At 41.4% G+C, this 72,089-nt stretch overlaps 1 protein-coding gene across 1 annotated transcript; it reads right to left on the bottom strand.

Moving 5' to 3' along the window:
* Positions 1-21,974: 21,974 nt before the first annotated feature.
* LOC126336518 (trypsin alpha-like) lies at positions 21,975-28,691 on the bottom strand. Its single transcript, XM_050000303.1, has 7 exons — positions 28,618-28,691; positions 26,970-27,068; positions 26,123-26,262; positions 24,088-24,176; positions 23,568-23,674; positions 23,148-23,341; positions 21,975-22,182 (listed from the first exon to the last, which is right to left on the bottom strand). Exons 1-7 carry the CDS (start codon positions 28,664-28,666, stop codon positions 22,039-22,041), a joined length of 822 nt encoding a protein of 273 aa, XP_049856260.1. The 5' UTR covers positions 28,667-28,691; the 3' UTR covers positions 21,975-22,038.
* Between the last annotated feature and the right edge of the window lie 43,398 nt (positions 28,692-72,089).

Raw genomic sequence — 72,089 nt, forward strand, 5'->3', positions numbered from 1 at the left:
TGACGGCGGCGGTGCACAAATGCTGCGCAGCTAGCGCCATTCGACGGCCAACACCGCGGTTCCTGGTGTGTCCGCTGTGCCGTGCGTGTGATCATTGCTTGTACAGCCCTCTCGCAGTGTCCGGAGCAAGTATGGTGTGTCTGACACACCGGTGTCAATGTGTTCTTTTTTCCATTTCCAGGAGTGTATTTTTTACATTGGAACAGGTCGGAAGCCGAGCCATACTAGCAATATAGAGTGCCTAAACCGCACGTTTCTTCTTCATAACCATCTGTTATATCATCACAACAGTCCCATATCTGCTATACACCGGTAACAGGTATTAACCTTCTCGACATTCGCGCATCTTTCAGATCTTGTTCTCATGGGTGGGCGCTGTGAGTAAGATTAGTGCAGAACAACTGAAAAATAAATCGGTGACAGAGTTTCGGGGGGGGGGGGGGGGGGGGGGTTGGTCAAAGACAATGCGGGGATATCTCTCAGTCTCTACAAGTTTATCCTCAGAATGTGTTAATACTCTGTGAGTCCCAGCCATATAGGGGAAGGTGATCAACCATAATCGTAAATAACGCACTGTGAGCGAAGTACTAGAAATATGTAGATCAGTATAAGACGCCGTCTGGTATACTTTGGCGTGCATATGTTTGAAGATTAACGATGAATGGAAGTACTGCTCAGTCATCTATCTACATTCACAATTTTGTATTTGGTACTCGCCAAGTAGTGGAGGGGTGGGTTAGCGATGATATAGGAAATGGGATGCACGCTGCTGCCTCATTGGTCGGTGCTGAAATTACCGAAAAAATTTTAAAATTGCTAAAATTGACCGCAGTATCAAGTGTGCTGTTTATTATAGTAAATCGACAGCATCTTTTCCATACCATCCGTCCACTGGTAAGCTGTTGATGACCACATGACGATTGACTGACATCACTTGTTTGAGATGGAGAGAGTTTTAGAGGGAGCAACACCCTCTGAGGATGGCTTGCACTGAAACAGTGACCGTGTACATGACTGCAATATGATAGACATCAGTGAAAGACGCCTTTAAATTTCGAGGTCATCAATCATCCTTACACAGTTGTTTGGAAACACCTCTCAAAACCATAAAACTCTACCAGTTTCCACATGTCCCATTTTTGTCAATCAGAACCACAGCCACTGTCGTTTATTTCAAGCATCCTGTGTGTATTTTGGAAGCATCAGCTGCATAATTTACACCATGTGATGTCCTTAATGATGGTGCAGTATGTAACAGTATTCATGTACTGCTTGGATTTGTTAGAGCAGAGAAATCAAACAAGAGCAGAGGAACCCTCTCTTGCAATTGATAGTGGGATATGGTCCTTCTACAGAATAAGTGACGAAGCTATACTGGTCTTCTGAAGCGTCTTTGATCATGATTTATCTGTTCCAATGAACCAATACCTGTATTTTTAATAAAATCGCCAAATATGGCAAATGCCGGCATGAAGACTGTATTTTTTTTTCAATATATCAGAAGACCAGTTTGACCAGTTTGTGGTAATACCTTGTCAAGTTCTCTAATGGATAACGTTAGCGGAGTTCCTGTAGTTCGTAGATTTTCTCTGTTGGATGGTACAAAATACCGAGGTGGGGGAGAATGTTTGTGTGGGAGACATGATGATGATGATGTTTGGCTTGTGGGGTGCACAACTGTGTGGATATCAGCGCCTGTACTAACACCCAATCTCAACATAGTCTAATCTCGCCAATTTTAATGAATGATGATGGAATGATGAGAACAACACAAACACCCAGTCCCCAGGCAGAGAAAATCCCCCACCCCGGCCGAGAATCGAAACCAGGACACAGTGATCCAGGGGTAGCTACGTTAGCCACTAGATCACAAGCTGCGGACTGACAGACATGAATGCACCCTGTGAGACACAGATCTCCTTACGACATAGAAATGTACCGCAATGCAGTAACAAATTCCTCGTCCTTCTTCCATGCCTTGTAGGATGTGAAGTCTTCCTAATTTTTCCAGGAATAAACACCACTGTAACTGCTGAAATGGGAGAGCTTCGTTTGGCGCTGACCTTATACATTGTACACAGTTGGGGGAGCTACGACAACTCCATTTTCACCGAACAGACAAAACGCAGTTCTGTTGCATTAACTCAACAGTTTTTGTTTCTCCATGAGGTACAGAAGGACTTACATAATGTGCTCTCTGACTTCAGATCTGACTTAAATTGCGATGATCGCATGGACGGAGCGAGGGCGGGGCAGAGACTGAGGAGCAGTTACAAGATGCAGAGGAGTTGTCTAAAAACAGCGCTGGGATGTTTGCTGTATGGGATCCTTAGCAGATAGGTTCGAAAAGGATCGCCTCAAATCGTAATACAGCTCAAATACTGACTGCACCATACAACTGGTGTTATCATGTTGTTGTTGTTGTGCTGAGACTGGTTTGATGCACCTCTCCTGTGCAAGCTCTCCTGTGCAAGCTTCATCATCTCCCAGTACCTACTGCAGCTTACATCCTTCTGAATCTGCTTAGTGTATTCATCTCTTGGTCTCCCTCTACGATTTTTACCCTCCACGCTGCCCTCCAATACTAAATCGGTCATCCCTTGATGCCTCCGAACATGTCCTACCAACCGATCCCTTCTTCTAGTCACGTTGTGTCACAAACTCCACTTCTCCCCAATTCTATTCAATACCTCATCATTAGTTATGTGATCTACCCATCTAATCTACAGCATTCTCCTGTAGCACCACATTTCGATAGCTTCTATTCTCTTCTCGTCCAAACTATTTATCATCCATGTTTCACTTGCATACATGGCTACACTCCATACAAATACTTTTAGAAACGACTTCCTGACATTTAAATCTATATTCGATGTTAATAAATTTCTCTTCTTCAGAAACGCTTTCCTTGCCATTGCCAGTCTACATTTTATATCGTCACTACTTCGACCATCATCTGTTATTTTGCTCCCCAAATAGCAAAATTCCTTTACTACTTTAAGTGTCTTATTTCCTAATCTAATTCCCTCAGCATCACCCTACATAATTCGACTACATTTCATTATCCTCGTTTTGCTCTTGTTGATGTTCATCTTATACCCTCCTTTCAAGACACTGTCCATTCCGTTCAACTGCTCTTCCAAGTCCTTTGCTGTCTCTGACAGAATTACAATGTCATCGTCGAACCTCAAAGTTTCTATTTCTTCTAGATTGATTTTAATACCTTCTCCCAACTTTTCTTTTGTTTCCTTTACTGCTTACTCAATATACAGATTGAATAACATCGGGGAGAGGCTACAACCCTGTCTCACTCCCTTCCCAACCACTGCTTCCCTTTCAAGTCCCTCGACTCTTATAACTGCCATCCGCTTTCTGTACAAATAGCAGATAGCCTTTGCTCCTTGTATTATACCCCTGCCACCTTCAGAATTTGAAAGAGGGTATTCCAGTCATCATTGTCAAAAGCTTTCTCTATGTCTACAAATGCTAGAAACGTAGGTTCCCTTTCCTTAATTTATTTTCTAAGATACGTCGTAGGGTCAGTATTGCCTCACGTGTTCCGATATTTCTACGGAATCCAAACTGATCTTCCCCGAGGTCGGCTTCTACTAGTTTTTCCATTCGTCTGTAAAGAATTCGTGTTAGTATTTTGCAGCTATGTCTTATTAAACTGATAGTTCGGTAATTTTCACATCTGTTAACACCTGCTTTCTTTGGGATTGGAATTATTATATTCTTCTTGAAGTCTGAGGGTATTTCGCCTGTTTTATGCATCTTGCTCACCAGATGGTAGAGTTTTGTCAGGACTGGCTTTCCCAAGGCCGTCAGTAGTTCTAATGGAATGTTGTCTACTCCTGGGGCCTTGTTTCGACTCAGGTCTTTCAGTGCTTTGTCAAACCCTTCACTCAGTATCGTATCTCCCACTTCATCTTCATCTACATCCTCTTCCATTTCCATAATATTGTCCTCAAGTACATCGCCCTTGTATAGACCCTCTATATACTCCTTCCACCTATCTGCTTTCCCTTCTTTGCTTAGAACTCGGTTTCCATCTGAGCTCTTGATGTTCATACAAGTGGTTCTCTTGTCCCCAAAGGTCTCTTTAATTTTCCTGTAGGCAGTATCTATCTTACCCCTCGTGAGATAAGCCTCTACATCCTTAAATATGTCCTCTAGCCATCGCTGCTTAGCCATTTTGCACTTCCTGTCCATCTCATTTTTGAGACGTTTGTATTCCTTTTGGCCTGCTTCATTTACTGCATTTTTATATTTTCTCCTTTCATCAATTAAATTCAGTATCTCTTCTCTTACCCATGGATTTCTATTAGCCCTCGTCTTTTTACCTACTTGGTCCTCTGTTGCCTTCACTATTTCATCCCTCAAAGCTACCCATTCTTCTTCTTCTGTATTTCTTTCCCCCATTTCTGTCAATTGTTCCCATATGCTCTCCCTGACACTCTGTACAACCTCTGGTTCTTTCAGTTTATCCAGGTCCCATCTCCTTAAATTCCCACCTTTTTGCAGTTTCTTCAGTTTTACTCTACAGGTCATAACCAATAGATTGTGGTCAGAGTCCACACCTGCCCCTGGAAATGTCTTACAATTTAAAACCTGGTTCCTAAATCTCTGTCTTACCATTATATGATCTATCTGACTCCTTCCAGTATCTCCAGGGTTCTTCCATGTGTAAAACTTTCTTTCATGATTCCTGAACCAAGTTTTAACTATGATTAAGTTATGTTCTGTGAAAAATTCTGCCAGGCGGCTTCCTCTTTCATTGCTTAGCCCCCATCCATATTCACCTACTATGTTTCCTTCTTTCCCTTTTCCTACTATCGAATGAAATTTTCGTCTCCCTTCACTACCTGAATAATTTCATCAATTTCTTCATCATCTGCAGAGCTAGTTGGCATATAAACTTGCACTTCTGTAGTAGGAGTGGGGATCGTGTCTATCTTGGCCACAATAATGCGTTCACTATGCTGTTTGTCGTAGCTTACCCGCACTCCTATTTTTTATTCATTATTAAACCTACTCCTGCATTACCCCGATTTGATTTTGTATTTATAATCCCGTATTCACCGGACAGGTGTTTAAAAAGTGTATTACCTGTAAGCATATAGCTGAGGACAGTATCTGTCATTGTTTGACATCAGAGTTTGCTGCGGTCGCCTGCTTAAAAACCACCCTGCAGCCCAGGTAACCAAAGCCAATACACGCTACCACAACTGATGGAAAAAGTGCATCACATTTCTTATTAGAATTCAAAACTGTTGTGAAAAAAAAACAGCAGTTATAATGAACAGGTCATAATGCAAGACATGTACTAGGGAAAATCGTCATCCCAAAAGACAGCAGAGCGGGTGGTAGATAAATCTCCCCTGCTTCCCTCCATCAATCCATCCACCTATGGGGAGGACACATGCTTTTTCAAATGGCGAGCTACTCTGCCATGTTTGGTGTGGTCACTAACTGCCTTGAAACGATGCTCCTTCATCCACACAATAGCATGCATAGTCAGCCAAACAATAGCTAATAAAAGGACACCTGGCCAAAGTGCAGTTCGTTCATCTAAAATATACAGACACAGCCCCCAAACGCCACCTCCCTTGTCAGGGAGCGACCTCCCACAGACTAGGCAGGAAGAGTAAGGAAAAACCGAGAATTTAAACTCCAAAGGAAAAGACACTTGTATTAAGCAATTTCTTTCAGCTTGATAGACAAATTACATGATATGTAAGTGTCTTTGAGGTTCACTTTCTGTAAATAAAATGTCATGCACTTGTATATTACAAACATTTCAGACACATGAAATAACCTTAAAGAATTCAATTTTCCACACCATTGGCTCACATGTTAAAAAAAAACGCATTCATTTGATGTTCAACAACAACAAGCTATAATTCAAGAGGACATAGACGTTTTGTCCCCTTTTATGAATGTTATGCTATATTATACCAGTGTTTACGAAACCAATCGTGAGAGCCTGTCTCGCCCTGTGTGGTTATGAGATTGAAATATCGTTAAAGGATATCGGCGCAATAAAGAAAAAACAGCAATGCCTGTCAAGAATCATTCTGTGCTGACCTACCCATCTCTTCCACCCACCAAACGGCACATCATGGTCACCAAATTGATATGCTAATTAATTAAATTGATCATGAGAGTCACTTTGCATAGTGAGTAATTTTTTTTTCAGCATTCGGATTACACTTACCAGATAGGTCAAATGGGAATTCATGGAGGAAAGACGATGTTCTTTTTGAGGAACACTATTGGGGAACGACATTTGAAGCTGACCACAGAGAGATTCTACAGCCCACATCATACATTTCGTGTGAGGACAGCACTATTAAAAACGGATCATAATGACAATGTTACCGTCACCCTGCATAAAAAGCGGTCTTGAGTCTACAGGCACACACCGGTCGTTGACAACATAACGAATTTTGGTAGAAATGTTGACCACGATTTGGAATCATGTCCATCCACTCAACCAGATACTTGCTTTGAATCCTGTAGAGAAATATTTTAGAGATTACAGTATGGGTGACTCATATCGTGCCACTCTCAGATCTCTCCCTTTTCCTACTATCGAATTCCAGTTACCCATGACTATTAAATTTTCGTCTCCCTTAACTATCTGAATAATTTCTTTTATCTCATCATACATTTCATCAATTTCTTCGTCATCTGCAGAGCTAGTTGGCATATAAACTTGTACTACTGTAGCAGACGTGGGCTTCGTGTCTACCTTGGCCACAATAATGCGTTCACTATGCTGTTTGTAGTACCCGCACTCCTATTTTTTATTCATTATTAAACCTACTCCTGCACTACCCCTATTCGATTTTGTATTTATAATCCTGTATTCACCTGACCAAAAGTCTTGTTCCTCCTGCCACCGAACTTCACTAATTCCTACTATATCTAACTTTAACCTATCCATTTCCCTTTTTAAATTTCTGCCCTATTAAGGGATCTGACATCCCACGCTCCGATTCGTAGAACGCCAGTTTTCTTTCTCCTGATAACGACAACCTCTTGAGTAGTCCCCGCCCGTAGATCCGAATGGGGGACTATTTTACCTCCGGAATATTTTACCCAAGAGGACGCCATCATCATTTAATCATACAGTAAAGCTATCAGTTTGATATCAGAAGTGTCCTCATGCCCCATCTCTCTAGTACTCTCAACGTGGGTTCAAATACAACTTCGGGTGCTTTAAAACATTTTAAATCAACAAAGAAATAATAACACGATACACTCGGTCATTATGATATTCCAGATGCAAGTTGGTAGTATCATTGGGAAAAACCAAAAGATTACGATGAACTAATGCATCTGTCCATTGAATTCTTTCAAGGCCAATTTCAGATAAGTAAGTAGAATGCAGTACGAAATCTTGAATGAGCTCAGATTTTATTCATTCGTCCGTTTTGTCTTATTGCATCAACAGTGTGAGTTTAAGATATCAATTCACACGAACGGCCCAAGAATCACTTCAAAAGATGACAGTGTTATCGAGGACGTATAGGAATAATCACAATATTATAAGTCATCGAACATCGTGCGATGCAGAATACGACTCTGCAGACTTTGTGTGTCCAGATAAATGTTTAATTCGTAAAGTAAAGCGGGACAAATTAGGATCACAAGAGCAACGACGTTCAAGTTGGCTGATAGGCAGAACGGAAGTTCACATAAAAATTCGTCTGCCCATGCCATGGCAGAGATAGCTAACAGCGTGGTTTGGGGCTTTGTCATTTTCAAATAAGCTATGTACGGCAGCAATATTGCCTGAACTTGCTAATTCGTAGAAAACTGAATAAAAAGGTATACGTCTGACAGCGAAGGACTACATTTCCACGGCAGAAATACATTTACTTTCAGACACAGTCCGCTCTGTATTTTCCGAAGTGTTTATCCCTTGTGTATGGGTCTGGAAGGCATGTGAATTCTATACATGTTAAAGTAAAATGTCCATTTACGGAGTCTCCAGCGATTGAAATCATTCTCTTAATCATATTTATAGCACTGCACAATCATAGAACATTTTAAAAAATCACATTATTTCATTACCCTGTAAATTGATATCATTGATCAGACACTGAATAACGCATGATAGGTTATATTTCAAAGTGAGAATATGTTTAAACAGCAGTGAAATTAATTCACTGACAATCTAATAAACCAAGAACTCTATTCTGCATGGAGGTATACTTCTAGGCAGCTCTGTTTCTTTGATATCTCAGTAACATTTCACTTTGTTGACATGCACAAGATATGATAGCCTGCCTTGCTTCTTTCCTCAATGCACACGTTTATGAGCTAACCAAGAACTCGTAGGAAAGTTTTTTGGAAACGTGAACATAAAATGTTTTTGTACGGGTTAAAAGCTGCAAATGTGACGAACGGGAAGCGGTACCAGTAAGCAAACACATTGGCTTTGGAGTTACAGATTCATTTTTTTCGATACAAATACAGTAAAAGTGCAATTAAATCTCTTGTAATTAAATCACGTCACATTCTTCTACTCTTAGTTATTCGAAACATATCAACAAAGAAACAAGTTATGTTAGCGAGGACAAATGTGTCTTATTACTAGAGAAAACCACGTATCAGTACAGAGAAATATTCGAAACTGCCTTCGTTACACAATGTTATTTGTGTAGACAATGTAATTTTAGTAAGATATGATCGTAGACAGCAGTCTACTAATGTTTCGTGTTATTTCAGATGGCAGCACCACGCTCACTTCGGTTTCGAAACAACGTACACCGAAAGTCTATGGTGTCATCTTCCTTCTTTTTTTTTAACTCCATGGTGACAGCCTCTCTAAGCATACCGTCTTTGCTATTTCCTTACTGTCAGAGTTTAGGTAACACTCATACCCTACTGTCACTGCTCCAGCGATGTTCTTTAACTTGCCTTTTATTAGTAGGCTTAATCTCTTACCGCCATCTTATTACTTATTTTAGACAATTGAATGTGTAAGTTCATCGATCAATAACAGTCTATTCTTTACCATTTACATTTAGTAAATAATGAATTAAATGACTATGTCACTTCAGCTAAGTAAATAAAGCTAAGTAGAAGTATGCACGTTTGACATCGCATCCGTCATAGCAGTGTTTCCCACTAGACTAAATACAGTAACCTTCTCACGGCGCGGAAGCATAAGCCCCTTTTGAATCTCTTTCCCCTGTTCCTCTGAAAAGCAATGCTGCCCTCGTTACAGAACACAACACATCTACCACACATTAGCATGCGTAAAACCATGCACAACACACTGTGACCAAGTTTTCTTTCATGGGCAGAAGTGCACGCACTACCTTTTATACCAGGTAATTAAACCATAGCACTGTGCTCCAGTATTCACTTCTGTTACCACGTTAAATATCATTATAATTAAAACACAATAACACGTTACTGCTGCAACTGCTGATCATTCTTTCTCTCAATACACAGCGTACATAGATCAAATCGTCCTCAGTGTATTCTTTATAATTTAAACATTTTATGAAGTTAGGGCATCGATCATCATATATCCTGGTAAGCTCACCTCGACATAAATATCCTGTGTTGAAAGGATACTTTAAACTGAAACAATGTCTTCTGTTCCCTTTGGTATCCCGTACCCCATTTCCACGCTTCTGCCCTTCAATGTTTAACATCACAGACGACATTTCACAGTCATAAGATGTTTAAACTGCAGTGAAATTAATGCAATGACAATCTTGCGAGAATAATTCCTCAAACGATTCTAAAATTACCATAGGGTTTATGATATCCATGGATCATATGTAGTTCTTCAGCATGTTGTTGTTGTTATGGTCTTCCGTCCTGAGACTGGTTTGATGCAGCTCTCCGTGCTAATCTATCCTGTGCAAGCTCTTTCATCTCCCAGTACCTACTGCAACCAACATCCTTCTGAATCTGCTTAGTGTATTCATTTCTTGGTCTCCCTCTATGATTTTTACCCTACCTACAGTGTATTCATTTCTTGGTCAACCTCTATGATTTTTACCCTACACACTACCCTCCAATGCTAAATTTGTGATCCCTTGATGCCTCAGGACATGTCCTACCAACTGATCCCTACTTCTAGTCAAGTTGTGCCACAAACTTCTCTTCTCCCCAATCCTATTCAGTACCTCCTCATTAGTCACGTGATCTACCCACCTAATCTTCAACATTCTTCTGTAGCACCACATTTCGAAAGCTTCTATTCTCTTCTTGTCCAAACTATTTATTGTCCATGTTTGTCTTCCATACATGGCTACACTCCATTCAAATACTTTCAGAAACGACTTCCTGACACTCAAATCTATACTCGATGTTAACAAATTTCTCTTCTTCAGAAACACTTCCCTTGCCATTGCCAGTCTACATTTTATATCTTCTCTACTTCGACCATCATCCGTTATTTTGCTCCCCAAATAGCAAAACTCCTTTACTACTTTAAGTGTCTCATTTCCTAATCTAATTCCCTCTGCATCACCAGACTTAATTCGACTACATTCCATTATACTTGTTTTACTTTTGTTGATGTTCATCTTATATCCTCCTTTCAAGACACTGTCCATTCCATTCAACTGCTCTTCCAAGTCCTTTGCTGTCTCTGACAGAATTACAACGTCATCGGCGACCCTCAAAGTTTTTAGTTCTTCTCACTGGATTTTAATACCTACTCTGAACTTTTCTTTTGTTTCCTTTACTGCTTGCTCAATATACTTATTGAATAACATCGGGGAGACGCTACAACCCTGTCTCACTCCCTTCTCAACCACTGCTTCCCTTTCATGCCCCTCGACTCCTGTAACTGCCATCTGGTTTATGTACAAATTGTAAATAGCCTTTCGCTCTCTGTATTTTACCCCTGCCACCTTTAGAGTTTGAAAAAGAGTATTCCAGTCAACATTGTCAAAAGCTCTCTCTAAGTCTACAAGTGCTAGAAACGTAGGTTTGCCTTTCCTTAATCTTTCTTCTAAGATGAGTCGTAAGGTCAGTATTGCCTCACGTGTTCCAATATTTCTACGGAATCCAAACTGATCTTCGCCGAGGTTTGCTTCTATCAGTTTTTCCATTTGTCTGTAAACAATTCGTGTTTGTATTTTGCAGCTGTGACTTATTAAACTGATAGTTGGGTAATTTTCACATTTGTCAACACCTGCTTTCTTTGGGATTTGAATTATTATATTCCTCTTGAAGTCTGAGGGTATTTCCCCTGTTTCATACATCTTACTCACCAGATGGTAGAGTTTTGTCAGGGCTGGCTCTCCCAAGGCGGTCTGTAGTTCTAATGGAATGTTGTCTACTCCCAGGGCCTTATTTCGACTCAGGTCTTTCAGTGCTCTGTCAAACACTTCACGTAGTATCGTATCCTCCATTTCATCTTCATCTACATCCTCTTCCATTTCCATAATATTGTCCTCAAGTACATCGCCCTTGTATAGACCCTCTATATACTCCTTCCACCTTTCTGCTTTCCCCTCTTTACTTAGAACTGGTTTTCCATCTGAGCTCTTGATATTCATGCAGGTGGCTCTCTTTTCTCCAAGGTCTGTTTAATTTTCCTGTAGGCTGTATCCATCTTACCCCTAGTGAGATAAGCCTCCACATCGTTATATTTGTCCTCTAGCTATGCCTGGTTAGCCATTTTGCACTTCCTGTCGATCTCATTTTTGAGACGTTTGCATTCCTTTTTGCTTGCTTCGTTTATTGCATTTTTATATTTTCTCCTTTCATCAATTAAATTCAATATTTCTTCTGTTACCCAAGAATTTCTCAGAGCTACCCATTCGTCTTCTACTGCATTTCATTCCCCCATTCCTGTCAATTGTTCCCTTATGCTCTCCCTGAAACTCTGTACAACCTCTCGTTTAGTCAGTTTACCCTGGTCCCATCTCCTTAAATTCCCACCATTTTGCAATTTCTTCAGTTTTAATCTACAGTTCATAACCAATAGATTGTGGTCAGATTCCACATCTGCCCCTGGAAATGTCCTAGAATTTAAAACCTGGTTCCTAAATCTCTGTCTTACCATTATATAATCTATCTGATACCTTTTAGTATTTCCAGGATTCTTCCATGTGCACAACCTTCTTTTATGATTCTTAAACCAAGTGTTAGCTATTATTAAGTTATGCTCTGTGCAAAATTCTACCAGGCGGCTTCCTCTTTCATTTCTTAGCTCCAATCCATATTCACCTACTATGTTTCCTTCTTTCCCTTTTCCTACTATCGAATGAAATTTTCGTCTCCCTTCACTACCTGAATAATTTCTTTTATCTCGTCCACATTTCTTCAATTTCTTCGTGATCTGCAGAGCTAGTTGGCATATAAACTTGTACTACTGTGGTAGGCATGGGCTTTGTGTCTATCTTCGCCACTATAATACGTTAACTATGCTGTATGTAGTAGCTTACCCACACTCCTATTTTTTTATTCATTATTAAACCTACTCCTGCATTACTCCTATTTGATTTTGTATTTATAACCCTGTATTCACCTGACAAGAAGTCTTGTTCCTCCTGCCACCGAACTTCACTAATTCCCACTATATCTAACTTTAACCTATCCATTTCCCTTTTTAAATTTTCTAACATACCTGCCCGATTAAGTGATCTGACATTCCACGCTCCGATCCATAGAATTCCAGTTTTCTTTCTCCTGATAATTATGTCCTCTTGAGTAGTTCCCGCCCGGAGATCCAAATGGGGGACTATTTTACCTCCGGAATATTTTACCCAACAGGGCGCCATTATGATTTAACCATACAGTAAAGCTGTATGCCCTCAGGAAAAATTACGGCTGTAATTTCCCCTTGCTTTCAGCCGTTTGCATTACCACAACTGCAAGGCCGTTTTGGTTAATGTTACAAGGCCAGATCAGTCAATCATCCAGACTGTTGCCCCTGCAACTACTGAAAAGGCTGCTGCCCCTCTTCAGGAACCACAAGTTTATCTGGCCTCTCAACAGATACCCCTCCATTGTGGTTGCACCTACGGTACGGTTATCTGTATCATTGAGGCACGCAAGCTTCCCCACCAACGGCAAGATCCATGGTTCACGGGGGGAGGTTCTTCTGCAGGGATAACCTTAAATGGTCTTATTACTTCTTGCCTTGCTGCATCACTATTTTCTGTCAAGAGACTGGATTTTGTTTGCTTATTGTATACCATTTCATCAGAGCCGTTAAGTTCTGATACTTTAGTGTTAATGACTTTCATAGACTCATTTTTCTCCTTTCTTCAGTTTCGATTTCGTTCGTGTTTTCATTACTTAAACTACATATCAAATCAGATATGTCTTCCTTAAATTTAATGAAATGTTCTTGGCGTCATTTTATATTTATTGTCTGTCCACATCAACTACATATTGCAGCTAATCAAATTTTCCCTTCTTTGTACGAACAGTCCGTGCGAGATGGTCCCACAGATTTTCCATTGTATTTAAATCCAGGGAGTTTGATAGCTGGGGGAATACTGTAAACTCGTCCTTATCTTCTTGAGACCACACGTGTACACTGCAAACTGTCTGACATACTTCATTGCTGTGCTGGAAGATGCCTTCGTGCCAAGGAAAAACGAACTGAATATTGGAGTGCACATGTTCCCTAAGGATAGATGCATACTGGGTTGAGCCATTGTGCCTTACAGAATAACGAGATTACCCAGAGAATGCTACACAAAGATTCCCTGTACCATAATACTCCCCCCTCCAGTCTCCATTTGACTTTCAGACGTTTCACGCTGTACATGACAACAGCCTCTGTCCGATGGAGCATGGGACGTTATTCCTGTGAACAGGCTACTCAGTGAATGTCCATTTGCGGTATTGGCGTGGAAATTTCAGCCTTCATAACAGATGAACAGTAGTCAGCATTGGTGGTCGCCCATATACAACAAAATTCGCAGAATGGTGTTTGAGGAGACACTGTTGTTAAACTCTTGATCACCTGGTTGGTGAGTTGCTGAACAGTTGCTAGTCTATTGCCGTTACACAACTCTACAGCCATCATATATAGCACACGAGGCATCTCAGTTGCCATGGTGCTGGTATGGATAGAGCCATTTTGCCTTGCCACGCATGCTTCAACCACAGTGGAGAATGAACAGTTTACAAATTTAGCCGTTTCGGAAATGCTTTCTCTCTTGGCCCAAAACCGAATGATCAAGCCCATTTGGACGACAGATAAAGCTCTTCATTGCCATATTATGACAAAGTTTGTACCGTTTTCCACATCCATCTGAGAAGCTTGATATCCTCAATTACTGGAGCTACTGTCTGTCATCAGTGAGTGGTAATTTCACATTGATACATAACTTAGTCTGTGGCACATTAATTTGACTGGACCATGTATTAATCGAGACCAGCGACTCATGATAAATAACTCAGCTTTAATAACTCATTAATACTCTTTTCAATTTTAGGCTCTAATTTCTGCTAATCAGCATGCAAGCTCTTAAATATAATTTCTATGATTAATAAACCATCTCGCAGACCCCTCTAAAGGGTCACTTCCCCTTTTACCACACCCCCTCCTCGCTGCAGCAGCCCAGAGATGTCAGCAGAACATATGTCACTCCCACCACCTATAGTTTCTGGCCTAGCTTAAAGCTATTTGACTCAATACACATGACACCGAAATCACTCTTATTACTCTTTCCTCCTTCCTGCATGTGGTGTCACATATGTCCATGACTATGGCGCTAACACAGTTTGATTGCCCATGTTACCACCACTAGTTTCACAAGGAATATCAACTATGCCTGAGTAATCTCTGCCCTTCCACTCCATGTTTATTTTCTTACTTTACACCTGTAGCGGCGTATGATCGATGTACACTCCTGGAAATGGAAAAAAGAACACATTGACACTGGTGTGTCAGATCCACCATACTTGCACCGCACACTGCGAGAGGGCTGTACAAGCAATGATCACACGCACGGCACAGCGGACACACCAGGAACCGCGGTGTTGGCCGTCGAATGGATCTAGCTGCGCAGCATTTGTGCACCGCCGCCGTCAGTGTCAGCCAGTTTGCCGTGGCATACGGAGCTCCATCGCAGTCTTTAACACTGGTAGCATGCCGCGACAGCGTGGACGTGAACCGTATGTGCAGTTGACGGACTTTGAGCGAGGACCTATAGTGGGCATGCGGGAGGCCGGGTGGACGTACCGCTGAATTGCTCAACACGTGGGGCGTGAGGTCTCCACAGTACATCGATGTTGTCGCCAGTGGTCGGCGGAAGGTGCACATGCCCGTCGACCTGGGATCGGACCGCAGCGATGCACGGATGCACGCCAAGACCGTAGGATCCTATGCAGTGCCGTAGGGGACCGCCCCGCCACTTCCCAGCAAATTAGGGACACTGTAGCTCCTGGGGTATCGGCGAGGACCATTCGCAACCGTCTCCATGAAGCTGGGCTACGGTCCCGCACACCGTTAGGCCGTCTTCTGCTCACGCCCCAACATCGTGCAGCCCGCCTCCAGTGGTGTCGCGACAGGCGTGAATGGAGGGACGAATGGAGACGTGTCGTCTTCAGCGATGAGAGTCGCTTCTGCCTTGGTGCCAATGATGGTCGTATGCGTGTTTGGCGCCGTGCAGGTGAGCGCCACAATCAGGACTGCATACGACCGAGGCACACAGGGCCAACACCTGGCATCATGGTGTGGGGAGCGATCTCCTACACTGGCCATACACCTCTGGTTATCGTCGAGGGGACACTGAATAGTGCACGGTACATCCAAACCGTCATCGAACCCATCGTTCTACCATTCCTAGACCGGCAAGGGAAGTTGCTGTTCCAACGGGACAATGCACGTCCGCATGTATCCCGTGCCACCCAACGTGCTCTAGAAGGTGTAAGTCAACTACCCTGGCCAGCAAGATCTCCGGATCTGTCCCCCATTGAGCATGTTTGGGACTGGATGAAGCGTCGTCTCACGCAGTCTGCACGTCCAACACGAACGCTGGTCCAACTGAGGCGCCAGGTGGAAATGGCATGGCAAGCCGTTCCACAGGACTACATCCAGCATCTCTCCGATCGTCTCCATGGGAGAATAGCTGCCTGCATTGCTGTGAAAGGTGGATATACACTGTACTAGTGCCGACATTGTGTATGCTCTGTTGCCTGTGTCTATGTGCCTGTGGTTCTGTCAGTGTGATCATGTGATGTATCTGACCCCAGGAATGTATCAATAAAGTTTCTCCTTCCTGGGACAATGAATTCACGGTGTTCTTATTTCAGTTTCCAGGAGTGTAGTACAGGCTGCCAGCATGATGTGCCAAGCTCTACTGAAGAACCCGCAAACACTTGAACTACGACCTGGTAGCAGCGAGTCCCGGTTTCTGCTGAACAACGTTGATCGGTGCGAAGTACTGTCTGCACCTGCGGACTGCCACACTTGCCACAACAGCTGTTGCTCGAGGCCGTTTGGCGCGACTTCCCGCTGCCACAGCTGCCGTTCACCCACGACGGCACGTGTTAAAATGTATTGCAGCCGCATTCCCATTGGCTATGTGCGAGGCTGAACTGAGTTGATCAGTTCGCCAAGGGCTATCAAGTGAGCTCGCCTGCGGTTCGCCTGTCCTGCTCCTGTCTCCAACTTCTGGGGTGACTGCTCATGCTGCCGGCTGCCCTTGAACATCGATGCCAGTTCCAGACGCCTACTGGAATGCATTGACAGCGCCCACAGTGCATTGAGCCATGCCACATGTTGTAAATTGTCGACTATACTCGCCGCACCACCGAAGAGAACCTATCACTTCTCCTACACCCTCTCGACTAATACCAGCTATCGGACCCTGGCTTAAATGGTTGCCAGTATGTCGGACTTCCTATGTAGGGTTTATGATGGAAGATCCACCAGTTGGCCCAGCAGAACCTGAGTTCATTTGGTCAGAATTATCGACTAAGGAAGATACTGCAGCAGAGAGGCCTGAATAAATTCCTGAACTCTTGCTGTTCTGTTATAGCTAATGAAGCCCTGTGTAGGCCGAGGTAAAACATGGTATTTACTGTTACTGGGCAAAGTCACGAAATCAGAAAACTCTCACTTCCAAGGAGCAGAAAATCTGTCAATTTTGTAAAATATTCAGCTATCTATCAAGATATATTCTAATCAATCCTGACTTTAAACCAATATACTGATTATCACATCAGTTCATAAGAACATCACCGAAGTTCAATCTACTAATTGCTTTCAACAAAAGTGGAACCCAACATCAACATTTTGTCTCCTGATGCATACTACAAAGTAGCTATTCAAATACCTGACTAAATATAAATCCAGTAAACACATTCATGTGCGAGTAAAATGATCTGGCTTTGCGCTGATAGATGCCAGAGTGATATGTCTCGTCCCATTAAGGTATTTTTTCTGTAGCATTATCACATTGATTAATATCCAGAAAATTCCTCAGACTGGACACTAGTTGTACTCTCAGCCATCTGTTTTATGTAGCGTTACCCCCTGATTCACATTGTTTCACTATTGAATTAAATTATGGCGGTCACCATAAGCGTATCTTCACACAGTTTGACTTGCATTGTGGCATCAGTGATTTACCATAAGTTATTGTGCCTTCCCACTGCATTACACGGGAGATGGCAACAATATTATTGAAAAATTTGCAGCTGTCATGGGCTTGCTGACCATGTGCTTTGAGACCCATGACGTCAACGTGGTGTTACACTACCACAAATGCTTTAGTCCTATGGTTTCCAACAGCCAGAGGAAACTGCTACAGTGGGGGAAACTCTGGCGACCGTTTTGTGCTAAGAACATCCCATCACATTGTATTCAGGGTCAGGACTGTCTATGGAAATACTACATAGGAAGGTTCAAATGTTTTCTTTATTTTTCATTTTTACCTTCTTATTGTTTATGTTTTATTTTGTTATTTTTATCTCTTTTTCCGACATTACTTCAGTAAATGAATGAATGTTTTTCCTTATGTATCATTTTCTTGTCTTTTGGAGAGGCAAGCCTGTGGAATATTTTTTAATTTCAAGTATAGCAATCCTCGTGCAGGCAGAAAGTATGCATTCAGTTGCTTTCGATTTGTTGAAAATTTTAGTTTCCCATGCCATCCTTCGACCGTGTGCCTGTTTCTAAGTCACTACATAAAATCGTTCCAAGTTTAATTGGTAAACTAGAATTTCCCATCCCTTAATTGGCCATTAAGTCAGTGAATTTCCTCCACTGGACATTTCCTCCACTATTCACATGCACGCTTCATCAACACCATGTAGTGGCAGTTGTGCCAATCCAGTACACATGCGGAGACACAGCCGGACTTTTCCCGTATGCCTGTATGCCTCCGTTACTCTTGTATTTGCTTCCACAGATTTTGGCCAGAGTGAAACCTGTCCCGCCCATAAGTACACTTCCAATTAACCACTGGATTTCCTGGACATAGGATTTACGCAACCGAACACTAGTACTCTTTTGTCGGCAACAGAAACATTATCACTTTTCAATAAAACTACTACCTTCAGTTAATTTCCCTCAAATGTCTTCGCTCAAACTGGAAATTTGTGGTAGGTTCCTATGGGATCAAGCTACTGAGGTCATCGGTTCATAGGCTCACACACTATGTAACCTAACTTAAACTAACTTACGCCAAGGGCAACACACACCCATGCCCGAGGGAGGACTCGAACCTCCAACGAGGGTAGCCGAGTGAACAATAGCAAGAAGCCTAAGATGGCATGGCTACCAAATCTAAACTTCTATCTTTCAAATCTTGAATTTCCCATTTAAAAACTTGGAAAAGAGGCTCTGCCCTTTCTTCGTGCACTATTTCCCTGCAGTTACACATTCTATTCTTAATCTGCACATCTGTTTAGTCAGAGGTACAAGAGCGTTTCTGTTAAGCAAAGATTCTGCCATTTGCCATTTTTAGACGGTCTCGGCAATTGCTTCGTTCGGAATTCAAACACTCCAGTTCGTATACTCATCATGTTTTCTAAGCACCCACTTGTTCTAATCATTTTCATTACTCACAGTGTACAGAACTCAAGTAGCTTAGGTACTGCCACCACCAACACCATTCAGTACACGGAACACATCCATTGCTGGTGAACGACTGGCATACATCAGCAGTGGGGAACACAGTGGTAGGGAAACCCCAGCTCGGTCGGTGCCTACAATAGGGTCAGAAACGCCACTGTTGGAAAGCCCACATACCCGTTTGCGGCATGAAAAACGAAAAAGAAGAATTGAACGTCGACTCCCTCTTTCCCTAACATGTTTGAAAACATTTTACTCAAATTACGCTTCATTTCGGTGCGGAAACGAAGTTATGTGCATTTCTTTGGTTTCTCTGCTTTCGAACGGTGTTTTCGTAAAATATGAAAAATAAGTTTCCTTTCAGTGTGAACTTATAAGATAAGGTGAATTCTGTATACTGTTTGCATTCATGGTGTTGCTATTGTTTTAAATAGTGTACTGATTATTTATGTGTCAGTTGATTATCATGACAATAATTTACGAGGGCTATGCCGAAAGTTTTTAGCAGAATGTGTGAAAAAAATTTATTTGCAAGAAAACGTTTACAACTTGTCAAAACACTCTCCATTAGGATGAATACATTTTTCCATTCTCTGAAAACACTTAGAAAATATGTCAGTCCAAGCTTCTTTTGGGATGTCACTTAATGCACTCTCGTACGCTACAATGGGCTCTTCATCTGATGAAATCCGCTGCCCTCGAATTTTTTCCTTTGTCTTAGGGAACAGAACGATGTCAAAGGGGGCCAGGTCCGGTGAATAGGGGGGATGGGGTAAACTCGTACTTTTTCCTTCTCCAGAAAGTCAATCGTTCTGGCAGACCTGTGCGCAGATGCATTGTCGTTACGCAGCAGAAGGTGCCCCCTCTTTGACTTCGGATGCTGTGACTACCATGTGGCGATGACTTTTGGAAGACAATCATTCACGTACCATTCAGCATTGACCGTACGACGTGTGTGCAAGGTTACAGAGGTGAGATGCCAGACTTTGTGAAAAAAGTTGCCACCATCTTCTTTCCAGAGCACCGACTTCGTCGAACTTTTGTGGGTGGTTCCTCCCCTGGAAAGCACCACACAGAAGACTGTCTCTTCGTTTCAGGGTCATAATGGTAGATCCACGTTTCATCACCTCTGACGATATTGTAGGTGTCTTGGGACTTCCCTCCATTGAATTTTTCGAGCATGAAACGACACCACTCTAGTCTCGCCTCCTTTTGGCTTTCTGTCAGGAAATGTGGCACCCAATGGGCAGCTCTCTCACTCATTAAGGCCTAAGTGACTATGAACGATGGTCTGTGGTGCGGTGGATCCAATATTTCGAGTCCCTTCAGTGCCGCAAAATGTAAGATGTGGATCTTCTTTGATCATTTTCCTCACAGCATCAATGTTTTCAGGAGTCACAGCTGTTGCTGGCCGACCGGGACGAGGTTCATCTTCAATTGACGGCCGACCCCTCGAAAACTCGTGAAACCAATTTCCGTCTGTGGCCCTAGAAGGGGAAATTCACCAAAAACACGCAGCAAAGAAGAATGGCATTCTTCGGCACTTAAACCCTTTTTATAATCGTAAAAATTCGTGGCGCGAAAACCGCGGCGCGACAGTTCCATCCTGCACCGTCTCTGACTCAGCACTGCCTGTGCTTTCTTACTGCGCTGTGGGGGGATCACCGCTAGCCAGGGGCTGCGCGCGCACTTCCCAAGGTCGAAAAACATCGCTCTTTCGAATGAAAACAACTCCATTGTCCTCTGGCCTTACGGTTTACAGGCTGGTAAAAGCTTTCGGCATGCTGAACAGGAGTCCCACCAAATTTATGTGAAACCTCCTAAAGCTTTTTCAATAGAACAAGTATCATTAATATTCATTCATCTACACACTAGTCTCCCCCCCCCCCCCGCCTTCTTTAGCATGACAATGCCAGACCACACACGAGCTACATGTGCAACAACCCATCGTGTTGGGTTCACTGACATCGATCATCCCCCATACGCTCCCGACTTGACCCCATCCGTTTTTCTTCTCTTTTCAGAACTGAAAGATCACCTCCGATGAATTCGGTTTAATAGCGATGAAGTGATTCAAGGGAAGGCGCAGTTGTGACTGTGCCAACAAAGACAAAGATTTGACAGTGGTGACATCAAGAAACCGATTTCTAGTTGGGAGGAATTTGACTATGCTGTGAGAAATAAATACGTAGACATTAAGAATGTTGATGCAGTGTGTTAATAACGTTTGTTTTCTTTAATAGAGTTCTAAGATTTTCACATAAAATATTCGCATGTATTACTTTTCAGCACGCCCTTGTAAAACAGATTAGAACTTTCTCTTCCGATTCGTAAATTCAATTTCGTTGCTTCTCTTTCAGTGCCAAGTGCAACATACATAATAAGTATTAGTCTTATTTTATCCGCGCTACACCTTGTTGAATTCCGGGGCTGCTATTCAATTAAGTGTTGTTAATGGAGAACAGGGAGGTTTTAAAAAAGCTTTACCTTATTACCGTAACCGTTTGTGGCTGGCTAACCTTGTGATACTACTGTATTACGTTCGACAGAAGCCTGTCATCTGCTTCTGCCCTGCATAAGAACGTCTGTTAAGCTACAACTGCAGAAAACATATGTACCTGCCTGAAAATGGGTATACGTCCCAGAAACCTCTCGTGGCAATGTAATAAAGCTTCTGTAAAGGTTTTTGTTGCTGGCTGCGTTCCCCGCCATTAGTGCATATAAGAAATGTATTTTAGATGAGTCACTCCAAACTTGTTTTGCAGTGTGAATTGAAACGAATGGAGACGGGAAGAAAACGCCAGCACAGAATATTGTAATGCTATTTTGCAGTTTCTGTAAAACTGAATTATGCAAGCTCATTATGAAACCGGTTGTGTATCCCGGTTGCAACCAACAACTTAGGAGAATTGTGGATTAAACGGCGAACAATAACGAAGAACACAGATAAATTTTTAGAGTATTTTTATTACTCGAGTCTCAGATCAGATTACAATTGCAGCACGACGTGTTCAGGCGTACTGGTTGACAAAGTCCAAGAAAGCGGATACCCTGGTGAAGACGGAAGGCGCTCCAGCAGAGCCGCAGGGCACGATGCCCCAGGACACGACTCCGATGAGGGCTCCGTCCTGGGCCAGCGGTCCGCCGGAGTCTCCCTGCAGAAAACCAAGCCACGTGGTCAGCACACAGACTCTCGTTCTACAACACATTATGCTGTACAATAACTGCTAACGTCTTTATTATTAGTTGTTCCACATTTATAGATCACCGAGCGTCCATATGTTGCAGAGAGAGTGAAACTTCAACATTGCAGGTGGTCTGTAAGGTTGCTACACACTGATCATTCGTTTTACACAGAATTAGGACAAAGAAGTCCCTTGTTGAAACACTAGCGTATTCAGGCGAAACAGTGAACAAAACCATGTTCTAATTATGGCGCCTACTAAGGTAGATTAACACTGTGCCACCACCATGTGAATAAGAAATATTAACCATTTTGCGTTTATGGGTATATTTGTAGGCCTGGCAGGTAGAAAGGCCAGATCGCTAGGGGCATTCACTTACGCCCAGCAGGCAAAAAGGACTGACGGTTCGGTGCACGAGCAGGTAAACATACATAACAGAATGTTGACTCCTGTTGACCGCATTCCATCACTGCTGCCAACACCGTCGTTAAACGCTCTTGTTTGTTACGTCGCAAAGCACTACAGCTTTCACCTGCTCGTGGTCCTTTTTGGCAACTGAGTCGCTCGATCACGTACGATTTGATTACAGAAACATATATTATTTAAAGAGCATCAATTAGCCCAATGAACTGACGTATCGGATGTCACAAACGGCCAATAGTGCACCAAAATACGTACACTCTCCGGTGCACAGAACAGAAAACGGCATGTTCAGCCGAGTAACTATAATTTGATCTCCTAATCTACAAAGTACACATGATACAAACAGATATAACGTGACACGCCATAAATTATCCTACGCAACTGACGTATCAGATGTTTCAAATGATGTTGCAAAAATAGGTTACAGGCACGTATAAAGCTAATGTAACGCTGAAGGGTTAACACGCTTAGCTCACGACCGTTCATGGGACTTGCAGTGGTCTGCTACTTACCGAGCAGGCGGAGATGCCGTCGTTGACGGGGCCGGTGCAGATGTTCTCATCGTTGAGCGGGCTGTTGCCCAGCAGCAGCGCGCACTCGCTGTTGCTGATGATGCTGACGTCGACCCACTGCAGGATGTCGGGGTAGTTGGGTATGATACCCGTGCTGACGCTGCCCCAGCCGGACAGAGTCGCCGTCGAACCAGCTGTAAAAAAGCAACATCAACCGTAAACCTTCCTGTAGTGCGCTACGTGATCGCATGACGGGTTTCCGTTTAGTTTAATCAGCTTTAGCAGGACAAAAAATTCTGATTCCTGTTGATGGTTAGAAATGCATAAGAAGAGGAAATAAGGAAACGAGTAAAATGATCAATACCAGAGGCCACAATTTTTTTTAAATAGCCATCATGCCGGAAGAGGTGATTGACTTACCACTGGGGACGGATCCAGCGGTGGGCAGCGAGATGGCCTGTACGTTGCCGCTCAGAGAAAAGCTGGACTGCAGCAGGAAGACGGCGATGTCGTTGATGGCGACATTACTGTAGAACAAACGACAAATCAAATTAAACATCCGTCGTCAGTTGAAAAACCATTGTTGCAGACATGAGTACATATATCATATTAGTACGTAACTAATGGTCATACAGTGTACCAGAAACAGAGTCCTGTAACCTAAAAGACAGGGCGATAATCTACACATTCATTATTAACGATTGTTATAAGTTAAAATGACAGGGAAACATTCCGTTGGTGCTGGAGAATAAAAACTCCACTGCAGAATGAAACCCATTTTCAAATGCCACTCCATGGTGCTTCTGAGTAGTCAGGACCAACTCATCATTATAGCAGTTAGTCATATTCTTAATGAAAGTACCGCCACGAATAACAGGCTAAAACGTATTCATACCACACAATTTTAGATCACACCTAACATAGAATTTTTGTCACTTACTCAACTTCCGCGTAGTCTGGGTGCACTACCTGCTGGGATACTTCCACCCTCTGGCCGTTGGAGTTCAGAGAGTTGATACCAGCCACGGCCTGAAACACACGAGCCAAAGACCTAAAGCAAGTTTCTCCATTCCCAATAGGCAATACAAAAATGATTCCAACAGTTGTCAGTGAAGGGTGAAGCACACTGAGATGACAGAAGTCATTGGATACCGAGATGCACAGATGTAGCATCGCTTACACAGTCTGATTTGTACTCATCTGATCCATATGAAAAGATTTCCGACGTGATGAGGGCCACACGATGAGAATTGAAAAACTTTCAACGTGGAATCGTAGATGGAGTCAGACACATGGGACGTTCCACTTCGGAAATCTTTAAGCAATTCAATATTCCCAGATACACAGGGTCAATAATGTGCTCTGAATACAAAATTTCTAACAATGCCTCTCACTAATGACCGAGAACTCCGGTGTCTTCGTAGAGTTCGCATGGGGGCTTAATTAAAAATATTAATGAATAAATGCAATAATTTTAGTAGCTGTGTGAACGGTTGCAAACTCTCGTAACCGGTTGGCCCTGACTATTATTATCACACAATCTGACTGCATAAATTAAAAATAAAGAACGACAAGGAGTTTCCGTTAACACAATTGATTAATTAAGTCCCCTGCAACTATAAAAGCTACAAAACAGCAAAGCACAAGTGTAACTCTTCTGTGTGTGGTAGTGTGACTCAACGTACATGTATCTGTCTCGGTTCTTTCTCTATACGACAAAATATTTTAAACACCATTTACAATGAACTAATTGAAAAATCAGAAATACAAGAACTGCACATAGAAACCAGAATTACAAGTGTAATAAATGAACACGAGCCAGATGCCTTGTTGACTGTACCTGTGAGCAAGAGGCATTGTCATTAAAGAAAACTGTAATACCTTTCTACCTCATTATATATTGACGAAAATTTTCCATTACACCAGATTCACAAATCAAAAGCCTATCTCCTATCTCAACTACACTCTGCCAATTGCAACTTCTTCCATCTATACATTACACCAACTGAACAGCATCTACTCTCTCGCCCAACAGACCAACAACTACCCTCAACATTCACTGAACTACTACTGCATCAGCGGAGGCGGCGGAATAATAATCTTTGGTGCAATCTCTGGCGCTGTGACTCAGTGTAGCCACCTTTCAAGTTGCAGTGCTAGCAGACCCGTAACACAGTGTGGAATAATCGGAGAAATCAATGTGGGAGGTATCCGCTAACGGGCTATGGCAACAGATGCCTCACTCAAGCGCCTTTGCTAACAGCACGCTGTCACCCACAGCGCATGGCCCTAGACGACCGGAAAACTATGACCTGGACACATCAGTTAGTAAGAGGGATGGTAGGTCTCGCGTGTGGCGGAGAACCACCAAGCCATAGACCCAAGTTGTTAATAATACACTGGAAAAACTGGTGGTGGCTCCGTAATGGTGTTGCCTGTGTTTACACCGAATGGACTGGGTTCTAACCAATTCAGCCGATTACTGACGGAAAATTGTTACGTTCGGCTACTTGGTGATCGCTTGCAAAATTCATGGATTTCATCTTTCTAAACAACGATATGCCCTGTCAATCGGCCGCAGTTGTTCGTGATTACTTTGAAGAATACTTTGGACAACTGGAGCGAATGATCTGGCGAACCACATTGCCTGTTTTGAATCCCATCGAACATTTATGGAACATAATCGAGAAGTCAGTTCGTGCACAAAGTCCGACATCGGCAACACTTTCGCCGTTATGGAGTCCTGTAGAGTCAACATGAGAGAGAGTTTCTGCACGGACTCCCAGTGACTTGCTCAGTCCATGCCACGTTGAGTTGCGGCACTACGTCTGGGAGGCTCGACACGGTATTAGGAGCTATCCCATCGTGACAGTACATGACAGAGATGGACTGTATTTACCTAACTACATTAATGATAATTTCGTCATTACTTACTGTCTTCCGTTTTGATAAACGTTAGGCAGCCTCTTACTCACCTCGTAGTGTCCGATGAAGGCGGGGTCGGCGCAGTGGCCTGCGGTGACGACGGCGCTGGCGCTCACGATGGAGCCGCCACACGTGTGGGACGCCAGCCCGAGCTGCACCCACTGCAGGGACACCTGGTACGGGAACTGGCCTGCACACACAGAGAAAGCCGCCTCAGCGCCTCTACCACTACCAGGAACCAACGTCAACAATACCGGCAGTAAAAGACTTGATCCCATCACCAGCATACAGGCCGAATGCTTGTGATTCTGTCCTTCTGTAAGACGTCGTTTCTCTCTCCTGTCTCTGTCAGAATGGCCATGTCACAGGAAAACCTCAAACTTTTTATTTCTTCTCCCTGAACTTTAATTCCTCCTCAAAATTTTCCTTACTATGAATATCATGGTGATAAGTACTTCGATAGCAAAGACTGAAGTATATATGAAAAGGCTGCCGTGGCAGAGGAAGTCCTAAGGAAGCAGACCACACGACTCAGAAGACAAAAAGAAACGCATATTACGAGTGTTTATCCCAGTGCATAACTATATAACATGTGTTGGGGTTGATGGCTGATGACTTGTCACCTAAGAAGACGGACAGGAAAGAAGATTGCAGTCTAAGGTCTCATCCACATTAATATCATTGGAGACGGAGGCAAGCACGGAATGTATCAAGGATGAGGAAGTAAATCGGATGTTCCTTTTGAAAGGAGCATTCTCCTGAATGGATTCAGAGAAATCGCGGAAAGCCTAAATCTGTATAACTGGACGGAGAGGTGAGTCCAATGTGCCACAAAATGCGCCACATCGCTCGCCGGTATTTATGGAGTACGCGTCACGACATGAAGGGGCGACTTACCTAGGGAGGCATCTGAGCCACCGGTGATGCGACCGTGCTTCAGGCCAAACTTCCTGTGGGGTCCGCTGTGTGGAATACGGCGGACTGGCAGCTCAGCCGCTGAAACAGAATTAAAACCACTCTCAGTGACCTGTGGGCATCGACCAACTCTCATGAATAAACACAAATAAGTATAAACGCTCTTCAAGTTGGAAATGTGCCTTACAACTAATTCTATCACTTTAACACTACAGAAGCCTTATCCTAAATCGAGAATTGTGTGGTATTTTCCTTGCTTCTTGGTACATAGCCACAAATAAATAAATAACATGATGTTGCCTTAGTTGTTCATTACATACTTTTTCTCCATTTTAATATTTCATAGTTCTTACAACAAATATAAAAGTTTTAAGGCATATTATACATTCGCCGGTCTTGTTTTTCCCCATTTTCTCCGTTCTTGTTTTCGAATTAATTTAAATTCAACCGAACAGATATTCTCATTATTTAATCTAAAATATTATTTCCTTTATGGAAAAGGAAATCAAGAAAATAATTTGAAAAATTTTAGTTTGCTTAATTGACATCAATACAATCGGCGACAGATTCGCTCAGAATGGAAGGTTGCGTATTCTCCTATGATTAAAATACCAAACGTTTCTGGATAACAGTACTGCACCGCCGAAAGAGTTTGCGTTTCCTCAACGTCATCAAACTAGCATTTCACCTACTTATCACACTTTGCGATACTGTGGAGATCGTACGGCTAAAGTCATCACGATAAGTGTCCCGTACACCACTGCTGTAAAGCAACTGGTGTCACGCTGCTTGAGAAATCTCAAATCACTCCACAAAGGAACCTAGTCTTCATTCGCCGCCGAGCCATCAGTTTGGCCAGGTGAGAATACCGTCTCACTATTCATATCAACATTTCTTGGCCAAAGCTGTCTAAAATTTTTGTGGTTTACTGTAGCTGATGTACTGTCCGACTGAATCGTTCTTTGAATGTAACTGTCGACACTAAGCGTAGTACAAGTACATACTAAATTGTGTTTGGACTACCACCAGGTGTGTGGTCACTGCCGCAGGGATCTTCTGCCTCAGCAGTTATTAGCTTTAATAGAAGTTTCTTCGTTTGGCACCATTAAGAACTCTCTCATTGGGATACTGTCCCACTGAACTTCTCGTTTTCTGCTAAATCTAGAATTGGCCCACATGGTACTGACGTTCTGCTTATGAAGTGAGTAAATCAGTGTGTAATAATTTTTCAATTCGTTAATTATGATCAAAATGTGAAACATTTTGAGGTGGGATTAACTTCCCAATGTGTTACATAAAAGCGGTATGTAAGTCTTTGAGAGGACCGTAGATGTCCACTACGCTAAAGACTTTATATTGCGTTTGCTGCTCAAATATACACGGAACACTTCTTATCCTAGAACATAAAATTACGTAGATTATTCTCTTACAAAAGGTAGGTAAAAAAGGAGAACAGGATCAAGTAAAAGAAAACTTAGGTTGTATACTGCGAAAACATTATTTCGGTTGTTTCATCATTTCCCTACGTTAGCTCGAGACACGAGCAGAGCAGCAGAAGCTGTAGGAATGGCTGCGTGCTCTGGCATCGTAAAACAGAGATAAAAATATGTCCTGCAGCGACGCCACTCACCCAACACGCACGCAGCGAGCGACAGCACCAGAACGGCCTGTCTCATCATGTTCGACTGTCGGTGTCTGGAGAGTAGATGCCCCGTAACGCGACCACACGGCCTTATATACCGGTCCGCTAAGTGCCAGGGGCCGAGTTTTGCACTTTTGATCCAGGGATGGCGAAATTCAGGAAATCGAAATACTTGACAGCGTGACGCAGGGCTTAGATTACAAGTGGCAACGTGACGACCTCGGTAAGTATCGCAAGACACATTCATATCAGTATCTGCTCCCCTGTAACGCAGTAGCCGTGGATGAACTGACCACAAGGTTTCTGCTGCTGATGTAATGAAGATATACATTTATTAACCCTGCAAGTGAAAAGGAACGAGGTGTTGTGAACGGACAGAAGTGAATAGCGTAACAATGAACGAAAAAATTATCTAGAATTAGACTGAAGTGTGCCTCGAAATGTTGTAAACAACTTGGATATAAAAGCGCACAAAACACAGGGAATTAGTGTAGCTAAAGATTAAAGCTTTCGTGAAATGTTTGCACTAATTGAAGCGAATAATAGAAAACCGTTGGATAACAGTGACCTCGATCAGTATCATAGATAACAAAAAGGAAACAAATTGATTTATACGATACTGCAGTGCCCGTGTTGTTCTGAATTACGATGTGGAGTTCCTTTGGACATCATGCATTGCCGAAGCAACGGGTGCTGCAGTAATTACATCCTTCAGGAAACACATTAAATGCATTCCTAGTTGCGAATATGGACAACCATCAGCTTTAGAATGGACTGCCATAATGAAAATTTGTGCCGGAAAGGGACACGAAACTGGATTTCCCGCTTATCGCTAGCGATCACCTTACCATTAGACCTGTACGGGAATATACATAGTGAATGTACGAGTCCAGGTTGTAGATTCATGGCTGACGACGTATGGAATTTTTGGTGTGCCCGTGAGTCGTGCACGTATAGCCAAATGGTGAGGTGACTGCTCGCGATGAGCGGGAAAGCAGGGTTCGAAGTCCGGCCAGTAACAAATTTTCACTGTCGGCATTTCATTATACATCTAACGGTTATCCATTATCGGAACTGTGAATACACTCAATTTAAATTTATTTACGGTGTGAAACTGATTATTATTTGGATAACATTGGAAAGGATCATGTAGCTAATTAAATTTTGAAACTTGATACAAACTACCTGTAAAAAGCCAATGTTGAAGACAATTTATACTATTATTTGTCGCAATCCGAAAGAGACAAAAATTTAATCATTTCGTGAAACAAAATTCCCGTATCGAGCTCTGCAGATCGACAAAAATTTACTGTTGAGTACCGGTATATAAAATACCAAAATGGTACATAGTGAGAGACGTACATATCGTGTCCGTACAGAAAAAGAAATAAAGAAAAAAAATACAGAAAAAAATTAACTGCAAAATGTTGTTGTTGTTATTGCTGTGGTCTTCAGTCCTGAGACAGGTTTGAGCAGCTCTCCATGCTACTCTATCCTGTGCAAGCTTCTTCATCTCCCAGTACCTACTGCAGCCTACATCCTTAGTGTATTCATCTCTTGGTCTCCCTCTACGATTTTTACCCTCCACGCTGCCCTCCAGTTCTAAATTGGTGATCCCTTCATGCCTCAGAACATGTCCTACCAACCGATCCCTTCTTCTAGTCAAGTTGTGCCACAAACTCCGCTTCTCCCCAATCCTATTCAATACCTCCTCATTAGTTACGTGATCTACCCATTTAATCTTCAGCATCCTTCTGTAGCACCACATTTCGAAAGCTTCCATTCGCTTCTTGTCTAAACTATTTATCGTCCATGTTTCACTTCCATACATGGCTACACTCCATGCAAATACTTTCAGAAACGACTTCCTGACACTTAAGTCAATACTCGATTCAACAAATTTCTCTTCTTCACAAACGCTTTCCTTGTCATTTTATATGACATTTTATTGACATTTTATATCCTCTCTACTTCGACCATCATCAGTTATTTTGCTCCCCAAATAGCAAAACTCCTTTACTACATTAAGTGTCTCATTTCCTAATCTAATTCCCTCAGCATCAACCTACTTAATTCGACTACATTCCATTATACTCGTTTTGCTTTTGTTGGTGTTCATCTTATACCCTCCTTTCAAGACACTGTCCATTCCGTTCAACTGCTCTTCCAAGTCCTTTGCTGTCTCTGACAGAATTACAATGTCATCGGCGAACCTCAAATTTTCTATTTCTTCTCCATGGATTTTAATACCTCCTCCCAACTTTTCTTTTGTTTCCTTTACTGCTTGTTCAATATACAGATTGAAGAGCATCGGGGAGACGCTACAAACCTGTCTCACTCCCTTCCCAACCACTGCTTCCCTTTCAAGTCCCTCGACTCTTATAACTGCCATCCGCTTTCTGTACAAATTGTAAATAGCCTTTGCTCCTTGTATTATACCCCTGCCACCTTCGGAATTTGAAAGAGGGTATTCCAGTCATCATTGTCAAAAGCTTTCTCTAAGTCTACAAATGCTAGAAACGTAGGTTTGCCTTTCCTTAATCTTTCTTCTAAGATAAGTCGTAGGGTCAGCATTGCCTCACGTGTTCCAACATTTGTACGGAACCCAAACTGATCATCCCCGAGGTCGGCTTCTACCAGCTTTTCCATTCGTCTGTAAAGAATTCGGGTTAGTATTTTGCAGCTGTAAATTATTAAACTAATAGTTCGGTAATTATCACATCTGTCAACACCTGTTTTCTTTGGGATTCGAATTATTATATTCTTCTTGAAGTCTGAGGGAATTTCGCCTGTCTCATACATCTTGCTCAGCAGATGGTAGAATTTTGTCAGGACTGGCTCTCCCAAGGCTATCAGTAGTTCTAATGGAATGTTGTCTACTCCTGGGGCCTTGTTTCGACGTAGGTCCTTCAGTGACCTGTCGAACTCTTCACGCAGTAATGTATCTCTCATTTCATCTTCATCTACATCCCCTTCCATTTCCATGATATTGTCCTCAGCAAAATCGCCCCTGTATAGACCCTCTATATACTCCTTCCACATTTCTGCTTTCCCTTCTTTGCTTAGAACTGGGTTCCATCTGAGCTCTTGATATTCATACAAGTGATTCCCTTTTCTCCAAAGGTCTCTTTAATTTTCCTGTAGGCAGCATCTATCTTACCCCTTATGAGATAAGCCTCTACATCCTTACATTTGTCCTCTAGCCATCCCTTCTTAGATATTTTGCACTTCCTGTCGATCTCATTTTTGAGACGTTTGTATTCCTTTTTGCCTGCTTCATTTACTGCATTTTTATATTTTCTCCTTTCATCAATTAAATTCAGTATCTCTTCTCTTACCCATGGTTTCTATTAGCCCTCGTCTTTTTACCTACTTGATCCTCTGCTGCCTTCACTATTTCGTCCCTCAAAGCAACCCATTCTTCTTCTACTGTATTTCTTTCCCGCCTTCCTGACAATTGTTCCCTTATGCTCTCTCTGAAACTCAGTACAATCTCTGGTTTAGTCAGTTTATCCAGGGCCCCATCTCCTTAAATTCGCACCTTTTTTTCAGTTTCTTCAGTTTTAATCTACAGCTCATAACCAATAGACTGTGATCAGAGTCCACATCTGCCCCTGGAAAGTCTTAAAATTTAAAACCTGATTTCGAAATCTCAGTCTGACCATTATATAATCTATCTGAAACCTTCTAGTATCTCCAGGGTTCTTCACTGTATACAACCTTCTTTCATGGTTCTTGAACCAAGCGTTAGCTATGATTAAGTTATGCTCTGTGCAAAATTCTACCAGGCGGCTTCCTCTTTAATTTCTTAGCCCCAATCCATATTCACCTACTACGTTTTCTTCTCTTCCTTTTCTTACTGTCGAATTCAGTCACCTATGACTATTAAAGTTTCGTCTCCTTTCACTACCTGAATAATTTCTTTTATCTCATCATACATTTCATCAATTTCTTCATCATCTGCAGAGCTAGTTGGCATATAAGCTTCTACTACTGTAGTAGGAGTGGGCTTTGTGTCTATCTTGGCCACAATAATGAGTTCACTATGCTGTTTGTAGTAGCTTACGCGCACTCCCATTGTCCTATTCATTATTAAAGCTACTCCTGCATTACCCCTATTTGATTTTTTAATTATAGCCCTGTATTCACCTGACAAAAAGTCTTGTTCCTCCTGCCACCGAACTTCACTAATTCCCACTATATCTAACTTTAACCTATCCATTTCACTTTTTAAATTTTCTAACCTACCTGCCCAATTAAGGGATCTGACATTCCGTGCTCCGATCCGTAGAACGCTTTTCTTCCTCCTGATAACGACGTCCTCTTGAGTTATCCCCGCCCGGAGATCCGAATGGGGGACTATTTTACCTCCGGAATATTTTACCCAAGAGGACGCCATCATCACTTAATCATACAGTAAAGCTGCATGCCCTCGGGAAAAATAACGGTTGTAGTTTCCCCTTGCTTTCAGCCGTTCGCTGTTCCACAACAGCAAGGCCGTTTTGGTTAATGTTACAAGGCCAGATCAGTCAATCATCCAGACTGTTGCCCCTGCAACTACTGAAAAGGCTGCTGCCCCTCTTCAGGAACCACACGTTTGTCTGGCCTCTCAACAGATACGCCTCCGTTGTGGTTGCGCCTACGGTGAGGCTATCTGTATCGTTGAGGCACGCTAGCTTCCCCACCAACGGCAAGATCCATGTTTCATGGGGGAGGAACTGGAAAATGTATACTAAAAAAACTGGAAAATATATACTAAAAATACGAAAAAATATGATTCCAAAGCTATTTCTCCATGTCACTCCTTCTAAACGAGAATCACTGGAAACTGAAGAGAAGTTAGAGAAATCGGATTAGGTTCCTCCACAATAAAACAGGAGATCGGGAAAGAAGTAGAGAAAACAAGGGCTATCCCTTTCCTTACGCGTATGAAAGTTGGAAAGTGACGGTAAAAGTTTGTGCTCCTCACATTCAGAATTTCAGTCGCAACCGTTGACGTAGCATAGACCGAAATGGGCAGTGAAAACTCTCAGACGCAAAAATGTTCAATTGCTTTTTTCAAGGCGCACTCAATAATCAAGCGATAACCGTTCTGAAATGTGGGGTAACTATCTTAGAGGTTACCGAACATTCATTCTTCGTGTCCAGTATTCTTTATGTGCCTGATATTTCTTTCAATGGCACTAAAAGCCTTATCGACTATTTGGTATCAGCATTCGCGATCTTTTGCAAGCTCTTTTCATGTACATGCATTAATAATGATTATCTGTATCTGAAGCTTACTATCCTCGTTGTATCGTCGCATAGGATTACCAAGGGGTCCTGAATCTAGGTACATTTCACTGTAATACATGTGACAAGAAAGCGTGCTGTCACTCGTACGGCAACACAGGTTTCAAACAGTTCAATGTTCAAAAACACTGACTTCATTTCTGTCAGTTTCCGCTCCTTACAGGGTATTCTTCGATATTAATGTGATGGGCCTTCCAACAGACTGGCAGCAGAACACATATTTTAGATATGCTGGAGTAGAAAATGAATGAAATGTTTCGGTCGTGGATGCTTGGATCTAACGAACTCCGTACAGGGTTCTGCTGAGTGCAACACTGATCACGAACCATTAAAACGAGAAAAATTGCACCATGGGTTCGAAAGTTTCCCATCAATCGTCTCTGTTCAGGCTACAGGAGTCAGCCATATAACTGAAAAAGCGCTTCACTTGTAAATTCTTTTTCACTGTATTTCAGTACAATTATCTTTACTTCGAAACAAGCTAACGAGAATCAAATTCCCAGTAAAATGACTATGTTGTCTTATCATGAGACTAGATAGCTCCCAGGGTGGCGACCTCGAAAATATTCTGCTCCCTGGCTAATGTTAAATTCTATCAGCAGAGTTACTTAAGATAAAAATGTTGGCAGACATTTGTACGACATTCATGACTTTTTCTGTCAGCGAAACTATGAGTCACGGCCAAGATTCTGTAACAGCAACTCCTATAAACAGAACATTCAACTATTATCATAATATCCATTTTATTACTATAGGTTAAAATATTCCTTAGGGCAGACACTCCAACTGTCGCTGGAGCGCTTAATGTATCTTTTGTAAATGGTAATGAAGTATCAGGAACTTTTCGGTACGTGATAAGATCGATCGATGCATATCGGTCGAAACATCATAACATGACCTTCTTTCCAGGTATTTCGCAACAAATGTGTTTATTTATTTATCTTCCATGCTCAGGAGAGCCAGAGTTACTTGGTTACAAAATGCGTCGTTACGTTACAGAATACAGATTAGAAAATTTGTAATCGAAAGAATTAAAAAACAGAAGAAAGTGAATTATACAGGGTAGGCTTTCACAGCCAGTATTAACTTCAATTACCGGTCTAAGAGACCGCGGTGACAGAGTATACGAGTAAATGAAAAACTAGAGAGAAAACTTCTCAACTACTGTAGGCAACTCTTGTACAGAATAAAATGATTGCGCCAAAAGGATGCTTTTCAACTTGGATTTAAATACTTCCGGTTTAGCATTACTTTTTTTAATTTTGCTGGAAGTCTATTGAAAATGATACATGCTGAATAGGTAAACCTTTTTGTATATACCTGAAGGGAGTATCATCCAAGTGAAGTTAGTTTTTCCGTCTAGTGATCACTATATGAAGTGTTTGAGTTGCTTCTGAATGAGACAATAATGTCAACAATAAATCTTATGATGTTTTATGTCTACAGTTCAGGAACAAAAAGTTCACGAACTGTCGCAGCAGACCAGTCTGCTCGCTCTCTCTTGAGCTGGTAATCTTCTTTGTGATTGCTCAGAGTGGCCCCGAAATACAATAAGATACCAGGTAAGAGTGAAGATAATGGAAGTAAATGTGGTTTCGCGTTTGACACAGACTGTTAAGATTAATTTTGTATAGAAGATAGTAGAATTCAGTTTCTACACAATATCTTATATATTATACTCCAAGAAGGATTCCATCTATCCTCAGACTCAAGACTTTAGGACGTAATTCACAGTGTGACCACGCTCGAACAGTAAGACTGAGCTTTTACAAGAGTCACGTGTCACAAACTAGCAGCATGGCTATGCCAAAACAAATACCCTCACAGACACCAAGTACATCGCACAACATCTCAAGCCCTTTTTGGGCGTTCATGTGACTATGGGTCCTCTCAGACCGAAGAAGGTGTGCAAGGAGGTGGCGCAATGTGCATATACAGATTTGGAGTACTACACCACTTTCACATTACAGTGCGCCGACACCTCAACAACAGCTTCCCCGGATGTTGGACAGGAAGCGAAGGGCATGTAACATACCCTGTCAGATCATTGGTCTTAAACCCACGGATTTTTACCTCTGGTGTCATCTGAAAAGCGTTTTGTATGCAGAACCGATTCCTGATGTGCAGACGCTTGAACAGTGTGTTCACGATTCCTGTGACGCTATACTGAGAGAGGTTGAAACGTGCGACAGATTGCGCAGTACACGATGCATGATGTGAACGCGTCCATTGCATCCTATGGTGGCCATTTTGAACATGTGTTGTGACGTGGGTGCGATGCAGCACCGTATTGTGTTCCAGGGCGATTTGTTGTCGTTGCATTCGCATCTTGCGTTTCCGGATATATGTTCATAGGACCTTTTTTCTTCCATTTCCAGTCAGTAATTCTTCCCAACAGTTTGTCAGTTTTATTAATATTCACACTGTATGCACCTTGCTTGTTTCATTTTCACATTGATGTATGATAATATACTCTAATTATAAAGTTTCAGTGTGTTCCTTATCTATTTGTTTCTTTAGCTAATGGTTCACTTCTTTTACAAGCAATTTCTATATTTTTTCATGAAACACCGAGTCGGCGAAGTTTTACCAGTCTTTGGAACAAATAATGTGTGTGGTAAAAGTGACGTGTAACGCACAAGTGCACTTTATTTGTGGTTTTCTGTGGTGTGTTTACAATTCATTGTATTGTTAAAAGAGTACTTTCTCTCAAGTGGCTTTCCTAGTTTGAACCGAAATATGCAACTCTCAGTCTTGCTGACAAGAAGGGAAGTATTATTCAGAACCTTTCGGGATAAAGACTGTTTTGTTTAGTTCCCTATTATACCTTTTTTCTGGACTAAAACTATCTGTTGTAATTGTTAACGCAAATGTTCGGAACTGTTTGTTATATAAAAGTATAGTTAATGCGGAAAAATTAACAACAGTTACATAGCAGCCACTGTGGTAAATGGTCGTCCAGACACGCATAAGTAAAAGGCCTTTAAACTGAAGTTCATCTATGCAAGAACAATAATTAACTTCTCAGACGTGTGCCAAACTGTCAATAACCGCGTCGATGTGAAGACTACTGTTTCAACATATATTTGACGTACGATAGTTTCGAGCGTTAGAAATTAGACGGAAAAATCTGTACCAGTCTGCTGGAAGGAATTATTACTTAGCTTCCTGACATCGAAATTAATGAAACAGCTTACATGAGCAGTCGTGCGCAGATTTATCATCCTGAAACACCATGAGGTGCTTAACTAATGTATTCCACTGCTTAACTAAGATAATAAGCTAAGAAATTCTTTTCAGTTTTGGATATTACGTCGACATGATAATGGTTGTTTTACTAAAATTAGTATTATAATGGGGAATGGATTTAGTAAGCAGCTAACTTTGTCCCACAGTGACGTTAGTCCTTTAATGAAACAGTATTTTACGAAGTCTTGGTGATATTTTACTTCTTGTAAAATATAAATTTGTACTTTCTATACTTCTACATTTCAATGAAATAATTATAGTAAATTGTTTATGCAGACATCGACTCCACAGAATCAACTTTGTCAACAGTTAAGATAAAACCACATCACACCATTTAGCAGAAAGCAAAACCGCAGACTTGTCTGAAATATATCTTCCTATGCATTGAATAAGGACAATACGACGCAATGGAATTTCTGAGGCATTTCACACTGGGCGTTGAACAGAAGGCACACTTGTCTTCGAAGCCATATTGCCAGGCAGTTGAAGCAGCTACAGTCGCTAAATATCTACGATGGCGGCGGTGAGAAATTTTAAAGTGGTCGGTAGCGTTGTTGGGAATTTATAAGAAAATGGAGTGTGGCAGTGGCGGGAAACCGAAAAATGCCCGATGGTGGTGGTGGTAAATTTAAAGGATTCAAGGTGGTTGTGTCGGGAAATTTAAAAATAGAAGATGACAGAAGTAGCCCAGTTGCGCTTCGTACTGTCTAACCTCCTAACTCCTTCCGCTCCTCTTACCACCCCCTCTTCTTTTCAGGAAATCACATTAAAATGAGACAGCCAATCACAATGTAGTTATCAGACTACTTAAGCTTCACTGGAATTGCGTAAAATGGCGTGATTTTCAAAGGTATAAGGTATGTCCTCATCGAAAAAATATGTAGCCTCCACTATAACTGCGTAAAATGACGTCATGTTAAAAAAAAAATACTTCTCTTCAACTGTGTAACCTGTAGAAAGTATTGTCAGTACTACAGTATTTCCGAAATATTTTCACCTGACTTGTGTCAACAGGTGCCACCACACACACACACACACACACACACACACACACACACACGTACACACACCACACGCACACTCACACACACACACCAGCTTGAATATTGCACTATGTTCGATGTGATGTTTTCGTGTCATTTTCGAAAGAGCATACATACAAAAGCTTCACCGTTAGTAACATACATACGTCTGAGAAAGAGACATCATTGCAGCTACTGACTCAGTGGCCAAGAGCATGGACCTCAGGTTAATTTGAGAGAGAGGGACAGAGAGAGAGGGAGGGACACAGGGAGCGAGAGAAAGAGAGAGAGAGAAAGCTCACGTCAGTGCATCTGGGTGTTTTATTGCGTGTCCAGCCATTTGCTAAGAAATGACACATGTCAATGCCAAATATTATTACGTCAAATTCTACCGCTCTCTCTCTGTAATGCTTATTTGTATCAAGTTCGAACACTATAGTGTATTACTAAGTGAAAGTCAAACAAAAACACTGTACGCAAAGTTTTCTTATAAAAAATTTATTACTCCACAAAAAAGCTGGACGCACTTGCTTCATTGCATACAATTACGTGCACTGTTCAGAAAAACCAATTACATATACAGACACTTAATGTGGACACTCTGAGTTTAAATGTACGATGTTTCTGCACATCGCAGTCCTAATTTTTGAAAATCAGACTCCATAGTTTTACGTTTCTCATGCTTAGTTACAAAGTACATTTTTACTATCTGAGCAATTATGATGGTCATTTGTTGATCGCGAATATAGATGAACACTTTATGACAGACAGTGAGAAAGAGGTTAAATTAAATTATTTAATTTGTTTATTTGTCGAGTCCCTTAACCTTTTGACATGCACTTTCATAAAATGTACATTATTATTGAAATCAGAAGAACTCAAAAAAGCGAGAAAACATGTTTGTGAAGACAAAGTTTCGTCCAGTCAATTAGGAAGGATTATTTATATGTGAGTACGTGAATTCACCTGCATTACAAATTACACTTTCAGGTGGTAGTAAACCCAAGCTATAATTTACATTGTTCACATACAGCTACACATTTAAGTTTTTTTCACACTTAACATACACACTCAGACAAGAAAAACGACACATCATAAAGGAATTATACAAAAGGGATGGAAATCGGTAGATTTGATGTACATGTCGGAAAATATGATTACAATTTCAGAAATATTTCATGAATTATTGAAGAGAAAACGCTTCGCAAATTGAGCAAGTCAGCAATGCGTTCGTCCACCTCTGCCCTTTATGCAAGCAGTTACTCATCTTGGCATTGATTGATGGAGTTGTTGGATCTCCACCTGGGATATATCATGCTAAATTCTGTCCAACTGCATGTTAGATGAAACTTCCTGGCAGATTGAAATTGTGTGCCGGACCGAGATTCCAGCTCGGACCTTTGCCTTTCGCGGCCAAGTGCTCTACCATCTGAGATACCCAAGCACGACGCACGCTCCGCCCTCACAGCTTTACTTCTGCCAGTATCTCGTCTCCTACCCTCCAAACTTCACAGATGCTCTCCTGCGAACCTTGCAGAACTAGCACACTTCGAGGAAAGTATGTTGTCGAGACATGGCTTTGCCACAGCCTGGGGGATGTTTCCAGAACGTGATTTTCACTCTGCAGCGGAGTGTGCGTTGATACGAAACTTCCTGGCAGATTAAAACTGTCTGTCAGACCGAGACTTGTACTCGGTACCTTCGTTAGAGCACTTTCCCGCGAAAGGCAAAGATCCCGAGTTCGAGTCTCGATCCAGCACACAGTTTTAATGAGTCAGGAAGTTTCGTAACAGTGCATATTCCGCTGCAGAGTGAAAATCTCATTCTGTCCCGTTAGATGACCAAACCCTTGAGCTGGTTGGAGCGTCCTGACCATTAGGCTCCAGACATTCGCAATTGGGGACCGATTTGGCGACCTTGTTGGCCAAGATGTGATTTGACGAACATGAAGGCAGGCAGTAGAGGCAATGAGAAGCCGAATAACTGGTAGCAAAAGGGCCAGAGGTGGACCAACGTGTTATTGTCTTGCTCAATCTGTGAAGCTCTTTCTCTTGAATAAATCATTCTTTTTTTTTAATTGCAATCATTTGTGTGTTTATAAATGAACATCACATCTACGTTAATAAACCGTCGTTTTAATATCTATAGTATTTCTGTTTCGTTTCGTCTTTTCTTCTCCCATTCTCTCTTTAATGTATGATATTGTCGGTGACTCTTAATATATACGAGCCAATGAGAGCCAAAGTGGTATAATTTTTCCCACATCTGAGAAATGAAATTTTTACGTTCCGTTTAATATAAATTCATGCTTTACAACAATTCGTGAGTCATTTGATAAAATGTACAAATGTAATATTATAATTACGTTTACTATATACATTTTAGTTATTTGCACCTTAAATTCCTTCTTGTAGTCCCTAAAAGTTGGAATATCACTTTTCCTCAGAAAGGTAAAGTGGTAAGGTGGACCACTCTTCTTATAAACTTTTTGGTGAAGTTTAATACCTAAGTAGGAATACGCTGTCTTTTAATCTCCATAACTGTAATTTATTTGTAAATCATAAACTTAATGTTATACAGTGTATGTGGGTCTGCACTTATTGCTTCCATTATGCACTTTTCTCTCACAATTTGAGGTAAAATAATTCCATTATTACTCTTTGATTCTAGAATGCTACCTACAGAGTCAGTCTCATATTTCAGCAGTGCGTTCATCTACAGATTGTAAATAAATTGTTGTTTCTAAATGCCTAAATTTCTTAAAGGGCTATTCTTGTACTACTCGTGTTCCAAGAGAATTCACGGTGGAACATGTCTGTTTACTGGTTTTCACCGTCCACATCATCTTCAGATGGTTCAAATGGCTCTGAGCACTTTGGGACTTAACATCTGAGGTCATCAGTCCCCTAGAACTTAGAACTACTTAAACCTAACTAACCTAAAGACATCACACACATCCATGCCCGAGGCAGGATTCGAACCTGCGACGTAGCAGTCGCACAGTTCCAGACTGAAGTGCTAGAAGCGCTCGGTCACCCCGGCCGGCCACATCATCTCCCTCTCCCAAAGGGTCAACATGTCCAGGTCCAGATTCCTGAGCCTAATGTTGGTTGAAAACAGCCTTGGTGCACCGGAGGGATGTACGGGAGGTCATCATGTCTTTCCTTTTTGCCTTGGAGACAAGTCACACAGCAGTGTTGAAAGGGTTGAGTTTTATGGTTTACGTATTTAATATGGGACATAACCGCTACATTCGTGTAGGCTTTAAAGTAGACTTAACATGGAGTGCAAACTTCTCTTATGAAGACAATCTGTTTTAATAACATCTGAAACTTACAAATCTAAAGAAGGATAACAGTGCTAATACTTACTAGTACTGTATAAGGGTGTAGTCCGTGTTGTTTCCCCGGATGATGATTTCATGAATATTTTGTCAGGATTTGAAAGCGGTGGTCGTTGAGGTACGGCAATACGCGAACACGAGAATTAAGTTTAAACAGTTTTATTACCAAAGGCGGATTATAAAACATGCACACTACGCGCACCCATCATCACTGTGTCTGACATCCTGACACCGGCTAATTTATGGTCGTATTGAAAGGCTCCATGGTGAGCTAAGAAAAGAGATACATTCGCACCCGAGGCCATGCTAGTTAATACTGCCCACTGCGGATGGTGGCCAGTCGTGTACTCCCCGCCGCAGTGCAGGTGGATGCGCTTCTACTGACCAAGCAAACTGTCAGCATTCCAGACAGGTCGGCTGGCGAGCGCGTGTTAAAGTACTGTACAGCTGCGTGCAATCCACAGACCTTTACCTCACTCTCCCCAGAGAAAAAGAGCAGCCATAGGTGGTCCAAACGACCTCCTGGGCGTTAAGAATCTATTTCGCTATTTGTGGCATCAGAAGGCATTGAAACATGTATTTCATTTGCAGACACAGTAACGTTCGGTACAGAGAAGTGTGCCTTCAAGACGACAATTTCATACATGACAAATGCTTTTGACAAAAGACTAATTAATAAAAGCAATAAAAACACAATACTGACAATCAAGTATGCAGTAACATTACTGGATAATCATTCAGTACATACTTAATATGAATACCTGCCTGTCTCCATTTTACAGCGTAAGTATAAATATTATACATTTCAAAATTATGCTTTGATTTAGCAATAGGAATAGAAATAATAACAGTTAATTCACCTTCAATCATTAAGGAGTGTGTGGTGGTTAACTTATAGTAAGCATACAAATTGTAAGAGTAGCAGTATATGTTGCATCTAGCTGTCGTTCAATTGATAGTAGGATCTGTAAAAATTGTTCTGGATGTAGTAGTATATTGCTCAAACAATCATTTGAACTACTTTCTAAGGCTGTTCTTAAGATAAGGGCATCAATTCTAGCATTTTATAAACTATCAGTAATCCTTAACAAAAGAATGTTTAAATCTAAGTGTGCACTCACGGCGTTTAATCCTTGGAAAAGTTCTTGGATATTTGCGTTCGTTTCATTACGAATTAAGTGAAAATGTGAGATATATTGCTTTACAATCTGTTCAATGGAAACTGTGTGGTTACTAATGGTTCTTTGCGTATTCTTTAATACGATAATTTCGTTCGAGAGTTTAGTTGAATATGTACTGCTGTTCAAGAGCTAATATTTTGCCTTTAACTTCCAGAAGATCTCGACTAGTTAAAGTAGGAAATACAGTACAAAGGATACTTCCTCCGAAATCAAACCAGGCAAGTTTATGCCTAATTAAGGTTCATGTGGCAAAAGCTTTAAAAAACAGTAAATCTCCTGTTCATAACTATCAAATGTAGACTCTACCTGCATTTTGGCTGTGATTCAGTTATTATAGCAAGCTGTAACCATTTCCAAAATTGTATCATTGCCCATAACAGAAAGACTTAGATCAATTTGCTTCTTTACAGAATTGAACTGTTGCTGAATTTCACTCGGATTGTACTTGAGGACAAATTTTGTATTACTTGTTGAAACTACCATGTCTGATCGTGGTTCACGCAAAACACTTGTACTCTGTGGTACTATTACCGCAGCATCAGTAGAATACACTATCACAGCAAGTGTTAAAATAAAAATGAACATGGTTAATTAGTTCTAAATATTAGAGTTAACAATGAACATAAAATTAATGAGTCTTTTGTGGTAACTTGTGGAATAAAAGGTTTAGTTTCACTTGTGCACTTGTGCAATAGCTTCAATACTAAATTTTCACAACACATTCACATAAGCACATGGCTGAAATAAACATACACATTGCACTCTCACACACTACACACGTTTACACAGATTGCAGGGGTGTCTGGAACAGGATCGCTCGGAACGTGGCGATGCCTCGGTCTCGAAGTCTGGACTGCAACCTCGCGATTCTTGCTTCCTAGGTTTGAGAACTGCTGGTTTGCCTATCTGTCGGTCCTCTTCGTCTTGCGATACTACACGAAATCTACCCAAAAAATGGCTTTACAGGATTGAGATAAACGACAATCGAACGAAAGGGCAGTTGGAGCTTCAGAGTGACTGGCGACAACACCTCCAAGACTGGATATGGTCCTTTCCAAAATTTCTCAAACTTTTTGACTTGACTCTTCTTTAACACCGCGTTGCTCAAATACACAAGATCTCCAGCTTGATACTGTGGCACTGCTGCTTGGCGGTCGTGTTGTCTTGCTTGCTGAAGAAAGGATTGATGGTTCTGCTGTTTCACTCCCCTCCATGCTTCCTTTAGCTTGCGTGCTAGATCCCTTACGTGTTCATTGCTGATTCCAGCAGTCGATCGTGCAAAGTCCAAGGGTGAATGCATTCTTCTTTCGTAGACGATCTCATATGGACTTAGGCCAGTTGAACTGTGCATTTTGGCATCGTAAACACTTACCAAGTACAGTAAACAGACATCCCAATTGTCGCGTTTGCTGCCCACATAATGGCTAACCATTATAATAATTGTTCTGTGGACTTGCTCGACTCTTCCATTTCCTTCAGGGTGTGCTGGTGTAGTCCTTAACTGAGTTATGTGCATGAGCTTACAAGTGTGTTTAAGTAATTCATTCATAAAATTCGTTCTTTGATCACTAATTACACTTAATGGTGATCGAAACTTAAGAAGCCATTCTTTTACAAAAACTTTAGCTATAGTCTCAGCGCTCTGATCAGATATTGGTATCATATATGGTGTCTAGAGAAATGATCTAACATTGTCAATATGTATTTGTTTCCATCTCATCTTTAGTCTTAAGCAACGGTCCTACAACATATAGGCCTACTAGTTCAAATGGTTCACTTGTTTCTGGCAGTTCTTGCAATGGTGCTATACCTTTTCCTACATTATTCCATCTGTTACAAAAATCACATTTCGAAATAAACTCGAAAACGTCAGCTTTGCGGCTCGGCCACCAAAGTATTTGAGCTACTTTAATGTTCGTTGCTTTTTTACCACAATGTCCTGATAATAAAGAAATATATTGCTCTCTCATGATTTACTCTTTCATACTTTCTGGAATAACTAGGCGGTTTCCTTTACTAGTGATTTTGTACAATAATCCATCTATTTACACAAAACGTCGATCATTTTTCCATAACTTGCATTGTGGATCTTCTTTCTGAGCTGCCTTTAACTCTTCTTCTCGACTAATTGTAACACAAACATTGACTTTTCGACTAATTGCATCAGCATTCACATGTTGTTTACCAGGTCGGTGAATAACCTTAAATTGGTACTCAATCAGCCTTAATGCCCATCTTGTTAATCTAGAACTTTGATCCTTTAAGCTCAATAACCATTTAAGTGAGGCATGATCTGTAACGTTCTCGCTTCCCATGCCTGGGTTCCTGGGTTCGATTCCTGGGGGGTCAGGGATTTTCTCTGCCTCGTGATGGCTGGGCGTTGTGTGATATCCTTAGGTTAGTTAGGTTTGAGTAGTTCTAAGTTCTTGGAGACTGATGACCATCGATGTTAAATCCCATAGTGCTCAGAACCATTTGAACCATTTGAACCATGATCTGTAATATTTGTAAATTCTCTTCCTGTTAAGCAACATCTGTTATGTGTTATACCAAAAACCAAAGAACATAGCTCCTTCTCAATAGTAGTATATTTACATTCTGCTTTGTTTAATTGTCTAGAAGCAAATGAGATTGGATGTTCATGACCATCAACTTCTTGAGACAAGATTGCACCTATGGCAAAATTGGATGCATCTGTTGAAAGAAGAAAAGGTTTACTGTCATCCAGACAGTCTTACACTGGGGCTGTGGTTAGAGCAGTTTTAAGTTCTTCCATTGCCTTTTTACATTCTGCTGACTAATTAAATGTGGCTCCTTTCTTCACTAGCTGTTTCATTGAACGTGCTATATTCGCATGACCGGCTATAAATCGTCTGTAGAAATTTGACAATCCCAAGAATGACTGTAGTTCTTTTAAATTCTGTGGTTCAGGAAAATTCTTTACATCTTCAATTAATTTTGACCAAGACAGCTAACTTTACTTTGTGCAAAATGACATTTATCTATTGATAAAGACAGGTTTGCGCTTTTTATACACCCAAAAACAGCTTGTAGTCTCTCAGTATGCTGCTTCATGTTTTCACCAAAAAATATTACATCATCAAGGTAAACAAGTGCTTGTGTTGGGGTGATCCCTCGTAAAACTGAATACATCAGGCGTTGAAATGTAGCTGGAGCACTGCGAAGTCCAAACGGCATATGAAGGTACTTGTATACTCCTGTCGTTACAAATGAAGTATTTGCTTCATCATCTGGATCCACTGTTAACTGGTGATAACCACTAGTTAAATCATATACTGAAAAAATTCGACATCTGACCAAGTAATCCAAGGTTTCCACTAAATTTGGTAAGGGGTAAATGTCGGATGTTGTCACAGCATTCAAAGATCGGTAATCAACACAAAAACAGAACTGTGGTTCTCCAGAAATTGATTTCTTATTTACAATTACAACAGGCGAAACCCACGGTGGGTCTGAATGGTCTCTTGGTTTAATAATTCCGACTTCTAATTGTTCTTTAACCATGTCTTCTACCAACACTCTTTGACTGAATGGTATTCGGTAAGGTTTCTGTGTAATTGGGGCTGCATTCCCTGTATGAATACGATGCTGAACTAAATGAGTGACAGGTAACTTTGCGCGTTCTCGGAATAAGTCTGCATACTCCAACAAAACAGGCGCTAAAATCTTCTGTTTATCAGCTGCCAAATGTTCTATCTTCTTCCAAATCTTGCGCTTCAGTTCATTATAAACATCGTCTCTTCGTTGTAATTTTGCGGTACAGTTACGAAAATCTGTTTTTATAACTGCAGCATTTGTAACCTCATCTGGAATCTGTGGTCCTACAAAAATACTATTTCGACACCAAGAAAATTAGTTATAGGACTGCATCGCCGCCAGGTTAACAGCCATGGAAAATTATATCACCAGTACCACCAGCATTCCAGCAAATATTTGGCACTCTGCAAATGGACCAGGTATATGTGAAATTTGGTTGATTTTATGACAATAATTGTGGTATTGCTGAAAACTCTATCTTACACCCGTGATTATCGCAAATCACAAACTTGGACAGGAATCCTATCCTAGTGAATTTAATTCCGAGTGTCCTGATTTATTATGAGTAAGTGGTTGAACTTGAATTTAATATTGTGTTGTCATTTTCACCGCCAGTTATACTTTTGAATAGGTGAAATGACTGCTTATGAAAACACATTTGTTATTTTAAGAGTTTTAGTTTGTTGTCCTTTACTTAATTAATAATTAATTATTAGAGTACTTACCATTTCTCATACAAACTAGTGTAGTTTTGTTAATGAGCGTGGTTCTTCAAACCATGAACGTTTATGGGTCCTCATGTACTAGGCTATTTAGTTAATTAAGCACTGCAAAGGCTCCTTCAGAGCCAGTGTAGTTAGATCTGCATTCTGTTTAGCTATTTCAAACCGGATTTAAGAATGAACTATTTACTCATCTGCACCACCAGGTTCGTGCTTTGCCACAAGTTCGAACCTACATACTCGTAATACTTGTCTTTGCTCCTGTGAGGGTGAATAGATGTAATAATGTGTTTGTTGCATTGTGAATATCATCTTAAATTATGCTGTATAACAATAGTAGGAGAGTTGCCCTGCATATTGTTAAATTCCAGAGCGAAATTAATTTGGTATTTCAAACACCTGAATACTGAGCTGGAAAGGAGGACATTTTGCCTGAAAACAGCTCAAAACAAGTAGCTAGTAGTTATTATTCAATGCACATGATGACACCCTCCTTCATTTTCAACTGCTCTGTTAACTATACTACCATACAAAGACAAGTTGCATATTTTAATGTTATTACCAAAAATATCGCAAAACTGTCGACCGATTTCCTTCAGATTTTCTGATTTGTATTTGATATGTTTGGACAGACATAAGCAGCTTATATTGTCCAAACGTTTATTAGAGTCTCATATGAAGACAAATCGGACTTTAAAGTTGCTATCAAAAATCTCGAAAAGTTACTGACCGATTTTCTTCAAATTTTTACACGATACTCTAATAAACTTTCGGATAGATGTGGGCTGCATATTTTTAATATTCATTGTGTACAGACACACTGTATATACTATGTAAAAGGGAAATGTAGTTAACAAAACACTCGAAATGTTCCTGGTTAATGTGCTTCAAACTTTCGTTTCACACTCTATTAAATATGTCCAGACGGACACACCCTACATGTTTTTTGAATATATATGTTATATAAATATAAGTGTACTATATAATGGGGTAAGATTTTTAGCAAAAATCTCTGAAAGTTGTTTATCAATTTACTTCAAATGTTTACACAGTACTCCGATAAACAATTAGACAGACCTAGGTTACGCAGTTTCTTAATGTATATGGTGTAAATACACTCTGTTCAAAAGAATTAGGAACACACATCTACTAGTGTCTGGTTTGCTAAATCTGTTTTGATGCAGACAGCACCTTCAGTCTTATTGCATGGCTTGAGACTTTGCTTTGCCAGCTACTGGCTGTGTTACGCATTACAGTGTCAGGTGAGTACCAATGTCCCATTGTTTTCTAGTGAGGTATATAGATGACAGTTATCATTTGAGGATGTAGCATTCAACCATGTACATGTATATGCCACGTCCTAATCGAGCGCTAATTGCAAAGGCAATCTTTTAGATCCAAAAAGGATGGATTTTCGCTTGTGTTGCTGTAGATGCCAATGACTCTCCATGTGTCACCCATAGTTAGCGGATATGCTACAGGGAGACGTGTCGGTACACGAGGCGACTTGGACAAGGTCGTAGACTCATCACAGCTCCACGAGAAGACCGATATCTGACCATCGCTGAGTTGTGGCGTCGTAGAGATACCGTCAGGGCACTGTAGACGATCTCAGAAGCACCACTTGAGCCGCTGCACGTCATCAGACAGTAACGAATAGATTACATCTCACACATCTGGGTAGAGTACTCCCTTTGACATGACAACATCTTGCTGTTCACCTCCAGTTCTGCCATTCCCATGTCAACTGGCAATTTCGTCGCAGGCGAAACGAGTTGTTTGCAGATGAACCCAAATATCCTCTGATACAAGGTGATCACCGTGTTCATGATTAGAGAGATGTGGTGAGTGGCACCTGCCAAATGTTGTCCAGGAAATCGACAGGTATCCAACGTTTTTTAATGTTATCGGGATGCTTCGATGTTGTCATTGTCCAGGATCGTCTTACTGCAAGGCAGTACTTTGAAAAGATCCTGTTGTACCATGTGGTGGCTGTAGTTTACGATGGCTGCACCAAATTGCTTCTAGTGTCAGGGCCTATGTGCCGGGCGTCAGCAGGGAGGTCTTTCAAAGTCTGGAATGACTGGCAGTGGGTCCCAACCTAAACACCACCATGCATCTATTGAACATGCTTGACAAACATGTTCGTGATTGTCCTGTTCCACCAAAGACTCTCCAATAATTCTCTTGGGCTCTCACTGAAGAGGGGGACTGATGACCTCAGATGTTAAGTCCCATAGTGCTCAGAGCCATTTGAGCCATCTCACTGAAGAATAAGACAGGATAGCATAAGGTGACCACTGTAGGCTTACACACATCATGCCACGTATGTGTCAGCTGGTTATAAATAGTCCTGGAGGACATACACTTTACTGAGATTCTCAAAGGCCAATGAAAAGTACCGAGGATGATGGGATGAGCGGTTGTTTCCTCTTTGTTTTCGACACCTGTACGACAGTTCAATTTCTTTAACATAAACGATCAGGGATGTTAGATGTTCTGTAGCTTACTTTATTTTTGAAACATAAACATGTAACTCTTGCTGACATACTCAGTTCTTAATTACTGTTCAGTGGAATGTGGTACAATCCTCAAGCTATGTTCTCCTAATTCTTTTGACAAGTATACATTTCTGTACTGCATAAAGAAGAAATGTTAGCCAAAATCTCGAAAAATTCTTCACCGATTTACTTTAAGTTCCAAATACATTGTTGACAAAAATCTTGAAATTTCTTAACTATTTACTTCAAATCTTTTCATGATATCTTAATAAACGGTCAGAGAAACTTAGGTTACATATTTTTAATATCTGTGGTATTATTGAGGATAATGATTACTATGATTACTCAGCAACCAGGAAAGAAGCTGGACTTTGGAAACTTCTCAACAACGACCAAGACTTGATACTGCGGCTTGCGTTTTTCAATAAGGTCCTCCTTCACTAAAACATTTGTTTAATCATCTGCAGCGTAGAGGTTTTCATATTATAAAGCTCTTAATAACGTCACTGTTTACTGCCAGCGATACAGCTGACGAGAAATTCACTTATCTCATCAATAGCGTAACGGGAATTGAAACAAAGAGATCGACAGCCCAAAACGTTTCCGTTTTGTAGTCTCCAATAAAATTGTTGAAAAGGAAATCTGTCACGTTGTTATGGCTGACATCGAGGAGCGTTTCGCATTTAGTAATTACATGTCAGCAGCTATATTATTCCAGCCCACTTTGTTTCCAAAACACAGGCTGTTGTTACCTGACAAAGAATGCCAGATAAGAATTAAGTTATTTGACCTGAATGAAAAAGAACTGTGACAGGAATAAACAGTCATATGCAGTAGAAATGATTTCCAAACTGCAAATGCAGCTTTAACATATTAGAATTGTATGTACCAGAAAAATTTAGGAGCCGTTTCACATCAGTCAGTGAAAATATTGGAATTATTGTAAATACCAATGACAGCAGCGGAAAGGTAGCTATGTTCCTTCAAAATGAGAAGAATAAAGACTTTCACTAGAAGTATAATAAAGAAGAGAGACTGAGTATGTCAGATATGTGCTCTACAGAAAAATCACTTTTGAATGAGCATAATTTTAACGAGATTGTAATTGACCACTTTGCTGAACGCAAGGAGAGGAGAAGGGGCTTCATCTACAAACTTATTAATTAAGATAAGAATGTCATTTTCATTTTATTCCGTAAATACTGTCTTGCTTCCAGAAAATATTTAAAACTTTATATTTGAGCATAAATTTTTACATTTTGGTACCAGAGTAAACAGCTGTATTATATGAAGGTTTAAATCACATCGCTTCTTAATTCACTAAATGCTACATGTTCCCCATTCAAGAAACGTTCTGAAGAGACAAAATGTTACATGAGATTTTTTGGCCAGTCGTGCTGCCCTCTTAATCTACAGCTCACTAGCCACCAATGTTTATATTCTGTTATATTTTTTTAAGGTTGGAGTCATTTGTTGGTAATAAAACTACACATTGTATAACAAGCGAACAAATCAAGTTTTTTACAGTGCGCCATCTGTTGGTGCCAGTAGTGCTAATGATACTATAAGCGAAATATTAAAAGCACAGTTCTGTGATCATAGTAGGATTCCTGAAATGGGCATGAAGATAAGAAAGCTCTGGCGCTCAAGTCAGAGAATTGCTGACCAGAACTCTCCTTGCGACACGCGACACTCTCATGTTTTTGTTACTCCAGCTGTCCTGACGACATCGATGTCAATAAATAGCTAACACAGACTCAAGTAGAAAGTGGGTGGACTGAAATCTATTGCAATCTTCTTTTATTATTATCATTTACAAGTAACTATGAAACTTCCTAGCAAACTATATCTGTATGCCACACCGAGACCCGAACGCGGGGCCTTTGCTTTTTGGGAGCAAGTGCGTTAGCATCTTTTTTTAATTTTTTTAAGGAATGTAGGTGAAACAGAAACCTCTTTATTATTCCCAAAATCATAGTATTTCCTTATACATTATAACTGTCCTGAAAGGAACCTCGCCGCCATCCTAACATGCAGCATGAAATAACAACAAAGTCAAAAAGAGGCCACCTACGGCGCCCTTAAAAAAAGTACTTATATATATTAGAACAAAATTGAACGAAACATTCCATTGCTATATGTGAAAGTGTTAGTTCTCCCTGGGTCGCATACTGATCACTTTACTTGGTCGGTTCCACAACGACATCGCCGACGCTCATCTTTGCGCACGCAGCACATCCCAATTACATGGCCCGTCCGCAAAAAGCTTCCTAGAAAATTTGCATACCAGTCCTTGTACTTTTGTAGCCGTAACTGTTTAGTGTGGTCATCTTGCAAATACTGCCAGTAGTCCAGTACGTTCAGACGTGTGTCACACCACGTGCCAATTAACAGCAAGATTTTTCCATTCTACCCTGCTACGGGCGATCTGTCGAAGAAGTAGATGGTACACGTCCTTCGATGTCGATTGTCGGAACGTCGGTAAACGCTCTCCAACATAACTTGTTCAACGATGGACGCGCGCATATACGTTAACGGATGTGATATATGGCCGACACTGACCGGAGAAAGATACGATGTTGGTACGATTTCTTCAATGATCGTCTCCATAAGCGAGTGATTCCTGTTACTCCACCGTTTTAGCAGATTATCAATATATATGGCACGCGCCTTCTCGCGTATGTTTTCCAAACCAACGCCCCTTTCTCGCTCTGGGAGGGTAAGCGTGTTGTACTGTATGTTAAAGAGCTGTCCCAGGCTTATATCACGCCCAAAATCCGCCTGAATCCTCATAGCCATCGTGCACCTTAAGGACAGAAGGTGTGTCAGGTGGCTCATCATGGGAGCGAGATGAAGGTCGACGAGTGATACTCGCTGCAGCATATCCATCGACCCTAGGGCGTTCAGTCGTACTGGAGTGCGCACTCTGAGCAACAGCCGCTGGTAGTTGTCCACATCCGTTCCTGTCGTCTCCTTACGAAAGGTGATACCCAAGCATCGGAGGGTTTGCACCACAGGTAAGAGTCCTTCCGTTCCTGGTTCTAGTCCACATCCCACATGCATTAATTGCGATTATCGGATGTCGACCTCGCTGCCAGCTGCCATCCCATACGTCTGTAGCTAATTCAGTCCTGATCGAGTCTCCTCCTCATTCCGGACGAGGAACACAATGTCATCAACTTATGCTCTACATTTGAATGATAAACGCCGCAGTAATACCCTGGTATGACGGCGGCGTAGGCCTGCGAAGCATGGTTCTAAAGCTATCACGTATAGGAGGATCGACAAGGAGCAACCCTGTCTGACTGATCTTAAAATACTCTGTTCTCCCTCCTTTGATCGCCATCGCTGATCTGGCGCCGTGCAAGAGCCGCATCACTGGATTGGTCAATAACGGCGAGGCACCCATCCTATTCAGCCACGCCGCGATGTACACATGATCCACTCGATCATAAAATGCTCGAAATCCACAGCAACACGGCCCGCCGGAAGCGCGAGCGCGACGTCATCATGATAGTCTCCCATGACTGTGTGCATATTACTTACGCCACCAAGACAAGTCTAATCGGCACGTATTCGATCCGCCAGCGACGTTTTGATACTGCTGCCCAGTATGAGCATAAAGATATTGTAGTCACTATTAAGGAGGGTGAAGGGCGATAATCACAAGATCGTCTCCCACCACGTGGCTTGGATATCGGGATCATGAGCCCGTCCATGAATTTTATGGGAACAGGTTCTTCTTGCCGCAGAAGCTCCTTGAACTTGCATATGCACATCGGTGTGAGAATGGTTACAAAGGCACCGTAAAATTCCAACGGAAATCCATCTGGACCTGAGGACTTGTTGGAGGCACCTCGTGTAATCGCTTCCTCCAGCTCTTCACACGTAATTTCAAATAACACGTCCCCTTCCCCGTTCACACGCGTCGTCTCTGAGATCTCTTCCAGGACGTTCTCCAGCTCCCTCTGGCCCTCCTCGTCGCTCGCATAGAATCTGCTAAAATGATCCGTGATCGCCTATCCTATGTCAGTTTGTGTTGAAAAACGACGACCATTGCCGAGATCGGTCTCATGAATTAACGTCCTTCGTCTTCTTCTTCTTTTCGTTGTCACTTAATGCATCGAGGGAACTTCGTTGGGTCGGCAATCGTGCGACCTCGCGCATATCATCGTACCCGCCATCCTTAGCGTCGCAAGTTGTACCAGCTTCGACTTAACTCGGTGGACGGCCGCCTGGCGCTCTGGTGAAGGTGATTGAACGAACAGTTCGCGGGTGGCCGTAAAGCAAAAGTCAGTAGTCGTGCGTTGCCATCGGGAAATCTCACTCCTATAACTTATTAACGTCCTTCGCGCACTCGGTCCACCACTCTAGGACAGAACCGTAAGACTTTCGTCGACGGAGGCAGTCATGCCACGCATCCTCCACCATGCGACGGCATTCTGCCCCACGCAGGTGGGAGACGTTCATCTTCCAGTTACCTCTCCGTCTTCATACCTGCTGTGAAGCAAGGGTAACCGGACAAATACGTGCCTCATGGTCTTAAACGATGTCGGCCAGATCTCTGCGTCCATCGCTGACATCGCTAACGCCCGTGTAACACTGATCCGATCCAAACGGCTCGCAAAGTGTTCGTAAAAATGTGTATCCTGGTTGGTTGCGATACTTCAGATCCCATGAATCGACTAATTCCGTCCTGTTGACCAGCTCCCGAATCTCTTCGCTAGGAGTATTGTTAGGATATTGGTCCTTTCTGTAGAGCACACAAATAAAATCTACTCTGTGTATGCAAGCATCGTATCGTCCCCGGAACAAAGGTGTAAACTCATGGGCGTAAAAATCTGCTCTGTCCCTTCTCTTATCCGAGCCTCACGGTGTGTATATATTGACAAACGTATTCCACCTATGGTCACGGCCGTATCACGGTCAGAAGGCAAATACTCTACTTCGTCTGCACGTATCCCTTCCTTCAATAGTATCACACTGCCAACGCCTCTCTCGTCACACTGGGAACAATAAATACTGTAACCGTAAAAGTCCAAGAGGATAAGCACCCGAACACCCTGAAACAGCGTTATGTCTAAATCTGCAGCCTTTATCATGATACCGAGCATATAGATTTTTACCGGCGTCCCAATGACATTGATGTTCACAGACACTATCCGATAAGCTTGTTGCATGGCTGTCAACGTAGACTGAACACCTTATGGTCGCTAATTCTTCCGTACACAGGCTGCTTTCTTTATAAAGTCCCCCGCCTCATATGTTCTGCCGTTATTCCGTGCACATTTCCAGCCTTAACCCAGGAGAATGTGTGGTAGCAGTTCTTCCAGCATCATCTGTTCCCCAAGGGCATGGGTCTTATGACCTTACGACCAGTCCCCCTAGCGACCCATCGTTGTGAAATTGTATGCGCCGTAGCCTCCTCAGTAGACTGTTGCCGTCGATCGAACTCCTGTTTCTGGAGCAGCGTCATCGGAAGGTCGTGTCGCCGTCCCGCTGGCCACCTCTGCATCCACGCTAGGCAGTTCTTCTGTATCTGTGGTCGTCTGCTCTGTACCTGAAAGCGCCTCAGCATTACCTGCTGGATCTAGTTGGTCGTTCTGCACCGTGAGGCGGCGCTTCTTCTGGCGTTTGGATGATCGCTGTTTTCGCTGTCGAGCCTCAGAATCAGAGGTCAGAATGGCCTCTGCATGTCCGTGGGGCGTCGAACTCGTGCGCCGTCAAATATCGACGCCTGTAAATGCCTTATCTAGAGGGGCCGCAAGCGGAACCGAAGAAAGGGCGTCCTGTGACTGCTGCAGGCGGCCCAGCGCAACGTCGTCCTTTCGTGGCTGTACGTTCCGGTACGTTTCTGTCGCGCTGCCTACGTCATCACGTAATGCGGCGACATAGGTCACGGCGAGCACAGTCGGATGCGGTGTGAGTGGTGGATCATCCGGTGACAGCTGAAGATGACAATCGTCCTACAACCAGCGTATGACGGAACATGTTTTCAGAGTTCGATCCGTATTTGTCTGACGAGATTGAGGACAGGATACATTTTGAAACTCGCCTACTTTCAGCCACATGGGATACAACCGTTCCGTAGAGACGAAGGGCTTCTGTTACCAAATCTTCTGCCTCTTCGAATGGAAGTTCAAAACCGCGGATCGTTCGTAGTCCCAAGCCGACATGTTAAACTGTAACCACTCCAACATTCCCGACCGAATGACAGAAACCAAGTCTTTGTCGGCGTCGGAGTAGCAGTTCGTCACACGCTGCTTCATTGATGAGCTTGACATTGACCAAGCTGCTGACTATAGATAAGTGTATTCCGACTATAACGTCAGGTTCGATTTTTACCTAGCCCCGTAAATAACGTTCCATCTCGTACGCCTTCGGTCGAGCATATTCGTTAGCAAAGCTAAATTTCATTCTTATTTGCGGAACGACAAAGCCATGATTCGTGCTATGTATTGCCGCGGCAAACCGCTACACACTTAAATGTAAACACATCTCACGCACACGTGCGGCAAGGGCGTAAACACCGTCCGAACCGCTGCGCCGCTGAAGGCTGACTGAGCTACCCGAACGCGACTCAGAACCCGTTCTGACAGCTCCAGTTCAGCCAGTACCACGTCTCCTACCTTAGCAACTACATAGAAGTCTCCTGCAGACCTCGCAGAACTAGCACTCCTGGAAGAAAGGACATTGTGGAGATATGGCTTAGCCACAGCCTGGAGGATGTGAGCGAGAACGGGTTGTGAGGCATGGTGGCGTAGCTTAGATGGTAGAGCCTTTGTGCGGTAAAGGCAAAAGTCCTGAATTCGAGTCTCGGCCTGGCACAAAGTTTTAATCTGCTAAGAAGTTTCGTAACACCGCACACTCCACTGCAGAGTGATAATTTCATTCTGGAAACGTCCCCAGGCTGTGGCTAAGCCGTGTCTCCGTAATATCCTTTCTTCCAGGAATGCTAGTTCTGCGAAGTCTGCCGGAGAGTTTCTGTGAGTTTCGGAAGGAAGGAGACGAGGTACTGGTGGAATTAAAACTATTCGAACGGGTCGTCAGTCGTGCTTGTCTAGCTTAGATGGAACAGCACTTACTCGCGAAAGGCAAAGATCCCGAGTTCGAGTTTCGGTGTGGCACTCGGTTTTACTGTGCTATGAAGTTTCATATCAGCACACACTTCTCTGGAGAGTGAAAATTTCATTCTGGATACAAGTACTTACATTGGTATCCACCTGAAGTGGTTTCGAAAACAGCAGAAAATATAAGTCAGAATTACCCAACGTAGAATAAAAGTAATGCATCAGCAACTCTGTCAAATCACCTTGCTGTACTGTTACGGATGTGATACCGAATAATGTCTCTTTTAAAGGACTATTATTATTATTATTATTACTATTATGGTAAATGTTAATGATAACGGGACACACGTCTTTTCTTAGAGTGTGGCTCTCCTTCATGCCATACGCCCGATCGCGCTGACAGCGTTCCTGTCCACATAACGATGTTAATAACCTGATTTCTGATCGAATTAGTAAACAAGTGACAATTTCAATTTTTTATTGAGTTTCTGTGGAATTGCAATTAAACATACCTTTGTGGAATGTATTGCTATGATTCCTTTGCTAAGTCCGAAATATCCACAAGAAACATATGAAAGAAATGCTTGGAGATGTAAAACGTAAGTCACACTTGTTAACTGTCCTTGTCGTTCAAGTGAACGTATGAGAATAAACAGGCAAACAACGACGATAAAATTTCCCCATGACGCCCATTCAGTTGTCTTCTAGTCATACATTTAATGAAAAATGGCTTTCAGAAGCGTTTGCCAAGGTCTCATCAGCACCTAGAGTGATATGGTCTTAATGACCACTGCGAACAATGGTGGAACGACATTTAAAAAAATTTGTGTTTTTAACGAGATTGGAAAGCGATATCATCTTATCTTTTAAAGTGCTGTAATGATAAAATGCTATGGTGATTAACAAGAGCAACTATCAGAACGATTACAAGCGAACTGTGACACAGTTCTGTGAACCCCTCAGACAAAATTTAAATAATACGTCCGGAAAATTTACGATAGTCAACATTTGATATCATATTATATTTCCTTGATTATTTTCGTTCCTTTCTATTTGCTTAGCACTTATTTACAACATAGAAAGTCTCAGTACTTCTATGGCTCCAGTTGCCGAGAAACACTTTCTAAGAAAAACTCTTGTAGGAAGAAAACAAATTAAGGCTACCTTGCGAAATTAATCGCTATAGAAATTACCCAAAAAATACATAACAAGCATTAAGCATGAAAAAAATTACGTAGCAGCAGTAAGGATAAAATAATTTATTAACCATAATTGAATAGTGACAACTCCAGTTTGATGCGCTGACATCATAGGTAAAAGTGCAGCACGTAAACGGACTGGAGATAGCTTCAGAGTATATTATTGTAGATGTCTTTATTAAAACTGACTTTCTAATTTCTGTAGGTCCAATGTAACCCGTCTAAAGGCTATACTCTTATCAACTGAGATCTCATGGTGCATCTCAATCCATAGGCAGTAATTTGATAATGTAGTACTGGTATCACTAGACTGTGGTGGGCTCAATAGTGTTTGTCAAAATATTTGGCTACATTCTACACGCATCTGTGATGTCTTACGGAGTTATTGTCTAGATGTTCACAGTCATCTGTTTGCTGACAATGAATATTAAATTTCCATACATCGTCGGAACTTTACGAGAAGAGCAGGCTAAATGTCGACTCAGGCTTTTTCTGTCTCTCTTCGTTTCGTTCCATACCAGTTAGTTACAACAGAACAATCCACATAGTTTCATCCAGCCGTTCACGCTGTAGTGTGTTTAAACAACTACTGGTGGTCTGAAGACCGATTAGAAAGTATCTTATTTTACAGGTTCTATTCACTGATCGAGGCACTAGAATTAATCTTAGCGATTTTTTTTTATGTATTACTCACGGAGGCATTGGCTTTAGTCCTCCTTGAGACATACTTGTTAACGTAGTCTTTTTGGCTCACGGCTAGCAATTGTCGACCAGTTTATGCGTAAATTGAATTGACAAGTAACCAATATTCTAGTGAACCCCAAAGGTGTTCGCAGGAACTCAGATCTGGATCTTGAGCACATAAAGCCACTTGACGCCCTTCAAGACACAATGCAGTAGTCCCTACTTTTTAGGCACTGTCATTTCGATGTTAACAGAAATGATACTAGATTTCAAATGATTGTCGAAGTGTGGGTAAGTGCTATAATCTAAAATTATTTTAAAATCTATGTTCTTTCTGTCATCGAACAAACCTGATAGCCTGAACTCGAATGTATGAAATGAACCTCACAGCTCACTCCATAATCACAGAATTTCACTGGCGCTGTACTATATTAATGACAAAAAAAACCTGCAGAGCTTGTACCATGTCCACATCTCGAATCATACTGAGAGATATGAGGCAATAGTTTGGACAGGACTGACATCCAAGAGATCAAAATTTTTCAGACCTAGTTAGGTTGTCGAGGGCTTTCCCTAAAAAACTTGAGGCGAATGACGTAATGGTTGCTCTGCAAATGACGAGATGGATTTCTTTCCTCGTGTTTTCAGACTCAACGCTTGAGTTCCACTGATCTCTGTGGGAAAACTTTAAACTTAAACCATCCTTCTTTCCTTCGTGTATCGTGACAAAGTACCCATGAAATCTTGTTCAGTACTCGGCAGGCCAACAGAGTCTCCTGTAAGCGGTGGCTTAAGGGCACCAGCACGATCTTGAAAATTCAGCTCTCTCGAAGGTTCGTTCTGTCAGTTACCTCTGCTCCTGAGCGGCTACGTAGTCCTTTATAAGTATGTCTGACACTTTGTTCGTATAATAATCTATAGAATTTGGCGCTCTCTGTTAGCTAGTATCCTAAGTCTACCTGTTCTAATACTGAGTTTTATGCCTCTCTGAAATTTCACTAAAATACGACTTGAGTGTCTGTCAGTTTTGTGAGACAGAATTCCCAAATTACTGGAATGATATAATCAGCCACTGATGGAATCAAATTACCTCTCTCCGTTAATGCGGCCTACGATGTTTTATGTCCTTTGCTGCAGAGCATGACATCACAAACACCGCCTATAAGTGCGCATTGAAAATTACTGTTTGGCTTCCTCTAAATTACACGGACATAGTTCATTAAACTTTGCTGAGCCGTTACTTGATATCACAGGTTAAATATGTAAACTGCGTCATATAGAAAAGATTCCTTTGTGAAACTGTTTATAGTTCTTAACACCAATACTTTGGTTTACTTTTTCAGTATTTTCTATATGTTAATTGAGCTACTTGATGCAGTCATTCAGAGGATTTCTTAAAACACATGCGTTCCTGTGTTATGTAATTTCTAATCAATCATCTCACTAAATGAGTTGATGTGAAACATGTTTTCACAGCAGAACTGGAGGAACTTTAATCATTGTCCTTTGTTGCATCACGACAAAGAGAGGAAAATTGTCAAGTTTAGGACACAGTAACATGTTTGAAGCAAAAAAGCGCGCGATGCCACTGAAGCATCCCAATAAATGAGAAAAAGAAATAAGTCAGGAAGTGTTATATGTTACCACTGAGGAATTTCACAAAAGCTTCAAACTAAAGAAGTGCTGCAATAACGTATCTTATCGTAGACAGTAGATACAAATGCTCGCAGGAGCAACTATTTGAGCCTCATTTTTATCGGCAATTAGTTTTATATTTTCTTACGTGTAACATAGTAGACATCACTGTATTTTATTTTATTTGCTTTCAGTGAGGGTACAGTTGAGCTTTCGACGTGCCCCTGTACAAGTCATGTGATGATCCACATCAACTAGCCAAGAATCGCATCACTCCGACATGCTCCTATCCATTTCATAAATAACGGGTAACTAATAGGACAGAGATGGTCCTATCAAACATGAGACATAAATATTGCACCTCACAAAAGGTAACAAACAGGTTGATCATTGAACTCTGAAATGAATCAACAGTCTACATTAATCCCTGTTTATTACAAAGTTCTCTACTGGCATATAAATAATGAGAAACCATTACAGGTTCGATGGAATCTTGAATAAATGCAGAGAATATGTAAATTCACAGTTATTTACATGTGACAATACTACTCTAATTCTTGACTGCCCGAGCATAGAATTTATGGGTTTGGTGAAAAAGATAAAACTCTAATCTACAAGTGAGTTACTTACTGCCAACAGAAGAGTGAAAAGCATCACTTATTGAATCACTAATGAGCCTTCAGTCTCTCGAGAAACCCTAAGATTCGCAAAATATACCTGATAGCAACAACATGGCTATAAACGCTCGGCAGTTCTCATACCTTACTCGCCCAAGCTGCAATTTTTCGCGATATTCAGCACTCCGTAGCGCGAAGAGTTGCGAGTGTCACAGTCTGCCGCACACTGCAACACATCAGCTGCTGACGGATAGAACAGCCCAGCTCTACATCTCCAGACGCTGCCCTCTCTCCATGTCGCCAGACCAAACGTCTCGCTCCATGCCTCCAGCCAAAGTGTTATCTTCCTAGCCTTCAGACCAAGTCTTCTCTCCCAGAACACAGATCCTTCTCCTCTTTCCAAGTCGGTACAAATCCCGTGCACCAATGACACAGCTCTGTAAAATGCTAGCCAATGATATTTTGTTAACAAAACAACAATCTCCTCTATTATCAGAAGTTTTACAACGATAAACTATCATTTTGCTCTACGTACAAAGCTCATAATGCTGAGTCACTCTCCGTGTCTTCAACTAAATTTCTGACTTCAGTCAAAACGCTTGTTTCGACACCTGCGTGTCTCGAAAGTTGGCACCCTAACTTCCATATCTGTGCTATTTTTTATGATTAACCAATGAGGAGGCCTCTTACAACTTTTCAGAGAAGAGGTCGTTAATTCACCTCGCGTAAAGCACTGCCAGAGAGTCTGCCCATTGCGTTACAAAGACAAAAGAATTCCTGTCTACAATGCAGCTCTGCCACTCGTGACGCTTCTCTAAAAGTTACAATTGGTTTACTAGGCAGGCGAAAATAAATCGCTGCATTTTAGGCGAAATTCCTTTTAGATGAAACTTCCTGGCAGATTAAAACTGTGTGTCGGACCGAGACTTGAACTCGGGACCTTTGCCTTCCGCGGGCAAGGGTTCTACCAACTTTTTTATTGGGGGGGGGGGGGGGTTGGTCGTTGCGGACGTCACATGACATCCGTTAACGTCCGTTTATTAGCCCTTCCACTCAGTTTCTTTATTACAGAGGCCAACCAGCTCTCTGGCCGAACACGCTGTGATACCGTGCTGGCACCATCGGAGCGCCCCGAGCACGACTCACGGCCCGTTCTCACAGCTTAAGTTCTGCCTGTACCTCGTCTCCTACCTTCCAAACTTCACAGAAGCTCTTCTGTATCTTTTTAGATACTAACCAAAGCTGAGGTAACAGATCTTTTTGAGCGGTCACCATGAAAGTGTGGGCGTGGAGGGACACAACTTAATATTTACAAAAAATGTGAGTTTAGATTTCAGTTTAGAACGGCACTTCCCTTCCAGCGCTCGACATTTCCCCTACAGCACCTGCTCCTAGTCTCTACCGGGATGGTTACTTTGAAAGGGCACGGCCGATTTCCTTCCCAATCCTTCCCTAACCCGAGCTTGCGCTCCGTCTCTAATGACCTCGTTGTCGACGGGACGTTAAACACTAACCACCCCCCCCACCCCCCCTCTACCGCTACCGCATGCCCTGTTGTCTGTGCATCTATCAGCCACAGTATTCTGCGCAGATTCTACCTGGTTCCTGCGAGACATCCCACGGGCGACCATTTCGCCTCATCCTCTCACAACCGTCAAGGGCCAGACGGGACATCAGTCCACTGGGCTGGATCTCTATGTCCAACCATGCTAATCATGGACCCAGCTATACTACAGAGAATATCAGATGCAAAACAGCCACTAGAAATGGAAGAAATTCATATACAAGTAAGTCTCTTATTCCTGACAAACAGTGGCGTTACTTACTACAAACGTTAAATATTTTACTAGTTGACAGGAATAGGATTCACATAGTAGTGACCGTAAGGCAAGTACAAATAAGACATGAGACATGTCATTCCACCAATATCAAGCCGATTTCAACAGACTCAGCCATTTCACATAGTGATAGAAGTAGGACATTGGTAAGATTTCAGTAAAAAACATAAAATACAATTAAATAATATTTGTAGAGAACAAAGTACATTAGCCCAACAGACATTTTGACTCTTCGCGACACCAGAGTATTTTAGAGAGCTTGAAGTTGGCACTAGGTGGGTGTGGTTTTCCTGGAAGTCTGTCCGTACTGCAAACAAATACATCTACCACGCTCAGCAGTGCACAAAGTTCCTCACCACAACTTGCGCTTGGGGAGGACGACTGTTCAGAGCCGCGTCCAGCCGTCCTGATTTAGGCTGTCTGTGATTTCCCTAAACCGCTTAAGACAAATCCCGGGATGATTCCTTCTAAAATGCATGGCTTCTTTCCTTCTCCGTGCTTCAATAATCCGAACTTCTCTCTACTGACCTCTATGTCGACCGAAGTTAAACATTAATCTCCACCAGCACCAGCTTGTGACTCTTCGCTTACAGAGAACTGCTGTTACAGGCACTAGATCCTATAATAAACCAAGACGCGAAGAGAGCGCAGTTAACATGATGAAACGAATGTCTTAGGATGAGGCATTCAGCTCCCGCCTTTGGTACAGTGATGAGGTAATCTTTCAGGGAAATTGAATCCACACAGTAGGAGAATCTGGCGACCACGCAATTTCCACGTGACTGCGAAACTTCAGTGAGATAGTCAAAATGTTTCAAATGGCTCTAAGCACTATGGGACTTAACTTTTTATATATATATATATCAGTCTACTGACGGGTTTGTGCGGCCCACCACGAATTCCTTTCCTGTGCTAACCTCTTCATCTCAGAGTAGCACTTGCAACCTACGTCCTCAATTATTTGCTTGATGTATTCCAATCTCTGTATTCCTCTACAGTTTTTGCCCTCTACAGCTCCCTCTAGTACCATGGAAGTCATTCCCTCATGTCTTAGCAGATGTCCTATCATCCTGTCCCTTCTCCTTATCAGTGTTTTCCACATATTCCTTTCCTCTCCTATTCTGCGTAGAACCTCCTCATTCCTTACCTTATCAGTCCACCTAATTTTCAACATTCGTCTATAGCACCACATCTCAAATGCTTCGATTCTCCTCTGTTCCGGTTTTCCCACAGTCCATGTTTCACTACCATACAATGCTGTACTCCAGACGTACATCCTCAGAAATTTCTTCCTCAAATTAGGGCCGGTGTTTGATATTAGTAGACTTCTCTTGGCCAGAAATGCCTTTTTTGCCATAGCGAGTCTGCTTTTGATGTCCTCCTTGCTCCGTCCGTCATTGGTTATTTTACTGCCTAGGTAGCAGAATTCCTTAACTTCATTGACTTCGTGACCATCAATCCTGATGTTAAGTTTCTCGCTGTTCTCATTTCTACTACTTCTCATTACCTTCGTCTTTCTCCGATTTACTCTCAAACCATACTGTGTGCTCATTAGACTATTCATTCCGTTCAGCAGATCATTTAATTCTTCTTCACTTTCACTCAGGATAGCAATGTCATCAGCGAATCGTATCATTGATATCCTTTCACCTTGTATTTTAATTCCAATCCTGAACCTTTCTTTTATTTCCATCATTCCTTCCTCGATGTACAGATTGAAGAGTACTTCGTTCTTGATCGTCCACTCTTATTATTCCCTCTTGGTTGTTGTACATATTGTATATGACCCGTCTCTCCCTATAGCTTACCCCTGCTTTTTTCAGAATCTTGAAGAGCTTGCACCATTTTATAATGTCGAACGCTTTTTCCAGGTCGACAAATCCTATGAACGTGTCTTGATTTTTCTTTAGCCTTGCTTCCATTATTAGCCGTAACGTCAGAATTGCCTCTCTCGTGCCTTTACTTTTCCTAAAGCCAAACTGATCGCCACCTAGCGCATTCTCAATTTTCTTTTCCATTCTTCTGTATATTATTCTTGTAAGCAGCTTCGATGCATGAGCTGTTAAGCTGATTGTGCGATAATTCTCGCACTTGTCAGTTCTTGCCGTCTTCAGAATTGTGTGGATGATGCTTTTTCGAAAGTCAGATGGTATGTCGCCAGACTCATATATTCTACACACCAACGTGAATAGTCGTTTTGTTGCCACTTCCCCTAATGATTTTCGGAATTCCGATGGAATGTTATCTATCCCTTCTGCCTTATTTGACCGTAAGTCCTCCAAAGCTCTTTTAAATTCCGATTCTGATACTGGATCCCCTATCTCTTCTAAATCGACTCCTGTTTCTTCTTCTATCTCATCAGAGAAATCTTCAACCTCATAGAGGCTTTCAATGTATTCTTTCCACCTATCTGCTCTCTCCTCTGCATTTAACAGTGGAATTCCCGTAGCACTCTTAATGTTACCACCGTTGCTTTTAATGTCACCAAAGGTTGTTTTGACTTTCCTATATGCTGAGTCTGTCCTTCCGACAATCATATCTTTTTCGATGTCTTCACATTTTTCCTGCAGCCATTTCGTCTTAGCTTCCCTGCACTTCCTATTTATTTCATTCCTCAGCGACTTGTATTTCTATATTCCTGATTTTCCCGGAACATGTTTGTACTTCCTCCTTTCATCAATCAACTGAAGTATTTGTTCTGTTACCCATGGTTTCTTCGCAGCTACCTTCTTTGTACCTATGTTTTCCTTCCCAACTTCTGTGATGGCCCTTTTTAGAGATGTCCATTCCTCTTCAACTGTACTGCCTACTGCGCTATTCCTTATTGCTGTGTCTATAGAGTTAGAGAACTTCAAACGTATCTCGTCATTCCTTAGAACATCCGTATCTCACTTCTTTGCGTATTGATTTTTCCTGACTAATGTCTTGAACTTCAGCCTACTCTTCATCACTACTATATTGTGATCTGAGTCTATATCTGCTCCTGGGTACGCCTTACAATCCAGTATCTGATTTCGGAATCTCTGTCTGACCATGATGTAATCTAATTGAAATCTTCCCGTATCTCCCGGCCTTTTCCAAGTATAACACCTCCTCTTGTGATTCTTGAACAGGGTATTCGCTATTACTAGCTGAAACTTGTTACAGAACTCAATTAGTCTTTCTCCTCTTTCATTCTTTGTCCCAAGACTTAACTTAGAACTACTTAAACCTAACTATCCTAAGGACAGCACACACATCCATGCCCGAGGCAGGAATCGAACCTGCGACCGTAACGGTCGCGCGGTTCCAGACTGTAGAGTTGTAAGTAGGCTGTTTAGGATTTTTTATTGGTAACGCCGCCGCCACGTAGCGCTCTGTATGAAAATCACTGGCTGTGCTGTGCGCAGTCTGTATTTAGTTTGCATTGTTGTCTGCCATTGTAGTGTTGAGCAGCGGCAGCTGGATGCTAACAGCGCGTAGCGTTGCGCAGTTGGTGAGCCGCCAGCAGTGGTGGACGTGGGGAGAGAGATGGCGGAGTTTTGAAATTTGTAACAATTGGTGTCATGAACTGCTATATATATTATGACTAGTGACGTAAATACATTGTTTGTTCTCTATTAAAATCTTTCATTTGCTAACTATGCCTATCAGTAGTTAGTGCCTTCAGTAGTTTGAATCTTTTATTTAGCTGGCAGTAGTGGCGTTCGCTGTATTGCAGTAGCTTGAGTAACGAAGATTTTTGTGAGGTAAGTGATTTGTGAAACGTATAGGTTATTGTTAGTCAGGGCCATTCTTTCGTAGGAATTTTCGAAAGTCAGATTGCGTTGCGCTAAAAATATTGTGTGTCAGTTTAAGCACATTCGTGTATAATTGTTCAAAGAGGATGTTTCACATAGACCAGTCGTGTACAATTTTTCTAAGGGGACGTTTCACATGTCGACCCTTAGCCGAGGATACCTCACTGGAATCTTCTGATTTTCTCTTGTAGTTTGTGTAATTAGTGTAGCTTTTGTTTATTGCTAGCGCGTAATCATAGAATTTCCTTTGTAGTTGCAGTCTTTCATTGTACAGTAAAACAGTTGTGGCATGCATGTAGTTTTGCACCAAGTATTTCGCAGCTGCGCTTGCAATTAACTAGATATTATTTTCACTGCTATGTTAATGTGTCCTCTTATTTTTGTTCTTCAAACTGTGTTTTTCTGTGTTGTCGTGTGAAAAATTGTGACAATAATGGCGTGTGAAAAACGTAATACTAGGCTCCAAAGTAAACTGAGAAATGACAGTGAAGACGAAAGCAGTGTGTTAGCGCCACCATGTAATGAATTAACTAATGTTCAAAGTAGTAATTTGGTAATTGTGCATAGGGAAATGGAGCGGGTTGCAAATAATGGTGTAGGCAGTGAAACAATTAGTGAACAGGAAAGCGTTATCGATCGATCGGTCGGCAACAGTTCGCCTCAGGATTCCGAAATGACAGGACACAATATTGCAAATGCTGTACATTCAGGTTTTGCGTCCTCACCATTTTCTCAAATAAGTCAAGACACATTTTCTGTTTTTCAAACTGCGAATATTGCCGGTGCAAATGCATTGCCGAATAGGACTAAGGAACATGTTTCAGACACCAGTGCATTGTTATTACAATTAATGCAACAAATGGGACAAAAGCTTCAAAAGTTAGACACAATGGAACAAAATCTTCAGAAGTTAGACACAACGCTTGAACAAAATCAGAAACAAATGGGACAGAATCTTCAAAAGTTAGACACAATGGAACATAATCTTCAAAAGTTAGACGCAATGGAACAAAATCAGAGACAAACACAGCAAAAGCTTCAAAAGTTAGACACCACACTTGAACAAACACGTGAAGATTTAACTAATGAGTTACATAACATCGAATCGAAATGTCAAAAATTCTGTAATGACGTAAAAACACAAATTTGTGAGCATTTCCAACCTATTTTTTCGCGGCATGAAAATGCATTACAGAATCACGAAGCAGCCATAAAAGAACTGCAAACAATTGTTCATGAAAATCATGAGACCTTGCAAGCTAAAATTGACTCAGTTGCATCTACCGATTCGGTTATGCAACTTGCAAAAACTCAAGCGAACTTAAAGGACACAGTAGATACTCTGAAAATTGGTTCAGAAAGACACACAGAGGAAATAATTTCACTGTCGGATAAAGTAGCCGAACTTTCAGATCAGTTCACTAACTTATCTACGAAGGTAGATGATGATCTGAATGACACAAAACCTGTAGCCTTCACTGACACTGAAGAGTATGAACAAATTAGGAAATTCAAACAGAATCAAAATCAAATCAACACACAGTACAAAAGAGAAATGCGGGAAGTACAAGATCAGTTGGCTCAAGTAATACAAGAATTACATATTTCACAGGACACTCGCGCCCCAGTATGGGAAGAGGGACATAGCAATACTGAACAACCACAAAATAATAACACAGGGCATTTCGGAAATCATGAAAGTAATTGGCAAGGTGCACAGAATTTTGAGATGGAACCGCCGATACGACGTAACAATGACCGATATGCTACCCGCCGACACGATGTTTTTGACTATAATCTGTTCATTACTGCACGTAAATTCAAAACATTTAAGAATTCTGGCAACGACATTCATCCACAAGCGTGGCTCCATCAATTCTCTCATTGTTTTCCTCCCAACTGGTCATTAGAACACAGATTAGAATTTATGTGTGGCTACTTAGAGAATGAACCAGCTGTAAGAATGCGATCGGTCATTCACGATTGCCACAGTGAAGGAGAATTTTACCATGCCTTCCTCTCAGCATATTGGTCTCAAGCTACACAAGACCGAGTGAAACATAGCATCATAATGATGAAACATTTCGAACAATCTGAATTTTCCAGTCTTGTCAAATATTTCGAAGACATGTTACATAAGAATCAGTATCTTTCAAACCCATACAGCCCCTCAGAACTCATCCGCATTTGTTTAATCAAATTACCTGAACATTTACGACAGATTATTTTGGCAGGCCGTTGCAAAGACGACATTGAAGCTTTTCAGGGACTCTTACAAGAACTGGAAATTGACACTGACAATCGCGGAACGCAAAAACAGAAGCACAACAATTACAGGTCATATCCGTCGCAATTCCGCGATGAAAGAAATAACAACTGGACACGACAAGGCTATTCTCACAACACAAATCGTGACCAAAACAGACACCAACCGTATGACAACCACTGGCACAGTAATAGTTACAGAGAAAGATCGTATTTCCGTAGGAATGAATATGACAGAGACAATCATAGAAACAGACAATATGGCAACCAGAACTATTATTATCACGGGAGACAGAATAACTTGAGACGCAAGGGTCCACCGCGCAGTGATAATTCAGGGAGAAATTCTCCACCACATGACCGACAAACAAGAAATTACAGGAACTACCGACATGACGACAGACGATATAATCATAATGACAGACCGGAATTCCATCAGAACTGGCGAGCTTCAAGCAGGGCAGGGCCTTCTCGTCAAGGTGAATTTGTAGAAGTTAGGTCTCCTAATCCCAATAACGGCGCGCGCCAACAAAGAAACAGACAATGACTCGCACCGCAGGCAGCCACCTGCGCCTGCTGGCTCAGAGAAAAATAACAGAGACACTAACCTTGAGAAAAATTTTAGCGTTCTTTACCGCCGTAAACGACATGATAATTTCGTTGAAGCTCGAGCTTTGCATAGTAAGAAGAGTAAAGACTTGCACCACATTTTACATGTAAAATCGTTTATTGAGAGATAATCAGCTTTTTAACTTTGTCTTTGCCATAAAACATTTTACTTCACATTTCTAGAATGCTTTGTCACACTGAGAAACTGTTAACATGCAACAATGTTTTAAAGTTAACTATCCAGTCTAGAACCTAGGGAACATTTTTAAACAGAATTTACGAATGCATTGTTATAGTGAACAGACGACACAGTGTTGTATTTGTACATTCTTGCTTGTTAGTTGCACGATTACGTAACGACTATCAGGCTTACATACTTAGAATATTTACCAGTATTGCTAATGAGATTTTAATGCAACATTTTGGTTTACTTGACAACACATTCTTTATTTGAAGTTCATTCGGTGAGATTAAAGATGACTTAGCATTTGGTTTCTATAATAGCTACACGATTATATCACGACGCTACTAATATGTGACACGATTTACATTGTTGCTTTTGCGGTGTATCTGTTTTATATCTGCACAGTTTTTCTGTATTATTCTGGATAGTAAAACATGTTTTAGTAGTAACTTTTGTGGTATAGCTACAATGAGACAGCCTTTATCGTTACATTATAGTACTTTCTTGATCACGGTAAAGTACGTAATAACTACGATATCTATACGCAAAGCATTTCAATTTCGTTTATCATGAGGTGAGTACATTGACTTCTGCAGAACTTAGCTTTCGGAGGACAATAACTACGACACTTCCACAGAGATTGTCTTACAGCAAGACGCACATTTAGCGCTACAGGACACGCATTAAACTATTTATTTTTCAACATATTTGAATTACAAAGAAAGTTTTCCGTGATACATTTCATTCCATTGCTGTAATCTGTAACACCTGAGGATATAATTACATTAATCCTCAGGGGGGTACACGCTTACTTTATGTACCATGTGTTTGGCAAGCACAAGGAGCCCTAGCTAATATGGTATTTGTTTATACAACTTTACACATCGGTACCATATTTCTCTAACACAAAGTTACACAGCTATCTGATTATTTGACAGAGAAACAAACATATTTTTACTACGTCAGTGACACATGTTTACGTAATTACACAGTTGGATAACTTCACACTTACGAAATTGTATTTTGTCTGTACTTTGTGAACTGTTCATACTTTTTCGGAACCATTATGATACTATGAGAGCTTTGAAAGACATATTTGGTATGGGATCATGATTTTTAAAGTACGTTTGAGGTAGATGACACTTTTGACATGAGCAGAGAATTTTTTTTAGGTTTTGAAATTATTGGAGGAAGCTACGGAGATTTTGAGACTTTGACTGTGGTGTTATGATGTTATTATTACGACGACGATGTGAATTATGCTGCTGAGGTATGTTTAAGCTGATGCTATATGAGTTATTTGGTTATGCTACGTATCTGTTATGATGAAATATTGAAGAAGTGTCGACGAATATATATGTGTGTAATAAGGTAAGAAATAATGAGTAGTGGTTAGGGACTCTGATTTGTGAAAAACGATGTTGGAAACCGAGAATCGTACTTTAAGAGTTATGAAATGTGTGTATATGCGTGAATGTATCACTATGCTGGCGAAAATTATTTGGACACTATTCTATTTAAAGGATTTTGTTTCTACATATTTGTAACGCAAATTCTTGACCTGTGAATTTTTTTATATGAGACTGCCACTGTAGCGGAAGCTGGTGTCGTAAATATTTCGATAAGACAGTTAAGTGACCACCTGCATGTAATGCGTCGTGGGCACCCAGCTGCGCGACAACCACCTGACAAAAGAAAGCCATTAGTGTGTGCCTGTCAGAGGCACAGGTGGAGAAAAAAAAAAAGAGGTCATTATCCTCGCTATTGAGATTCCTTTGTAGAAAGCATCGCAAAAACGACTCGCTCATTACTTGGAAAAGATACTTATTTACTTCTGCACACCTGATAATGACAAGCGTCTTTCTATGAGAGTTGAGAGAATTTCTACTAACTTATGAAATGTCACATGACTATTGAATGATATTTTTATGTTTTGCCTTACATAGTTGCTTATTTCATTTGATATCTGTTTTCCAGCTGTGTTGCAGCATTGGTTTTATAAAATAAAATTAAATGCATTTGCTAATGTGAACACTTTCTGTTAACAGATCTATTAAATAATTATTTCATGATCCACATTCTTCGAAAAAGGAGCTCTTGGAATGGAAAGAGCAATAAGAAGCGACTAGTAACAGGAATTGCATACATAATTTTCTTTTCAAGTACTTGGTAATTTATTTCATAGAATAAGTTGTGGTCCACCACTTTAATTACATAGACATTAAGATGTGAATAGACATTGTCCTTATCTGCATTGTTGTCTTTAGTGTACCATTTTTTCTGATTGAGCTTTGTCACGTTTAGGTATAAGTTATAGCATTTGCTGCGGCTGTTTGCCATTCATAGTGCTACTGAATGTCACTTTGTATTACTAGGTTAAGCCAATTTTATTACTGATTTATTTTTCTTGTTTGCTGCGCATTGCCTTATATTAGTTGTAATATTGCTGCCTTTTTTTGCCAATTTCCATTTTTTAACATTGCTGTTTGTGTAAATTGTTTTGTGCTGCTGCATTGCCTCATCCCTTACTTAAGCATCTGAGCTCAGTAGATTTAAGTTAGCTTAAGAGGGGGTAGACTATATAAGAAAATAACTATGATGAATTGGAAGAAATGCATTGAGAAGCTATAAGAAAATGGTTTGGCCAAAAAAGTAGTGTATAGTGGAGAAAAACTATTTTTGGAACAGGATGTGAGCATAATACAGAAAGCA

Source organism: Schistocerca gregaria, chromosome 1, assembly GCF_023897955.1.
Source record: "Schistocerca gregaria isolate iqSchGreg1 chromosome 1, iqSchGreg1.2, whole genome shotgun sequence".
Classification (NCBI taxonomy): domain Eukaryota; kingdom Metazoa; phylum Arthropoda; class Insecta; order Orthoptera; family Acrididae; genus Schistocerca; species Schistocerca gregaria.

Excerpts from the sequence above, each read along its gene's own strand:
- LOC126336518 (XM_050000303.1), bottom strand. The coding sequence starts at position 28,666 with ATGATGAGACAGGCCGTTCTGGTGCTGTCGCTCGCTGCGTGCGTGTTG. Across the intron at positions 26,263-26,969 it reads TGGCTCAGATGCCTCCCTAG|GCCAGTTCCCGTACCAGGTG; the intron begins GTAAGTCGCCCC and ends CTGTGTGTGCAG. Across the intron at positions 23,675-24,087 it reads CCAGACTACGCGGAAGTTGA|TAATGTCGCCATCAACGACA; the intron begins GTAAGTGACAAA and ends TTTGTTCTACAG.